Source organism: Tasmannia lanceolata, unplaced genomic scaffold (genome assembly GCF_043159265.1).
Source record: "Tasmannia lanceolata isolate RefF3 unplaced genomic scaffold, GAP_Taslan_0.1 ptg000007l, whole genome shotgun sequence".
In the NCBI taxonomy this organism is placed as follows: domain Eukaryota; kingdom Viridiplantae; phylum Streptophyta; class Magnoliopsida; order Canellales; family Winteraceae; genus Tasmannia; species Tasmannia lanceolata.
The window spans coordinates 22,346,855-22,418,943 of NW_027518684.1; the positions used below are offsets into that span (position 1 = coordinate 22,346,855).

Consider the following 72,089-nt stretch of genomic DNA (forward strand, 5'->3'; position numbering starts at 1 on the left):
AGGGCTCAATATTCTCCTCATCCATCCTACATGGCTCAATCATGCATGACTCAATATTGTCCTCATCCATCCCATATGGGTCAATCTTGCATCGCTCAATATTGTCCTGACCCAAGTCATAGACTTCATCATATGGGGTACCAGTACCCAAAGGCACAGGTTCTTCCTCTACGCATTCATTTAGGTCAAACCTGTGCCGGAGAAGTAAAGATATGATACATTACTGCCACGCATTATTTGGAAAATAACATATCCACAGACAAACAACTAATGCAAGTAATGCAAGTGATTCCCAATTACTACTTGGGAGATGGGGGATAAGGATATTCCAAACCGCCGTCTGGCAATGGAATAGTTGGGCAACTTGAGCTTGGGTGTACTATTTTGCGGACGAAACCTGTAACACTTTCATTATATCTGCAAAGGTATATTGGATTAGCACATATAATGTAAACATATTATAATAAAGGACAAATTACAAATGATCCACCAAATTCACTTGTCAGATGGAGGATCATTTTCAACCAGGAATTTTTTTACATTCACATATTGCGGATCACTGTCCGACAATGGCACAGTCGGCGAACTTGAATTTGGGTGGATTGTGTTGGGGACCGGAACATCTTTCACATCTTGCACATTTCCGCAACGTATACCAGATACACCTTGGCTCCCAATATTCACATGTTTGGTTAAATAAATGATGACATCATTAACCCTGGGATTATCAAGCATCCCCATTGAAACAGAAAGGTCATGCTCGTCGTTGATTTCATAAACAATGGACTTCGATGGATCAATTACGTAGCGACACCGGATGGAGAATGACACATCATTTTCAGTAATTTCAATGGTATTACGAATTACATATATAAATTCAGAGTAGCTAACTCTCTGGTTTACCTTAATAGCTTTAAGCCTCCCTCCCTCTAACATAATCAAATGATGAATGCTCCCTTAGATATCCATCATAATATACCATAAATGTAGCTATACCTACCTCCATGCTCTTGCCTCAATTTCTAACAGTTACAATTAATACATATAACTAATGACAACCTTACACTGAAATCAATCATTTACAACTACACTTTGTATTAAATTCCATGCAAAAAACGTAAGAGTCCATATACCATCAAGATTCAATCCATGAAAAAGCATTACTTACATGTTCATATCCAAACCCTACACTGACTGTCCATCCTCTACCTTCAAGAGTTCAGCAACAAAAGAACCATGAGAAATGGGACTCTTGACCATCTTTAAGCCCCACGGATGTAAAAAAAAAAACCAGTTTCACAAAATTTATGGTTTTTTATGCCAGTGGGTATCCCTCAATTACATTTTCATTTCTCTCTTCTCTGCTACAGGAAGAAGAAAATTGCAAGGCAAACCTGACAAAATAACATCAATCTGTATCACCCATATCGTTTCCCTCCAGCTTAAATTGTTAACTTCGACGCTAACGTCTACAATAACGTCGATGTTAACTTCGATGGAAATGATCAATTAAGGCTAACCATTACAGTTACAAGGTCTAATTACGTTTGCACAAATCGACTTACCTTTGGCACGAAAGTAATTATCTTTTTTAATATTCTGGAATAATAAATTGGTTACAATAAAAAAGGGATGAAAATAGCATATTTTCATGATTCTTACAATTACCAACTCCTGATTACGACTTACACTAATTCATTTAAGGGGAATTTAATACACTAATTTCTTTAACGTGAATTTAATACACTAATTTCTTTAACGTGAACGTTAATATCATGAATTCTTCAACTGCTACAACTGGGTAAAAACGTATAGTCTGTGGATTTGGGAATGTCTCAATCATAGAACTGCATTTATGGTCGACACGATAACTATTAAATGCAAGCCGAAAGAAACCTTCTAAAATCATAAAATATTAGAAATGGGCTGCTAAAAGAAAAAATGATTGACTTGTATTGGGAACCTGCAGGGAAGGGCAAAATGGTCTTAATTTAGACTGACACATGTACTTTGAGCGTGACAGGGCATAAAGTTGAAAACTCGCCGCCTATGGAAGTTTAGAAAATAAATTGTCCTTCTTTGGTATTTTTCTCCTTTTTTATGCTTCGAGAAATCAAGAATACTTGTTTGAGAAAATGTTTCAAGATTGTGGCCCATGGGGGTCGCTTGTCCAAATGCTAAAGTTGATTAGTTTCATTGATCCAATTAGCCATGAGTCCAATCCATGGTTTGAAATTTCGGACTGAAATTTTAAAATTAATTAAATAATCTTTTTTAATTATTACGAGATTTCGGCCTGAAATTTCAGATTTCGGTGGGGTCCAAAATTGGTACCGAAACTGAAATTTAAAACCTTGACCGTAATATCCTATAACATCCCTTTATATACTACACGACAGACAAGTGGAGCGGATGTTTATCAAAACACTTGAGCACAGAAATCATTTCCCTTCCTTCTGTAGAGAAATTATGCGTTGAAAGGGCGTACAAAGTACAAACACATAAAGGTAGTACGCCCAAAGACCCACCCTTGATATTTGATCTAACAGCAGCTCCTCAAAAAGTGAGCTGCCGGATTAAATATCAAGTAAGTGATGGTGAGTAGGTGTTTGTACGGCTTGTCATCATATAATTTCACCTATGTATATGTAGCCTTTGGCCGTCCATGTTCAACGACAAAGAAGAGCGCATTATTTGACGTTAGAACAGAATGATTTGATATAAAATTTAGGCAGAAGAGATCCAGATCAACCATGGGAAGGACCCCACCATGTTGTAGATTGGAATTTTGACAAAATTTTGGCACGGGTTTGGGTTTCTTTTACAACAACAAAATGAAGCCAAAATGTAAAACCTCAGTCACATATAGGGGTGGCAATCCATCCAAAACCAAATTCGGTTTGGTTTGGTAAAACCAAACTGATTCAAATTTCGGTTTGGTTTCGGTTTGGTTCTCTTCAAATTTCAAACCGAACTTTTGCCCCCAATTTCCTATGATTATGAGTAAGGCGTGGCGAAATTGGCCGAACCGAACCGAAAATTCAAATTTTGGGTTTGGTTTCGGTTCGGTAGAACCAAACCGATTCAAATTTCGGTTTGGTTCGGTTTGGGGGTCAAACCGAACCGCTGCCACCCCTAGTCACATATAAACTAGAGGGGCTGGCCCCGGAAGACAAGGGGGCGAATCTTTCACTTCCCAACAACAATTATATAAAGATTGTAATGTAATTTTCTTGGGCGCTGATATCCCCCCCCCACCCCCCCACGGCTGGTTAACGTTTTCCCACCATTTGACCGGGGTCTCTCTCTCTCTCTCTCTCTCTCTCTCTCTCTCTCTCTCTCTCCACACACACACACAACACGAACAGTTGGTGGGCCCAACAGAAACTGTTGGTGGAATGATGGGCCCATCTTTGAACAACGTAGGCCCCACCCATACCACACCATAGGATAATCCAAACCGTCCATTTGGTGGGCCATAAATGTAAATAGGTTGCGTCCCAAAATATTATTTCCATAGGCTGATCCTAGCCGTCCGATCTAAATAGAAACTATATCTTATGCAACCTCTATAGATTTTAGGGTTGTGATCTTCCTACGGAAATGATTTTTGGGGCACAACATATTTACATTGTGGCCCATCAAATGGACGGCTTGAATCATCCTATGGTCTGGACGGTACACTTCATTTTCAAAAATTCTGATGGGGCCTAAATTGGTACAAACCACACCATAGGATGATCCAAACCATGGACGGCTTGGATCATCCTATGTCTCCATAGGATTATCCAAACCATGGACGGCTTGGATCATCCTATGTTGTGGACGGGCCTTAATGTTATTGTACGGCCACAAGATGATCCAAACCATTCATTTGATGGGCCAACCCTTTTGGGGGCACAACCCATTTACGTTATGGCCCATCAAATGGATGGCTCGGATCATCCTATGGTCTTGACAGTACACTTCATTTTCAAAAATATGTGTGGGGCCTAAATTGGGCCTTAATGTTACTGTACGAATCACACCATAGGATGATCCAAACCATGGACGGCTTGGATCATCCTATGTTGTGGACAATACGCTTCAATTTGAAAAAATATCGGTGGGGCCTACGATTGGGCCTTAATGTTACTGTACGACCAACTCCATAGGATTACCCAAACCATGGACGGCTTGGATCGTCCTATGTTGTGGAGGGCTTTAATGTTACATTACGACCAACTCCATAGAATGATCCAAACCATTCATTTGATGGGCCACAATGCAAATAGGTTGTGCCCCAAAAATCATTTCCGTAGGATGATCACAACCCTACAATTTATAGAGGTTGCATAAGATGTAGTTTCTATTTAGATCGGAGGGCTAGGATCAGCATATGGAAATGATATTTTGGGATGCAACCTATTTACGTTTATGGCCCATCAAATGGGCGGTTTGGATTATCTATGGTGTGGTATGGGTGGGGCCTACGTTGTTCAAAGATGGGCCCACGATTCCACCAACGGTTTCTGTTGGGCCCACCAACTGTTCCTGTTTTCTGTGTATGGAGAGAGAGAGGCCGGTCAAATGGTGGGAAAGTGACATATACATTGAATCCTAACGTTTAACGTTAGCCAGCCGTCAAAGGGTGGGTGCGTGGGGGGATAGCCTACAAGGGTGGGGGATATCAGCGCCCATTTTCTTTCATTGATTTAAGTTAGATTGTACGGTTGTCAATGCCGTACTTTTAAAAATAAATGTAAAACACGACCCTTGTCCACACCACCCATTATTTCACCTCACAACTAGTCATTAATTCAAAGAACTGATTCCAATCGAGAAAAATGAAAAAACACTCTTTTGATGTCTTAGAAAAAGTAGAAGAAAACCCAATCAACTTTTCACCTTATAAGTTATAACTCTCTCCCTCTCTCTTTCTTTTGTCTGATTTATAGAAAGGGAAGAAAACCCAGATCCTCCCTTGTCTAGATGAGTCTCTGTTCTTCTTAGTCTTAAAGATTTCATGGATTTTAAAGGTGATTTTTGGGTTCTATTGCTTCTTCTAATCTCGATCCTCTGTGTTGTTAATGGCGGTGATATCGTTCACGATGATGATTCTGCTCCAAAGCGGCCCGGATGTGATAATAACTTTGTTCTGGTAATTTTCATTGGGTTTTCTCTCTCACGCAGTTCTTATTTTTGTGTTTCTTCAATTGGGTATCCTTTTTTTTTTTATGCTTTGATTTGGACAAAGGAAGATGGTGGTGAATTGGGTACTTTTAGAGGGTGGGAGCATTGAGTTACAATTTATGGGTTTGTATTTTTTTGCTTGCACTTGGTTGTGGTTTTAAATTATACGTACTAGAATTTATTGCTTTAAATTATTTTAGGATTTATTGATTTTAAAGACTGATAAGTATAATTTGGTTCCTTTTACTGTGTCTTTTTTCTTGTTTTTTAGTGTTTTTATGTTTGGATTTTTTAAGGGGTGGTGATTGTTCAGGTAGGGAACTCATTTTAATGTGGGGTTTACATTTCTTTTATGCTTTTTTGCTTTTACGTTTTATTTTTTTGATTTGGATGAAGAAATTATGTTATATATAGTTTTCAATTTCCTTTTTCGTTTATGAAGATGAATGCATGGTTTTAAATTACGGGTGAAACATTTCATTTCGGCTGAAATATTTCGATTTTGGCTGCTACTGAAATGAAATCCTCTTGGATTCGAAGAAATACAAGATTTTCAAACGAAATTTTGGGATTTAGTTAATGTTCCAGTCGAAATATGATGCAACTTTTCAGATTAAAATACAAAGTTTCGGTCAAACTGAAACTGAATTTTTTCCTCTCGCTGATGACCAAAACTGAAACCGAAACTGAATTTTAAAACCTTGGATGAATGTAGAATGACAAATGCATAGTTTGTGATATCATTTTAGATTTGTCTCGGCTTTCGATCTGTGGCACCTTTGGAGAGTTATCTGCTCTAGTAGTGAGCGGCCTCAAGTAATATCTAGTGAATTGTCTGCTCTAGTACTGAGCGGCCTCTGCCCTCAGGTAATATGTAGCGAATGGGCTCAGCTAGATAGAGGTAAATCAAAGTTGAATCTCGACGGATCAAGCTTGGGCTTGGGCAACCCAGGGCCTATTGGTAGTGGCGGAGCCAGAATTTATACATAAGGGGGGCAGGTTATACATAAGGCTGGGCCCAATTGAGTTGGGCCTATTAAGGAGTTTGGCCCAACTCAACAGGGGCAGCTGCCCCCCTTATGCTCAAGGTTTTAAATTTCGGTTTTGAAACCGAAATTTCAGCGGAAATTTTGAAATTTCGGACGAAATCTCTTGAAATCAAATACGTAATATTTAATGCCCTACAAAATTTCTGCGAAATCCCTGAAATTTTGGCCGAAATTTCGGGAGAATATTAAATAATGAATAAAGCCCAGATTCGAAATTTCGGATTTTGGTCGAAATTTAAAACCTTGCTTATGCTACATGTAGCTCCGTCCCTGCCTGTTGGAATAGCTGAAGTGCTTAGAGACAATCATGGGTCGACGATTTTAGCCTTTTCGGGTTTATTGGGGTCGGCGGATTCAAATGAGGTGGAGGTCAGAGCGGTTCTCCAGGGTATCCGTCTCACTGAGCTCATGCTCTTCGATCATCTCATAATTGAGGGAGATTCCCTCAATGTTATGGGATGGCTTCGGGGATCTTCATCTCACCCCTAGAGATTTGATCACTGAATAGACGAGATCCGTGATCGGGTAACCGGTTTGTCTACTTCCTTTAGGCATGTTAGAAGATGCGAATATTCAAACACGGATTAGGCTTGCTAAAGCCGGCGTTTAAGGCAGGAGATTGAGATTTTTTATTTTTTACCTCCTTGTGTTGCTTGTATTCATGATGTATTTTTTGCCTCCGGTATTTTGACCAGCTCGGTCATGGAGGCTTTTCTCTCTTTTTCTAATAAAATCTCGAACATTTCAAAATAAAAATAAAAATCAGAAACTGCTAATTAATGGAAACACAATTTTGTCTCCAGTTTACTGTGTTTGTTAATAATGACATTTTCTTTATTGGTGTAAGTTGGTGATATGTTTGGATAGCTACACCTAAAATTTAGATTGATCTAAAGCATAGTTGCCAGAAACTCCTTGGGCGGGTGGGAAACCCGTTTCCCCTAAAACACATTTCTCGTGGGTGGGAAACTCGTTTCCCTTAAAATGTGTTTCCTGCGTTTTGGAAACGTTTCCAAAACATGATAAAAAATTGGAGAAATGTTTCCGAAATGCATGGGAACATATGAGAAAATTATGTAAATCATGTGTGAAACGCGTGTTAAACGTATGCAACACTTGCACATCAAAAATTGTGGAATAGATATTAAAAAAGAAAACAACAGCATATATTGTAATAAAAATAAAAGTAAGAAAAATTCAAATAGAAATTTGAAATTAACAAAATTTAAATCTACAAAACCACATATTCGTGTTTTCCTTGTGTTTCATGTGTGTTTTTTCTATTGTTTTTGAAACGCTTCTTATTCGTTTGCTAAGACGTTTCTCATAGGATTTTATATTGTTTTCTCGTTTCTCGTTTCCTCTATATTTTTTTCATCTGTTTCCCGTTTCCCGTTTCCCTTTCACATTTCAGTTCCCTAATTTGTTTCCCACCCTGGTAATTATGATCTAAAGTTATTGCCAGCTTTCTACTATATGATGCCGATGTTTTCATACAACTCGTTAGTTAATATCAATTCAGCCTGTTGCAAAAGCATGTCTGTGAAATTATCCATGCTACAGTCATTTGAATCCTTTCTAGCCTATGATTTGACTAACACTTTGAATTTATTGCCGACACGCGTGTCCACACGTGTCGACACTCCTTTGGACACTTTTAAAGGTATTGCTAGAAGTTTTACTTAAAGTGGCCGTGTGGACACATTTTTGTACCGTGTCAAGTGTGACATTTAGTTTTATTATTGAATATTGTGATTACCTCTTTTATTATAAAGTCTTCTTTAACTAATATTTGATGCTATATCCCCTCCCATAAACCTAAAGCCCTAAACAAACTCTTATTCCAATACTATATTCATTGAATCATATTGGTCTTCCTCTCTCGTTGTATATCAGGGACGGAAGAAATAGATTAAATTGTTGAAAGCATTATTATTTGATTATCTCATATTTGTTTTAAATTATAGTTGATTAATTCCATGATTTATTAGTTTGTTAAATGAATATCATATTTTTTTTTGAATGGTAATAAATATCATATTTATATTGTTACAAATTATGATAGTAATGAGTAGTTTTATATGTATGCACGTGTCACCATTTCTAGATTTTTAGATGTTGCATGTCAAACAACTCGTATCTGTGTCGAAACTCAACACACGAATCCGTATCTACAAATCATGATTATATATACGTTGTATTTTAGCCGTGTCCCCGTTTCTAAATTTTGGGGGTTTGCTGTGTCCGACACCGACACTCCTTGTCCGTGTCCACAAATCATAGTTCTAGCATATATTTGCCCTTTTATACTTAAAGTATGTCCACTCCTGCCCCAGTTTAAAATCTTTCAAAATCTAGTTTATGTTTGGTCTATATTTGGTCTCTGAGTTTTGTAGGTATGTCAATCTGCTGTTCTTTGACCAAAACTTCTTAGCTCTGAGTGGGTTTCTTCTGGTCATCCAACTTTTAGCATGGATCTTATCATGCTTCTTAGTTCTGAGTGGGTTTACTATCAGATCTTTATACACTTAAACTCTTCAAGACGCCCACATGTTTTCTCTGAGGGGGCTGTTGGAGGTTGAAGATATAGAAGGATATCAACTCCAACATGCATTACTATTCCTCCAAAGGGGTGCCACTCGAGTCGATTTTTTGGAATCCGGGTTGAGCTTTTACCTTAAAATCGGGTCAGGTTCGCTTTGATTCCAATTCATTTTTTATCAAAAGCTCAACCCGACCTGACGCACCAAGTTGCACCCCTAGCATCTGAACTGCATTGTGATCCTCTGCTGACAAGTTGTTATTCTGTTCTATGGTACCTCCAGGTAAAAGTCCAAACGTGGGTGGATGGCAATGAAGGCAAAGAATATGTTGGTGTTGGCGCACGTTTTGGCACACTAATGGAGTCGAAGGAGAAGCATGCCAACCAAACCCGACTTTCCCTATCAGACCCATTAGATTGTTGTACGAAACCGAAGAATAAGGTTTCTTCACGTTATCATTTTCTTTATAAGCTGTTTTAAGTGTCTATAATCATTTTCGTTCCTATCATTGATCATAACTGGAGGGAACTGCTGGATTTTTCTCCCCCTTTTTTACTATTTTTCTTTTTAGCTTATTGGAGATGTCGTCATGGTGCACCGGGGTAATTGTACATTTACAACCAAAGCAAATATTGCTCAAGCTGCTGGTGCGACAGCTGTCCTTGTTATTAATAACCACAAAGGTATGCATTTATTTTATATACATTTTTAGTATTACCGTCCTCATAAATTCCTAATCCGATAAATTAAACTCGATTATGTGTAATATGATGTGCCATACTTGTCAGTTCTGTTCAACTCTTGGAAAAAATTCTAGAACATTCCGCTTGTGTCCCAATCTGTTCTTCTTCTTTTTTCTTTTCCTTTTCATTTTCCATTTACCATTTCTCCTAGAAAGTTTGATGCCTTTAAGGGCCTAATTGAACAATAGCAAAGCCCTCTCTTTACGTGGCGCTTACTTTTGTTGGTTTTAGATGGACGTTAACATGATATTGATAAATGGTAGATCAAGTAAAACAAGTGTTATGTTTTGCTTTTCTTTTTCCTACTATTTTATTTCGTCTTTTAGTGTTTTCTAACCTTTAAACTATTTTAATTTCTTAAAAATTTTGTGTGGTGCACCGAAGCTTTCCATTCTAGAATAACATGGAACTGCCATCGGAATGGATTTGAAAACTACTGATGTGGAATAGAACCAGAAATATGATTACTATCAGTTTGGATTTGATTATCAGTTGCAAATAGAAAAAAATGGGAGTCCATCTCCATTTCCTAATCGAGAAACACCATGGATTTTCAACAAACAATGGCACCTCAAATTAGAAACCGAATTTCAATTCCTTGAAGTGATGCACTTTATTAAGCATGTTGTGGGGATGACTCAGTATTGAAGGTTTGTACCACTCGTTAAAAAGTCCCCAAGTCAATCATCAACTCACCCAAGTTGAGTAGATTTTACCTTGGCCGAGTTCTCTTCCTAGTATGGGGTTTTCCCAACCACGTCAATCAAAAACTCCTTTGACTTTCCCAAGTTAATGAAAGTTAAATGTGTCAATTAAGTTGCCCGAGTTGACTCCTTTTAACATTGGTTATGTTCTCGCCCGCGCCCGAGTTTCTACATCTAGTTCTGTACGTCCTAGGGGTCGAGCTGATGGTTGCAGTATAATCTACACACATATTTATATATGCCGGGTTTTTTATCATTAAACTCACCCTCTGTTTGGAAGTATTGTGCAGGAATGCATATCTTTCTGGCTTAGAACTGTTACATGTTTTTCTAGTATCCTAATGTATGTCGATTAGACTAGATAGGAAGGCTTAAATTCTGAGTCCTTTTTTTTTGCTTCATATTTTATAGAGAGGGAATATTTCTAATGGATTCATGAAAATTTTCTAAAGGATTCATTAGCCGACCCCAACTAGTTTGGGACAAAGGCTTAGTTGAGTTGAGTTGAGTTGTATAGTTTATAGAGAGGGAATATTTCCTTTTCTATGTTCAATTAATGAGTCGTTGAGGATGATCAAATTCTCCATTCTTTGACATTTACATGTTATTATTGAGCAAGCCACTTTTGTCTGAGCTCTCTCCTATGCTAGTTATCAACCCTTTGCCCTCGACTTAGTCTTTCAAGTATTTATTGCGTCACTTAGATTTTGTTATATCCTTGCCCCATTTTGAGCCTGAAAACGCGAGACAAAAAAATTGATGCCTAGTTTTCTTTCCACATATTCATTCCATAAGCCACTTAGTTTTTCTTTGCATCATCCTAGTAAGTATGATCTGTTATTTTCTTAGTTCTAATTCTGTTCTTATTTATCCTGCAGAACTTTACAAGATGGTTTGTGATCCCAACGAAGAAAATCTTCATATAACCATACCTGCAGTTATGCTCCCAAAAGATGCAGGTGCAAGCTTGGAAGGTAGCATAAATAGCGGTTCCAAAGGTAAGTTTTTCCTTGTCCTTTACAGTGTCAAAGGCCTTATTCTGCTAAGATTATTTTGAGAATTCTAATTTCTTATATTTTCTTTATACAAATCCTCATATAGGATAAGAATGTTCTTTCCATTTCTCATGATAACTGAATTTAATTTCTATACGTATGTTTTCCTTTCATGTTTAACTGTCGGTAAGTTATAGGCAATCTCTTGATTATTGGTCATTTAAAAAAAAAAGGCAATCTCTTGGTTGGATGTTTCTGATCACATGAAACCTCTTTCAATTTACTCTTTTCTTCTTAAAACATAAACCATATCGCGAGGAAACTGGAAGGAAAGATTGAAATCTCGATTTTGGTGTCAGTTTTGGCCACAACCGAAACCAAAAATTTTTGGTTTTGGCCGAAATTTCGTAAAAAAAAATCTGCAAAAAGTGGAAATTTTCTAAAAAAATAATTTTTAAAATTTGGCCGAAATACCGAAATTTCGGCCGAAATCTGGGCCGACACAGAATCTCTGTACTTTCGGTGTCGGCCAAATTTAAAACCATGACTGGAAGTATGAGATTGTTAACTAAAGTGCTGATTTATGACTCCAAACCTTTTCAATTTCATCTTATACATCTTCTTTCCCAAGTTGCTATGTAATGAACTCAATCAACTCTGTTACTGCTGAGCTACTCACAAATGTTGTTTCCTTACAGGGTTCATAAAGGGACTCATATTTCCACGCGTAAAATTGTCTACTTACAATATATTAGTTTGTCTCTGCACCAACAACTCCCACTTGGCCATGCTAGCCCCTCATTATTCGGTTTTCACAAAGGACTAAATCTCCCTTGCTAGGACCCCCTATGGCTTTCACAAAAATGATATCAAATCATTTATCATTCAACTTTCACACAATTCCTAACCGGGATGCTCACTGTGGCTTTTCGAAATGATAAACTCCATGAATGCATCACGACAGGATATGCCCAACTCAGGATATTCCGTCGTGTGTAGGTGAGGCTAATCACATGTCTGCCTGCTAACAGTCTGATTGCAGGATGATCAGTGTGGATATTTCCTCGTTTATTAACAAGGCTCATCTATATAGCTGGAATTATACCGAATTTGATGTACAGAGTCTACAGACATCTTTAAATCCCATCATCTAAATATATTTGTCAAACATCTCTAGAGATATTCCCTTTGTTAAGGGTTTTATGACCATTTCATCATTCAGGTTTCACACGGTACCACTTCCATATACCGGGCTCCCCCTCCTGTGGATTTCCCATATTAGTTTGTTTTTATCTTCCTATAACTAGCCAGGACAATTAAGGTTGCTTCAACTGGTAACTCTCTGTAACATTTTCCTTAGAAAAAATAAATCAACGGCAACAATATGGGCCAGGGATAAGCATTTTTGTTTCCACCATTCTCCTTCATCCTTTGTCAAAGAAAAATACAAGAAACACAACCTGTCCTCATGTCTAACATTTGACAATCCACCACTCTGGGATTTGTTGACACCCTTTCTTCCCAACCCACAAAAGATCTGTAACTCTTGTCAAGGATCCCTGATGTGTTTTTGTCATTGATAACGTAAAGATTATGGGATTCATCAGACGCCAAGTAGTTGGAACTAGAATGGGAGTTTGGGAAGGTGGACAGTTAGGGCAAGGGTGGTTTAAGGGGGCACATAGGAGATGTTCTTCACAACCTGTCGGTTGTCGTTGGGTTGTAGGTAGGAATGCACTCATATATTTGCGCACATACATGATAGGAGTAGTGAGGGTGGAGCTGGATCCTCAAGTGCCATATGTATGTACATGTAGAGATGGCTATGAGCTGGATAAAAGAGGGTGCTGGGCCTCAAGGGCTCCAACCACACCTCTCCCAATCAGATGATCTCCTTCTCAAAATACATTCCCCAAATACAACAACAAAAACTCAATGTGCAGCCATCATTTTGCTCATCTCCACCAGGTCAACCAGAAGGAGGAGCAAGGCTTTTTGAGAACCTTCCATTTGTTTGATTGTCTTTTAGGCCCTCCATCCATTTTGCAGCATATTTGTGCTCACAACAACTGATTGGACTTGGAGAATGATCATTTGACATGTTGATAGATGAGTTCGGAAATGTGTTTTTCGGGTTGGGAAGGAGAGGGTTTGGGTCTTAGGAGGAGGAACAAGAATAATAGGAAGGGGGGAAGTGAGAGGGGTAAAGGGAGTTGAAAAGGTTGTTTTCTCCTTAGATATTATGATGTGGCAAAAAATGAGTCAGAGAAACCAAATTACTCAAAACCCCCAATATGGAAGAGATGGTAGAAATAGACAATCAGATTGCATTTTTTATGTAACCCAGAAGTTACACAAAAATCAGTTGGGCAGAAAATGATAGGGCACCCGTATAGGTACCGTATCAGCCGATACATGCTGATATGGCCGGTATGGTTACTGATACGGCTGCGATATTTTACAATCTACAATATTGGTTCAGGGTTACCGTATTTTTATCGGCCCATACAATATTGATATTTCGAACTATGGGCTCATTACATGTATGGGCTTGTCATCTGATATTTTTGTACGTCATTTGTTGAAAGTTGAAACAAACTTAAGATGATGGCTCAATTATTATGAAATGTGATGTGAAAGAACTGGTGTTTACCAATGATTTTTTTTCCCCTTAAAAAATTGATCATAAAGACTTTTACGTCATATGTTGAAAGTTGAAACAAACTTAAGATGATGGCTCAATTATTATGAAATGTGATGTGAAAGAACTGGTGTTTACCAAAGATTTTTTTTCCTTCAAAAATTGATCTTAAAGACTTTTTTTTAATGGCATGTTCTTAAAAACTTAAACTATCAATTGATTTTCTTGTGTTTAACCATAACCATAACCATAACCCTTGAATAAACTGCTATTGCTTTATTGTACATTTGCAGGTAATAATCTGCTTTTGTTGCACAACTATTCTACATTTAACTTCTTCAGAAAAAAAATTTCTAAATTTAATTATACTTCTGTGATATTTGTATGGAGTGAAAATAAAGTTTGAAATGCCAATTCCTAGCTACTGAGAGGCTTCACTAGCCTCTCAGGCACCATGTTCTTGCCTGGTAGATTTGCTTGTTATGGGTTCCATGTGCCGATCTCAGAGTTTCCTTTATCATCTTTTACTTTATTTTGCTTTCTCTTATACTTATTGTTTATTCAATATCTATCTGGATATATGATCTAACGTTTCATATTTTCTTCAGTTGCGGTGCAGTTATACTCTCCAGAGCGTCCACTAGTAGATACAGCAGAAGTGTTTTTGTGGCTTATGGCAGTTGGTACCATCTTATGCGCATCGTATTGGTCTGCATGGAGTGCCAAGGAAGCAGCAATTGAGCATGAAAAGCTATTAAAGGTTCTTTGTCTGTTCTGACCATGCTTTTAAATTTCGACTGAAACCGAAACTAGCTGAAACCGAAATTCCGGCCAAAGAAATTTCAGCTGAAATTTACTTTTTTCCAAAATTTCAGCTGAAATTACCGAAATTTCGGTTCCGGCTATGTTCGAAACCAAAACCGAAACTTTAAACCTTGGTTCCGAGTTAATATGTTTTTCTGCATGCCTATCTACGCAAAAATATCTTTTTGAGACTGTTAAATCTATTAAACTCGGCAAAAGGTTTTACTACAATTTTGACGGAGACATTAATTTTATGATTATAGGATGCACCGGACGATTTTCTCAATGTGGAAAATGAAGGTGGTAGTGGTGTGGTGGACATTAATACAACTTCAGCAGTTCTATTCGTTGTGATTGCTTCGTGCTTCTTGGTCGTGCTTTACAAGCTTATGTCTTTCTGGTTTGTGGAGATCTTGGTGGTCCTATTTTGCATTGGCGGGGTTGAGGTGCATTTTTCCCGTTCCATTCTTCTTCCTTCTGGTGTTCCTTATTGCTCAAAGTTATGTAACATTGCTATAACATGGTTCACTAGTCATCACAGGACAGAGGTATACTGCACGGTATTGCATAAAACAGGAAACAGTATTGTACCCTTTAGTCCAAGAAAGGAAGAAATGCTTGGAAGCGATCACCCTTTAAAGTTTGATTCAAAGAGAAGAGTATCCGTTCCGAAGAGCCCTTCCCCTATGGTCTTGATCCTTTCCCTAGGTACTGCTCCGCGGTACCAGATGTGACGAAACTCGCCGGCATTGAATAAAGCTCAATAAAGGCTTGGAAAAAGTATGTCCCAAAGCGAGACCTGTCTTGCGCATACCGTTGGCCATGCATTATTGTTCGCTCGATAGTTGATATTGACCCGCACGAAATCCTCCTTCATGAGGGGGGAGGGGCTATCGGAATTCCTCTTTTTGCACGATTAGGGTTGAAGGTGAATAGAAAATCTCCGAATCTTGGGGATTGTGCACAAAAAAGACCAAAAGGCACAATATTTTAATGAGTTAGAAAAGACACGAGTTGAAGATGGAGGATATTTTAATCCAATTTAACATACCTGTTAAAAGAAAAGAGGAAAAGGTGAATTAAGGAGACTAGACTTTTATCTGCACGAACATTTACAGCTTGAGATGATCCAAAAGGGACTCGATTTTCATTTAAAATTTTGAAAGAAGCAAGCACCATTGTTCTCTATCACTGATGATGAACAACTCAAAGGCAAAAGGCCTCGCTCTCCTTGTTACTTATGTTGCACTAGAACAACAAAAAAACAAGTTATTCCTACAGGCTACAAGAATTATTAGAATAATACCCTTGGACTCAACTCTCTATTAACATCAACAATGAGTTCTTTATTTTAATGGTAGAGTTCTTTGGAATCGATGAGACCTAAGTCTTCAGCCATTTGATTTCACAAAGCCTTTCAATGGTAAATCCCATTTTCAGAACCTTCTACACCCTCCTCTGGCGTGATGAAAAATATTGAATTTTTAGGTACAAAATATAACCTGCTCATATGAAGGCCCTTTTGTGGCTCGTAAACTACTGAAAGCACACTCTTTTTTCCCTGAAATTGTCCAACAGTTGGACAACCATTGAGATTACTTATGGCTCTCTACCTAACAATCGGGCTGTATTTTTTTAAGAAATAAGCTTGACATTATTATTTTTTGTGCCTACAGGGCCTACAAACGTGCTTGGTGGCTTTGTTATCAAGGTATTTCTATGATTTCCTATTTCCCAATTGCACCCCTTTGCTATTGTGGTACATATAGAGTTGACAAAGAGTGAGGCATCTGCATTTCTCCCGTTAAGGATCCACTGCATGCACATTACATTATTCTGAAAGAGGTGGTTATACATTGGTTCCTTGCTGTGCATGATTTGGGAGTCACCTTTTTTTGCTATTCTTTTTATGAAAAGTTATCATTAATGATAGCATACATCTATGTCAACTTTGTGTAATATGCTAGTTGCATCATAAAGGTGTTTGATGCCTTTGCATTTTAAAGTTATGTTAAAGTATAAAAGATAAATAACGCCTTTCTCCAATAGCTTATGCTTTTGGAGAAGTTGGTAAGTTAACATGGTATCAGAGCCAAAGGTCTCGAGTTCAAACCTCCCGGATAGCAAAAATCCACATGCGATGGTCGGCCCAAAGTGGGACCACATGTGCCACGTGTTTGCCAAGTGGGCCACACGTTTGTGTGTGTGTGTGTGGGTGGGGGGGGGGGGGTTGTTAAAGTATAAAATATAAATAACGCCTTTCTCGAATAGCTTAAGCTTTTGGAGAAGTTGGTAAGTTAACAAGTTCCATACTGGTTCTTTCTTCTGGAACATTAGAAAGCATCAGTAGACAAAATCTAAATTCTAACATGAGCTACAATTAGAAAGCATCATTATAGGTTTGTAAGTTTCCTTAACCCTTCAGATTCGGTGGGGCATTCAAGTCTTAAATGTTAGATTAGATCTGTATCAGTGGTTCCACAACTGTTTTCCTATGGCTTTATCTGACCATGATGTGTCATTCCATTTTTAAGTTTGTAAGAGATATCAAAAGAATGCACTGCAGATCATTCCGGGTATCTCTTGCTCTGAAATTTAAATGGTCCCGTAGAAAATTAAATTTCTAGTATGTTATGCCCTTATTTCTTTTAAGGGTAAGTGCTCAACTTTGGAGTAGTGTCTTTTGTTATGCCCTTATTTCTTTTGAGAGTAAGTGCTCAACTTTGGAGTAGTGTCTTATATTATGCCCTTATTTCTTTTGAGTGAATTAACCTCTTGAGCCTTCCACTACTCTCTCAAAGAGAGTCTGTGACAATGAAATTTAAAAAAGAAAAACGTCAGAGTGCATTTATTAATCTGGTAATAAAAAAATAAAAGGCCAAAACAAGTGTGAAACCACATAGAGTCCATAGAACACTGTTGTAAGTGATGGAAATCCTCACCCGTGCCACACTTTTTCAATACCCAGAGGGGCATAATTTTTATGGAAAATTGTTTTCCCTTCAAAATGAAGGAAACCTCAAAATCCCACATCACCTGGATCTCCTTTGCTTCTCTTTTCAAAGTTAACCTTGATTGAATTAGTATTAGGAAACCACAGATCAGGCAAGTAACCAGGAGGCAATAATCACATACAAATTTTTGGCCACAGAACAATGTTGAGGAATCTCTTTCAACCACCCCTGCCACAATTTCAACCACCAACATGCAGACAAACCCATCTCAGAGCAAAACCCTGAAAGAAACCAAATCTTCTACATACTTGCAAATAAATTAACTGCTACCTCCAGCCTTCCTCTGTCTATCTCACACATCTAAAAGACTTGAAGACAAACCCATCTCAGATTAAAACCTTGAAAAAATGAGTACTCATTGCGTATGAAAGGAAAATGGAGACCAGATGTGATTTCATTTTATAGAAGATACCCGATGGAGAATTGTGATCTAGAGGAAACTGATGTTTTGCAAGCTGGCAGTTTAATAAAAAATAAAATAAAATCTCTTTGTGCTGAGGCAAGCAAACAAAGGGGTTGTTGGCTGCAACTGAGGAACAACTCTAAATTTTCCAGCTTGAGAACCTTACCCTCATCCAACAAGCAGTGACTCAAAACCACACTGTTTTCTCAGAAATAGGATGGGCACGTAAACCTCTCAAAGCGCACCCTACATTTCAAGCAACTTGGTGAAGACTCCATTTACAAAGTGGACTTTTGAACCATATGTTCCTATTCAAACCAAAATAATCTGACACCTCTCTCTCTCTCTCTCTCTCTCTCTCTCTCTCTCTCTCTCTCTCCATATATATGTATATAAACACACACACACACACATATACACACAACCGCTATCATGTCTGATCAATGTAGTATTTGTCTCAACAAACCAGAATAAGTACCCATATTCCAATTAAATCCAGATTGCCATTATTATGAAAACCAAATAGACCTCTCCCCAACACACTGAACCACCAGTCATGAATTTTTTTGCAGTACTTTTAATAGGCAGAGGCATCAAGGTTGGTCTATCAATAAACAAATAGAGTCATCCCCGAATATGTCATCCAACACTGAGAATGGTATCAAATAATCCATTTTGACAATTGATTTTGCTGCCACACATTCTGAACACCACTTGGCTCATGTGTCTCTCAGTTTATTGGAGAATACTATCTAGAAATATTACCAGGTCACTGCCACTTTTCCCTGGAATGCTCCTTAGAAGTTTTCCACACTGCGTCTTTCTGAACTGAAGTCAACTTAGAATTTTTACCATTCTGATGTGGTCCTGACTCCTTTGGCCATAGACTGGGTCTCCTCTAAAGGGCTACTAATCTTTCCTGCCATCTCAGAGGCAGACCTCCCATTCCATGCTCCGTTTGCCCCATAATAACTTTGCTGACTTCCACTTAATGCCTGTTTGCATTTGTTGTCAATATGTAAGTCATAATGACAAGAATGCTGAAGCCCGAATGTCCGCTCAGCATCCTATATTGACATTAAAAGACATAATTAGATTGATATTACATTTTCTGCAGGCTGTTAAGAGTTGGGTCATGTGCAATTCTGTTTAGATTGATCCATTTCCATTTATAAGTATGATATATTGCATTCATATTATCTTGTAACCCGAAGGTGGTGTTCATTTGATTTTGTTTTATCTTGTGAGAACCTAATAGTGCATTTCAATTTGGATGCTTGTGCTTATGCATATGCCTCCTCTCATGTATTTGTCTTGTAGAACTTCTTACTTGTTGGATAATATGTTGGTGTATATAGCCTTCTACGATAAAACTACATGCTGTTTGAATTTGGTGTACGCTAGCAAACTTTTGAAGGCTAGGAATTGATTAAGCATATGACTTTCAGGAGGTTTAAACAAGCTGGAGAATTGTTTATTAAAGTACCATTCTTTGGAGCTGTTTCGTACCTTACATTGGCCATTTCTCCATTCTGCATAGCATTTGCAGTTGTTTGGGCAGTTTATCGGCACATTTCATTTGCCTGGATAGGCCAGGACATCCTTGTAAGTATATCAGTCTTTGATCATTTTGAATTATTTAGTCATGGTTCTCTCTGAACTTGCTTATGTATTTAGTTATCTTTCCTGCCTCCTCTGATCTCATCGTGATTCTTTTGGTTATGGTTCTCTCCGATTTTTTTGGTATCCTTTGTGCATTAGAAAGACAGACACCCCTTGTTCCATTTCATCTTTCTGAGTTCAATAGCAATACTGAATTAGTGTTGTCCAATTCCTTTTTTAGTTAATTCTTCTACTCTATCTTTCACTGTATATCACATCTTTAATCATTTTGTTTTTTTAGTCATGGTTCTCTCTGGATTTTGTGGTGTCATTGGTTCAATAAAAATATGAACAGCCTATTTTTCACTTCCCTCTTTCTCAAGTTCAATACAAGTAGTGAATTTAGTGATGTCCTTAACCCTGCTTCCTTTTTAAAGTAAACACGCTCTCTCTCTCTCTCTCTCTCTCTCTCTCTCTCTCTCTCTCTCTCTCTCTCTCTCTCTCTCTCTCTCTCTCTCTCTCTCACACACACACACACACACACACACAAACAAAATCAAAACATGACAACGAATGTGACTTCTCGAATTTAATAGAAATACTGAATTTTTTCCCTCTTGTACTCTCTTTGTTATCTTAAGTTTTGTTCTTGTGTGATAACATAGCAATATTTTAGCACACATCCATGTTCATTTCTTAAACATAATGCTGTTGACCATAGTTAGTTGATTTGCATTAGACTGCCATGAACTACGACTAATTTCACTAATTGATTAAGAATCTATTGGAACTTAAAGTGTCCTCCGTAATTTTTCTGGGCTGATATGAGCTACACTCCATTTTTTGAAATGGTGAAAATATATGAGCTACACTCAATTGCAAACCAAATACGCATACATTTTGGCCCATGATCAGTTGAAACACACAGGTGATAAAGTGCATTTACATTAATCTTTATTATTTTACAATTATCTTTACTTACTATTGATCTTACCAATTTTTATTTTTATTTTTCGGTAAAAGAGAGCACATGAAAATCAGCTAAGTGGCTACAAGCAACGGTAGCTAGTAGCCACCTCCAAAGTAACGAGATCTAGGATGGTATACCGTGTACTGTAATCTATCATTAGAAACACATTGGTGGAAGCCTGTCTGCCAAGGAATTTACCTTCCTGTTTGTTGTACCATCCTCAATATTCTAGTCACAGACTCACAATGGGGTTATTCATACACTAATGTGCTAAAGAAGAAAAGTAAGATACCTCAATCTCCACCATGAAAGAATGTTGTTTCGTTCCAATATGACCAGAATATCTCGTAATAGTTGAACAATCACCGTTTGCCCCACTCGCATTTTCTTTGTGAAATCAATATAACTGGGCTTGAATGTGACTTCTCTGAGCTTAATTTCTTGCTATAAGAGCCTCAGTCCACTTAGGGGTTCATGTCCATTCAAATGCCAGTTCAATCTCTGTCTTGAGTAGCCATGATCAGGTGTAATCTACTATTGGTGTGAGGTGGGCACATTTCTCAGCCTTCACTCAATATCAATTTTTTGAAATGAGTTGCTCTGTTGCTGAGTCGCTCCCCTCATTAAACATGTCATACTTGGGTCTGTTGTTTGCCGATTTACCAAGTTTTGTAACTATGATGATGATCTAGCCGTATTGATTAGAAATTTGTGTTTAGTATTTTTGTGTATTCAATTTCTTTTTTTTTTAAATTAAAAAAAAAAGGAAAAACCAATTGTAATACATTTTCATTTTCCTACGAGTTTGTACTAGCATCATTTTTTTCCTTCTTTGTCAACTTTGTATGTTTTTGCAACTGATTATCTCTTTTCACTTTTTACATCCATAAATGTATGCATCTCTTTGAAAACAAAGTCACATCAAGTATCTGTTCAATCTTGTTATTTTCTTTCCATAAAAACAAAAAAATGCACATTTGGTACTTGTTCTCCTGCATGGAAAGCTTAGCGCTCCCAGCCCCCTCCTAGAGTGAAGGCCTTTTCCTTGACTGTGTGCCTTGATAAGATTCTTACCGTAATTCATCTTCATCATAGAATAAAGATTAGTATATGTGTGCGATTTTGTACTTTGTTTTTGAGCTGTTCAGTGTAAGTTGGATCCCTCACTATGTGTTACCATCGTAATTAGGGCTGCAACTTGGGTCGGGTTTTACCCGACCCTCATCGACCCAACCTGAAAATAGCATGGGTCGGGTTTAGAAATCCTGGGTCTTGGGTAGGGTCAAGTTTTAAATTGGAAAACCCGACTCAATCTTGGGTAGGACCGGGTTTAAAGAAAAAAGAAACCAGACCCGACTCATATGGGTGTACTGACTTTCTTAAATATCTCTTGAAAAACATAGAAAACTATTTTCCAATATATTGATACAAGGGTTTTGGAAAACCCGACCCGAGTTGCACCCCTAATCGTAACTACTACAAGTTTAAGCAGATGCTAAATACCTGCATGTTTTTTTCTAACTCAGTGAGTTTAGATTTCTTTCCCTTGCTTTTCTATTGTCTTTTGCATCATCTTTTTTTTTGCTTGATTTTTGTAAAGTGATGAGGCCTTAATGATCTATATTTTCAATCAGGGTATTGCACTGATAATTACAGTTCTTCAGATTGTACGAATACCTAATCTCAAGGTGACATTCCACTTACCTTTTGTTAATTATAGAAGTATGTGCTAATATCTTCATTTCATGTTCTTATATAGTTAATTTAAAAGCTTCTTTGAATTATCATTGCTCTACTTATTCATTGATACTTAAAATATGCAAACAAGTTTAACCCGATCATCTAACCTCAATATTCCTTAGCATTTCTTTTGTCAATATTCTCGTAGTTTATTATTATTTTTTTGCAGACAAATTACCTATCTTATTTGGGCATGATGACGTTACTAGATTGTTTAAACTCTAAACTAGCAAGCAATGTTTATCTGATTTTGGGCTGGGTGATAGCGATGGATATGTACAGTGCTGGCATTGTACAATACTAGCAAGTTAGTTGGAATTCTCGCACCGTATAATCAGATACATTGCCAATGTGAAATGATAAAAAGTTGGAATTCTCGCACCGTATAATCACCGTATTTATTTTAGGGTGATTTTATGTCCCCTTTCGTTTTTCTTTTTTTTTCTGCTTCGTTACTTACTTTATCTTTCCTTTGTATGGTTTTCTCATCTACTTTTTGATCTTCCATGCGGTTTTTCTCTACATCACCGTTGGATTTTTCTCAAATTCCTTCGTTCTTCCTCAAATTTTAACATTGTTGCCAAACAGAGGAATGAGTTGTCTATGAGTATGTCATGGCTTCCAGACATCTTTTTCTTAAACATCTCTTTTCAGTAAGAAAATGTACAAGAAGAAGCATGCGGATTTTGTATGTACTCCAACTTTTACCGACATTGGCCCAATTAATATTATTTTGTTAGTTGAAATGTGTAGAATTAGACTAGCTGTCGATATTCTGCTACCATTGCAAGGATTATTTTTTGTTGTTTTTGTAAGTTGGACATGGACGCATGTTGGACACGGACATGATGATCAAAAGAGAAAACTGATACACTGAGAAATTATATGATTTCTTGGCGTAGCTGCACTTATCGGGCAGACACCCTTGATATTTGATCCAAGGATCAAGAGGATAAAAGTCAAGGATCCTCTTCATCCTTGGATCAAATATCAACGATGGATGCCCTTGTATGCTCATGTACAGTTGGACACCATATAAAAACTCATGATACACTGAAATATCCATGTAGATGCATTATACTACATAACACACACACAATGTTTGAAAATCGGAATCGAATCGTAAATCGTCATAGGGGTCGAATCGTAAATCCTAAGATTCATTTATAATTATATATATATATATATATATATAGAGAGAGAGAGAGAGAGAGAGAGAGAGAATAAAAAATTATAAACAAATTAAAGAATAAAAAACCAATTATTCATTTTTCATCCAAATTCTTTAATTCAAATAGAAACTATGATTAGCCATTCAATATCGAATTGTTTGTTAACAAACTTGACACATACTAATCATCTATTTCTCATCCAAACTCATGCATATTAGATAAAAATCTTTAAAATAAAAAAAAGGACACAAGATCACATCAATTCTCGAAGTCTGAAACATCAAATGACAAATAGCAATCATATCAATCATAAAAGACTGGAGTCATTGGTGTTTTCCTCATTATAGTCGTCTCCCGCTTCGATGTACGTAATGCCCTCAAGCACACGCACTTTGCTCAACTGGTTCGATTCATTCGAACTCCTACTCCCCTCTTTCTTCTTCCTTCTGATGAGAGTGATTTCGAAGGCTTCTCGTAATGTAGGAAGAAAATGAGGTTTTTCGAAAGAATGATTTCAAAGGCTTCTTGTAACGTAGAAAGAAAATGAGGTTTTTCGAAAGTAAGTCCTATTTTCTTTTATACAGACTTATTTTGGATAAATCGCATGAATCGTATGATTTACGATCGAATCGTAAGATTCATACAAATTAAGATTCGGTCATAGGATTTAAATCTTTCCGCATAAGATTTGACTTGAATCGTAAAATCTAATCGTAAATCATAAGATTTTCAAAACAATGCACACACGTGAGAATTTATATGGTGGGTGCGCATACATGTACGCAATCAAAGGTACAACGAAGGTGACCCCCTTAATATTTGATCTGGTGACAACGACTTTTAAATTTAGCTGTCGTTGGATTAAATATCAAGGGTGCGCCCTGATTACGTGCAGTTAAGCCTGAACACCATATACAATGACTGAAATACCCTTAGGCTTGCGCACAATAAGTTTAACATAGCTTACCATTCCTGCACTCGAGTGCAAATAAGCTGATCTGCGCTCGAGTGCAAAAAAATAGGGTGGGCCCACATTTTTGGGGTGATCCAAAGCATTCATTTGGAAGGCCCGTCCACAAAAAAATCAGATCCATAGGATCATCCTAACCCATCCAAAAGTGGACGGAAAAATTGGGCAGATTTGTGGACAAACAGTGTCTGTCCATTTTTCCCTCCACTTTTGGATGGGATAGGATGATCCTATGGATCTGAACTTCCTTGCAACTGTGGTGTCTGTCCATTTGGCTTTTGCTTACTTGCAACTGTGGTGTTAAGAAAACAACAATATTCATGGATGTTCAATGAACTTCCTTCAGCAATTGTTACAATGTTTTTAATGCTTACTCTTTCTTGACAAATCAGGTGGGTACAGTGCTTCTTAGTTGTGCCTTCTTATATGACATCTTTTGGGTGTTTGTATCAAAGAAGTTGTTCCATGAAAGCGTGATGATTGTGGTGAGTACTTTTATTTTTGATTCATAATTATATTATATAATATGAGTTTGTCATTGTAAGCACAATATCTTGGAATGCTTAGGGTTCCTATATGTATCATGTATGCTTTCTAGGTGGCTCGTGGCGATAGAAGTGGAGAGGATGGTATACCAATGCTACTGAAGATACCACGCATGTTTGACCCATGGGGTGGTTACAGCATCATTGGGTTTGGTGATATCCTATTACCAGGATTGCTCATAGCGTTTTCATTGAGGTTCAAAAACTGCATCCTTGGTTTTTACTGTTTTTTACTTTCCATGCTTGAAAGTTTAAAGTATATCATTTGTTATTCCTTTGAATATAAACACACCAATTTTTTGGTTTTAGCAATTTTTATTTTAAGAAATATTTCACTTTCAAGGGGGAAATATTCCTCCCAATTAGATCTATGATAATTGCATCTGGTGACTACCGTGTTTTGTATACCTTAGGTAATACGCTTACGTACTAGGAAGGATTGAGATAATTCCTATTCAAGTTTTTCATGCAGTTAGCTAGAGAGGGTGTTTCAAGGGCGGAAGTGGAGTTGTTTGATTTCCTCCTCACTTGATTTCCTTCATGAAAATTTTCTAAAGGATTCATTTGCCGACCCCAACTAGTTTGGGACAAAGGCTTAGTTGAGTTGAGTTGAGTTGTTGACTGTTCTCTATTTTGCTCTATGTACTTAGTACTCTCTCATTGTATTTTCTCTTTTGCACTTGTATAGACCTCCTCCTTTACCATTCACAAAAAAAGTGTTTTTCATGCAGTTATTCTGACTCAGTTTGTTTCTCGCATGCTGGATTAAGCTCTAATAATGGTCATGGATTGAATTTGTTTAATTTGGACTAGATTTTAATTGATTATGGTAGTTCATAACCTCAAATGTCCCTAAATTTTGAAACAAAATGCTCTTGCCAAGAACAAAAGTAGGCACGTTCTTGAAGTAGCTCAGCTGTTTATTGCTTCAAATGAAAGTTCTATGAAATTACCAGAAACTGTTCCTACTTTTTCTTTTTTATCATAATAATTTTTTAGGGTTCTAGAAGGGAAACGACATAGTATCCTGCAACTCCGCCATTCAAAAAATAATAATAATAATAATAATTCCTGGAACTCTGATCTTTAGGTTCATGTACTTCTTATATGTTTAGCCTTCACTTTATAACAAGTTTTTTCCTCTTATATTTACAGTTTACTGTTTAGGATGTAACTTGTGGAATATCTTTCCTTTAACAATGTGCATACATGCTATAAGCCTCATCAAAAATGATCTTGATATTTTGAGGAGATTGATTTCCCTTCTCAGAGTATATTAGCAAATTTAGATGGTATGACCAGTAAACAGCCGAAACCATCCCCGCTGAAACTATACTGAAACCAAAATTGTAAGTGCATTGATTGTATCAGTATGTATACTTAATTATACTTATATGAATTGCAAGTGAAATGGTATTATGTATAAATATTTATATGAATTACATGTGAAATCTGGTATTTTGTAAGCTATCAAACATGTGCGACAATGCATGCCACTAGGTGTTTGATGTTATTAAACCATTACAGATGATTGTCTTGCAGTCTTGATTATGTGTTGGTTTCTCTTTAGTTCATCTTATAATTCTATCATTTGCATATGTTTCCATGCATTTCTGTGATCTTACCAGATTTCCATCGAAATCAACCAAAATGTTTCCATTTCAAGTAACCCACACAAACTCGTCTTAAAAAAAAAACCAATTGAAACTACCATAAATACGAAAAAAAAAAAAATCAAACCCTTAAAAGTTTCTACCTGACAAAGCTCTCTAGAGGCCTCCACTGATTTCAGCATGATGTCATGATACTTCAGGCGGGTGCAGGAGAGATAAATATCATGTGTAGTTAAGGAAACTATTGATTGCCTTTTCAACATTGATGATAAGAAGCCTGTGGAGCTCTCTTCTAAATCTTTTAGGCGTGATTTTATTCTTCTTGGCTAGGATATCAGATAGCCTTTTTTGTGTACTTCCTGTTCCACTTGCCATCATGCGGGGTATTTGGAAGGAGAGAAAAAGAATATTTACAGATGAAGCTGCATCTAGGTTGAAGTTTATTAGAGAAAATCAATGCTTTATCAATGCTTTATTTTCTCATTGCACTTTTATTATTAAGGAAATTTGGGCTTCAACATGCAATAATTAAATCACAACAGGGAGCCTCGTGCACTGGGCCGCTTTTTTTTTTCTTTAACGGGGAGCTGGTAAGTGGAAGGGAACTAAGTAGAATTAAGTTGTCACAGAATTGGATGAAACACAAGTTGGTCTCCCAATCTCAAACTTTGATGGGAGTTCAACTCATGACACAGGGCTGGAGCACAAAAGAAGTTGGAAAGTCAAACTATATTTGTGGGTCCTATTTGAATCAAAATTAAGCTAATGCTTGAGCACTTTTGGACCATCCTCTTGCTCTGTGTGGGCATCTTTGGGTTGGTGGTAGTGGATCTTCTGTAATGTCGTATTGTATTCTATCCTTTTAAATAACTATCAGAAATCTATTGTTGCTCACAGTTGATCTGTTAATTTCATATCTGGTCTTATGGGTCACATATGCAGGTACGATTGGGCTGCAAAGAAAAATTTACGAGCTGGATATTTCCTCTGGTCGATCATAGCTTATGGTTCAGGTAAGCCATTTTAAAGATTTATTGCTTTTTATTAGTGTCTAATAAGTGTGAAACAACCAATTACTCCAAAAGCTTAAGCTGTTAAGAGTTGGTGTTATTTAATCATTTATACTTCCAACAATAAGAACATATTAAATCCTGACCAAATACACACATTAAACCCCGAGGAAATTGAAAAATTAAAAACGGAATAAGAAGATGATTTCTAGTTTAATGAAACCAATCTCCCTGGTTCCTTCAGTACCTTGCAGTATTGAAAAATGACAATTGTAAGTGATTAAGAAGTTGCTTCTTTCTATAACCCATTAGTGCCTTTGTTCAGCATGCTACTATATATTCAATAAAGATCTGGATCCAGCATGTATGATGATTTGAGTAAAGAATTACATTTATATTGAAGTTTCAGACATGGGTTTGTCTTGGATACATCATTCTTTCATAACACAATCCAATGTAATACACATGGGCATCAAGAACAAAATGGAACCATCTTGTATTTATTTAAAAATGAAACAGAAAATTATCCGACATTTACTGCCAGGTCCTGCCTAGCGTCGTAACCCTTCAAACATTTTAATTTGCAGGTCTTCTTATTACATACGTGGCTTTGAATTTGATGGACGGTCATGGACAACCAGCTCTTTTGTACATTGTTCCATTCACACTTGGTATGTGCCATTTCAGTAGCGTGAGGAGCAAAAGAAACGTGTTTGTTTGCCCAAAAAAAAGAAGGATTTATCAGGAAAACAAATCTCTCTCAAAATCTTTGAAACTACCATTATTTTGAGCCATTTTCTTTTGTGTTCTTCATCTGTTGCAGGTACTATTCTGACTCTGGGGACGAAAAGAGGTGAACTCAATAACCTTTGGACAAAAGGGGAACCAGAGAGAGTTTGCCCACATATCCAACACACCCAGTAAGAACATGTAAGTAAAATATGCTTTGTAATTTATGTGAAGTAGAACATCTGCAGGCTGAGGTAAGGAATCAGCCTCAAAGCTTTTAAAAAACATGTAATTATAGCTTATGGAGAGTATGATAAATTGGGACTTTTAACAGTGACTGAAACACGCTAGGATACTGCAAGCCTTCAGGTGGAGTTTGTGCCTTTGGTTTGCTATATCTGCATTGGCCTAGCAAGAAAAAAAAGGTTTCTCTAATTAACTCAGACATGGCACCTGATTCTTTTATCCAATTCCAAGAGCTTATTCAGGATAAAATTATCCAAACAGGGTAACCAATCCCAATAACAGCTTATCCAGGGATTTCTTCAAGGATATTTTAGAGATTTGCAGCAAGGCTTACTTAAAATGGGCTTAAATTAAAATTTACACCCATTTTTTGAAAGTGAGCATAAAAATCTAATAAAACCTACCTCATTTAGGGTTCCACCAAGAGAAAGTATACTTTAAGCCCTGTTTGGATTGCGTGAAAAACATTTCTGGTGGGAAAAAAAATCTCAAGAAAATTATTTCTTTCCTCAAATTAGAGGGAAGTAAAATGACTGGTTAATTTGAGTTTTTCTATGATGAAAGGTCTTATGGTTCATTATTTTTCAAAAAGTACCTATAGGATGATCCAAACCGTCCATTAGATGGGCCACAACCTAAATAGGTTGTGCCCCAAAAATCATTTCCATAGGTTGATCCTAACCATCCGATCTATAAGGATTAGGATCAATGGTCCCTCTATAGATCAGAGGGTTAGGATCAACCTATGGAAATGATTTCTGGGGCACAACCTATTTAGGTTGTGGCCCATCTAATGGACGGTTTGGATCATCCTATAGTGTGGGCCTTAGAGTACTTTTTGAAAAATAATGGAATATAAGGCCTTTCACCATATAAAAACTCGGTTAATTTATATGAATAAAGTATCCTCTATATAAAAAAATTGAATAGGATTGGTGTGTTATCTTAGCCGTGTGTAAAAAATGTAGGAAATTTTAGAAATATTTTTCCTTTCGAAACATTTCTTGCAATCCAGACAGTGTTCTACGAAGAAACCTAGAGTTTTGGTTCACATAGAATGCCCCTTTAGTCCCTCTTCCCTCTTGTAGGACCCAAATGTTTCCTTTTTACCATTGATTTTTAAAGTGACTTCCCATGTAACCCTTCTTTACACTTGGGACATTCCATGTAGTCCTCTTTATAAAATGGGCATAAGACAAATTTCACGCATTTCACGGTTGGTCGGTCGTGCGACAGGCCAGCCGCAAAATGCCTTTTGCAATGGACGCTAGCAGTTCCCATCTTATGTATTCTTTTAAACAACAAATCACTTTCCCTTTTCAATCCAACAACCATTTTATTTAAATTAAAAACTTTCGTTTATTGCGTCTTTGAAATCCAATCAATTACCCAACTTTCTCTCTCCATCTCCCCATTGTCTCACCTATTTTAGAAACCCAAAGAATTAAAATCTTCCATCTTTCCAATAAAAGGAAAGAAATAGAAACGAAACATTATCTCTCTTTCATTTTCCCTCTCTACAAAAGACAAGTTAAAACTTGTTTCTCAAGGGTCATTCCCACCATCTTGCAGAAGAGAACTATTTTTAAAACTTTTACTCTCTCATACATTTTTCACTCTGTCCACCACTTAATCTCCCATCTTCTACAAGAAAATAAATTGAGGTACAGAGAATCTGATTCTCGTGATTATTGAGGTATAGAGCACAAGGATCGTTACATTTTAATCGATTGTGATGTCATAAAGAACTAAGAAATCCCAAAATGGACACTAGCAGAAAGAAAGAACCGATCAACCATTCAAAAAAAAAAAAACACAGAAAGAACCCATCTTTTCAATCCTCATGAGAAATGGTACCGGTAATCCCCTGTTTTAATAATATGACACTCTTTATGAACACTAATACAATTGACTATTAGTTTTTTTCTGGGAATTGTCACAACCCACTCACCCAGAGGAAGATCCTACCCATCAGAGACAGTTAAATAGAAATGAGCAAAGAGTTAGAATCAACAAGAAATTCAACTAATCAGACGAGTTCATCGCCCTTGCCACATACTTGGGAAATGGCCCATTTACGGCAAGTAACAATGATGACCGGTACAAATGACCATTTCACTAAATGAGCGACAAAATGAGTAGCATCCTCCCAAGAAAAGTTTAAGCAGTCAATCAGTGCCACTAAAGCCCATCTGAAATTATGGACTTCCTGTTGGGATGGGGACCCTATGGCAAGGGTATCATAGGATACCATTTCAACAGCTCCCGTTCCTCCCACCAATGGGAGCAGGCTCAACTAAGTCCCCTCAAATCAGTGGCTCGTTTCGGATAAGATTCTCTTACTCATTGGTTGAACACAATGTTATATAACTCTAGTTTCACAATGGAAATGGATGGAGATTGCCCCTTTCAAATGGAAGCTGGAAAGAGGCAACACTCAATCGATTAAAAGGCACATTTGGGGCTAACACATGATGTGCATAAACACCTGCATTGCCCTTTCTTTTAACTTACAACCTTCCCCACGAATCAAATTGCCTTTTTCATTTCAGCAAACACAAAAACTTACAAAGGATCCACGCCAATGGTGATGGTATCTCTTCCTCTTGGTGCGTCATACTGCCCGCCGTCCCGCCCATTCACATCTTTATGTGGATTCATCTCTGGTCTAGCCCTGATTGCAGAAATCAATTTTATTAGTATCACTCATACTTGGACATCTGCACGCTGGTTTTACAAATTCTCCCAAATATTTGATGGATTGGGTTTAATTAGCCAGAGACTTTGCAATCAAACAATTGATGGATGGGGTCAAGTAACTGAGATTTGAAATGAATAGAGAAACAAACTCAGTGGCATGGGAAAAAATTAGTGTATATATAGGCAACTAAATGCCCAGACGCTTGTATAAACTTATTTACACAAACCATTGGTTCCATGCTTATTAACCAAGGACTCACTAGCAATAAAAAGCAAACGTGCATTTCTGTTTTGCAGAGGGTACCAGTTCTGCAATTATTGAGAACAAATAAAATTCATTTGAGGCGTGCAAGGAAAGCAAAAAAGGGTACTAGCAATATAAAGGTCATGAAACCACAGAAACAATTCATTATAACATGCAGTACCAGCATCCAATCAGATTTGCCAATATAGACAAAGGGCGGCTTAGGATACCAATATTAGTCCTTATTAACGAATAAAGCTATTTTAAGTTAGTCTTACTACAAATACGAAATTAAGGCCTCTTTGAAAGCCATTAACAATATAATTTGAAGATGGATATAATCTCATTAACCATATTTGCAATTGAGAATATTTGCAATTGAAGATGGATATATCCATAAATTATAAACCTTTATAACCATTATTTGCAATTGAAAATATTTCTTCTCTAAGGAGAAATAATCTCATTAACGAATAATGTACAATAACTCTCTCATCTACCATATTTCTTTCATTCTATCACATCGTCTTCGTCAGCAACAAGACTCCAACAATGTCGGATTTAAAGTGCAGAGGCACGATAAGCGGCAGAAAACAATGCAAAAACAGATTTTCTTTCTCGGTTTCATATTTTGACAGTGTTGTTTGATCAAACGATTGGCGCGAGGTTGGGTCTGCCCACATTTCTGCAATGAAGTTGGTGTCATCTGACCAAGAAGGGATTCCGGGGGCACTCTGATCAGCGTGAACAAAGGAGGATCAGAAGGTGATGGAGAGCTGATGGACAGAGGGAACAGCAATGAAATCTTTGTAATCTTTGTAATGTGTATTACAAAGAGATCCAAAGCATTCATGTAATTAATATTATAGTTTGCAAAAAAAAAAAAAAAAAAAATTCCAACACAATCTTGTTGTCAGTCGAGCTACAGAGCTTCTTGATGGCTCTCTGAATCCCCCTCAACCACTGCTTTGAATTTCTTCCGACAAGCCATATCCCTTCTGCCCATCTTGACGAACCTGATTCTGCACATATCATATTATCCTAGACAAATATGAATATGTATAGGCCGATATGGTCGATATGATAGTGATACTTTATACCATGCTTAATATGAACTTCTCTAAGGTTGTGATGCACCAATTTTTCCTTCAAACACTCTTCCATTTCTTCCCCTTATGGTCGAGAATTTCGCAAGGAGACAGAACTTAGATTGCGTCAAATTTTACCCGAGTCCGGCCAAGGGTTGAATTCATCATCCATAGATTGCGTCCTAGAAAGTCGAGGAACCCATTTTAAAGATGATCTGATCGAGTGACACCAACGCACTCGGCCCGCCATTTATAGTTTAAGTATTGACACGGGGAATCAATCCTAGGGTGGATGGGTGGCTAAAAGCATGGAAATAGGGCTGAAAATATGAGAAAAGATCTCACCCAATGGCTCAGCAGTCCCTACGCCTCATATATGCGTGAATGAGGCCCCAAGAGAGTGGTGGAGAAGCTCTCCGGCACAATCCGTACACGGGACAGCAGCAATACCCAAAAGAATATGCAAAATAGAGGGAGGAAAGAAGGGAAAACAAGAAAGAGAGAAGTAGAACAAGGAGAAAATAGAGGTCAGGGAAAGAAGAAGAGGAAGAACAAGAAGTGAAAGGAAGAGACGAAGAGAAGATCGAGATCGAGAGAGAGAGAGAGAAATTGTTAGGGTTTAGGGAAAGAGAAAAAAAAGAAAGAGAATAGAAGGGAGAAGAGAGAAAGAGAAGAGAATAGGAAAAGAGAGCAGAAGAATAGAAGAAAAGGAGAGAGGGGGGGGGGGGGGGGGGGGGGGGGGGCGCAACTCACCTTGAGTGTGAGTTTGGAGGAGGGGAGAAAATGCCCATGGGTGTGAGGAGGATGGCGGCTCCTTTTGAGGTTTGCTTTTCACGATTTCTTCCAAGCTAGGTTTTATTTTCTCCACCAAACTCTTTATATAAAGGGTTATGATAAGTGTGGGTTTCATACTTACAAAAAATAGTAAGTCCACGCTTACTATAAATAGTAAGTCTGCATGTGGGTCATATAATGATGTGGACATCCCCCACATCTAGGCTCAAAATGATGCTAAAAATACCATAAGTCATCAATGTAATCAAAGATAAACAATGTATCAACTAGAAAGTAAAGATCCAACGGTCGGATCACATCAAGTTTTGAAACACCATAGGAGAGTGTTACAAACCTGAATTGGTTCACAATGGATTTGATCTTCTTAGAGGGAAGATCAACCTCTTGACCCACTTCGAGGGAATGATCAATCATCCTTTATGCACAAAGACGCACTTTCTTAAACAAATTTCATCATTTGATTTCCACTAACAGTAGCAAGTGCTTATATAAATCAATCAAAGATAAACATAGAAAGATCTACAACGATCTTATGACAAGAATGGAAATAACAAAAAAAAAAGGCGGCCCAGTGCATGACGCTCCCGCCATTGCGGGGTCTGGGGAGGGCTAGATGTACGCAGACTTACCCCTGCTTTCCAGAGAGGCTATTTCCGTGACTCGAACCCGTAACCACCAGGTCACAATGGAGCAACCTTACCGTTGTGCCAAGGATCGCCCTCTACAAGAATGGAAATAACTAAATAAAGATTAACCTAATAATGACTAGTATTGAAATCAATCCTTGTTGCTTAATCCACGCAAATGCCTAATCTACCATCTAATATATTCTAAATCTACTAATTTATTCAGCTCTAATGGGCCCGTCAGCTTTAATGGGTCCGTTTAGGCACGTAACATTCCACCCGCCTTGAAATCAACCTTGTTCTCAAGGTTGCAGATTAGGTGCTTGCCCATTAGTGAAAAATAAGATCGTGCGCACGACTTTATGAAATTCTTCTCCCTTCTCTTCTTTTTTTCTCGGTCCCTTTCTTCTTCTCTTCGTCTTGCGATTAGTCACAATTTTGTATATCGTCACCCACGGCCGTGACAGCTTTATCTTCAAATGGATCTCATCGTGTTGTTTATCTTTTCCCATGCTTTCTTGAAATGACTGAGATTTTGATGCACGGATGATCGGGGATAAGGATCTTCTCGATGGCGATTGACAGTTTGAGATGAACAACGGATTTTCCGACGACGAAGTCGTCGAACCCGATAATATTTAAAATCAACAATGCCTCCTTTTTTGTGATTTCCTTTTCTTTCATCTTCGCGCATTTCCTTGATCACCATGTTGATTTTGTTCTAGCCTTTTGCAAATTGTCGGTACTCATCTATCACTTTCGAAAATAGTACTTTGATCTCCAAAAAATCATCACGCATAGAATTCAAAATCTCCCGAGATGCGGCCATGGCATAGGATCGACTGCTCTGTAACAAGCGGTATGATTTTCTGGAGATTTTAAATAGTACTTTGATCCCAAGAAAATAGTACTATTTTCTGGAGATGGACAGCAGGAAGAATCAAAGATTCTCATTCAATAAGCTAGCAACATGGTGATCAAGAAGAATTCAAAATCTCCCAAGACCCAGCCATGGCACAGGATCGACCGCTCTGTAACAAACGTTATGATTTCCTGGAGATTCTAAATAGTACTTTGATCTCAAGAAAATAGTACCATTTTTCGGAGATGGACAACAGGGAGAATCAAAGATCCCCATTCAATAAGCTAGCAACATGGTCATTAAGAAAATAGTATTATTTTCTAGAGATCAAAGTACTATTTTGGAAATTGATAGAAAAGCACCGACAATTTGCAAAAGGCTTGACCAAAATCAGCACGGTGATCAAGAAAATGCGCAAAGATGACAAGAAATAGAAGAAAAGAAAAACACAAAAAGAAAGCCATGGTTGATTTCGACAAGTTCGCTGTCGGAAAATTCTTCGTTTATCTCAAACTATCCAATGCCATCAAGAAGATCCTCATCCACGATCATCCGTACATCAAAATCTCAATCATTTCAAGGAGGCACAGGAAAAGAGCTTTGATAAACCCCACAATGACATATGTTTGAAGATAGAGCTGTCGTGACCTTGGAAGACAATATATGAAATGGTGATTAATCACAAGACGAAGAGAAGAAAAGGAGAAAGAGAAAGGAAGAGCGGATAGAAGAATTTCGAAAAGTTGTGCGAAGATCTTATTTTTCACCAATGGGCGAGTGCTTAATCTCCAACCTTGTGGACAAGGTTGATTTCAAGACGAGTGGAATGTTACGTGCCTAGACAGGTCCCACTAGAGTTGAATAAAATAGTAAATTTAGAATATATCAGATCTTCTAAGATCATATCATTGTATGCTAGATTGGGCATTGAGGGGATTAAGCAACCAGAGCTTATTTGGACACTAGTCAATATTATGTTAATCTTTGTTTAGTTATTTCTATTTTTTGAAAGGCAATCGAAAATATATTAAAAGGGAGGACCAAGGAGGTCGCCCAAAGAGAGGAACAAGGAAAAAAGAAAAAGCAACAGAAAAGCAAAAAATACAAGCACCCTCAAGGAGGGTGGAAATCAAAGAATTCCAGCCCCTCCTTCTCAACACCCCTACCTAGCGAAACAATCCGCTTCACCGTTTGCTGATCTGCGCACATGCTGAAAGACAATGGATGACCCACCAACAATGTAATCAATCTCATCGAACAGAGACCAAAATCTCCATGGGGGCTTAGCTGATCCCCGAAGCCATCTAATAACATTTAAAGAATCTCCCTCCATAATGGATATATCCACGACTCCCCTATCCAAATGCTTGATGCCCTCATAAGCTGCTCTAACCTCAGCTTCACTAGAATCGCATACACCAAGAGGACCAGAAAAAGCCCAAAGAGACGTACCGAAATTAAGGCCTCTTTGAAAGCCATTAACAATATAATTTGAAGATGGATATAATCTCATTAACCATATCGCAATTGAGAATATTTGCAATTGAAGATGGATATATCCATAAATTATAAACCTTTATAACCATTATTTGCAATTGAGAATATTTCTTCTCTAAGGAGATATAATCTCATTAATGAATAATGTACAATAACTCTCTCATCTACCATATTTCTTTCATTCTATCACATCGTCTTCGTCAGCAACAAGACTCCAACAATGTCGGATTTAGAGTGCAGAGGCACGATAAGCGGCAGAAAACAATGCAAAAACAGATTTTCGTTCTCGGTTTCATATTTTGACGGTGTTGTTTGATCAAACGATTGGCGCAAAGTTGGGTCTGCCCACATTTCTGCAATGAAGTTGGTGTCATCTGACCAAGAAGGGATTCCAGTGACACTGATCAGCGTGAACAAAGGAGGATCAAAAGGCAATGGAGAGCTGATGGACAGAGGGAACAGCAATAAAATCTTTGTAATCTTTGTAATGTGTATTACAAAGATATCCAAAGCATTCATGTAATTAATATTATAGTTTGCAAAAAAAAAAATTCTAACACAATCTTGTTGTCAGTCGAGCTACAGAGCTTCTTGATGGCTGTCTGAATCCCCCTCAACCACTGCTTTGAATTTCTTCCGACGGGCCATATCCCATATGCCCATCTTGACAAACCTGATTCTGCACATATCATATTATCCTAGACAAATATGAATATGTAAAGGCCGATATGGTCGATATGATACTGATAATTTATACGATGCTTAATTTGAGCTTCTCTAAGGTTGTGATGCTCCAATTTTTCCTTGAAATACTCTTCCATTTCTTCCCCTTATGGTCGAGAATTTCGCAAGGAGACAGAAGTTAAATACATCTTCCAGCTTGTAGACCATGAGAAAGCAATCCATGCTCTCTCTCTGCCACACAGCCATTATGTTGGCCAGAGCTGAAGCCGTGGAAGGCCGTGGCTCCTCCGTGGAGGCCGGATTTGAAGTTGTGGAAGCCGGATCTAAAGCGTGACTCTCCCTCGGAGGCCAGATCTGGGTCCGTGGACGCCAGATCTGGAGTAGTGGAAGGCCGTGGGTGGCTATGGACGGCTCGTGGGTTTCTGGATATGAAATCGCGGGAAGGCGTGGAGGCTGTAGGATGCCAGATCTGGAGGTCGTGGAGGCTGTGGGTTGCCGAATTTAGCAATGGGGTTGCCGGATCTGATTGTAGGAGGCCGTGGGTTCCGAACTTAAGATCTTGTGAGGTGGCTTGAGGTTGGGCTTGGTGACCAACGGTAATGGAGGTCGCCGGATAACTTTTTGGGGTTAGTGGAAGTAGGAAATTGAGGGGATGGGGGCAGAAACAGCTATGTTGCCAGATTTAATAGAGGTGATACATTTGTTTCGAATACTCCGTTGCCGATAAATGAGATGTCTGATGTCCACAATTCTGCCACGATGGGGCAATGGATCATCAATTGATTCACCGACTCTTTAATTGTGTTGCACGTGATACATTTGTTTCAGATACTCCATTGCCGAGGAATGAGATGGTCGATGGTTAGTATAATGACTAGTTCAGCTGTCAAATAGAATGCAAATACTCCGTTGTCGAGGGCTATAGCATGTGTTTGCACCCTTCCAAGCCCTTTGACTCACTCACCACCAATCAACCAAACCCTTCCACTTTCCACGGAAATAAAATCCAAAAGCAGATATCATCTTCATTAAGGGACAAATATAATATTTTAAAATAGATACAATTGAAGGTATTGACAAATATGTCTTTCGGGCTACCTTCATTGTCCCTGAAATTTCGTCATGAAAGATGCTTTGATGAAATGTTTCACATTCTCTGATTCACCTTTTATGGGAAAAAAGAAAAGAAGGAATCACATCCCCTTAAAGCCAACTCACCCTAGAATGTTGACTACAACTGGTTTACTTCCATCTAAGTTTCCTACCCTATTCATCCTCAAACAACCTTCTGCTCTATTCCTCCTATTGAGTCCATCAAACACCAAAATTTCTTAGTTGTACGACCAGAACAATATTTGTTCCACATTTTTTTCATTGAAATCCTTCTGCTCCCACATATCTTTGATCTGATCGCATCATCCTCAATCTCCTTTTTAAGGTATTCTTTTCACTTTGTTCATCTTCGGACAAGCTCCGACTCTATTCCTCCTTAAAGAGGCCATCTAATTCTTGGCAGTATTATTAAAAGGAATCTTTATCCCACAACTTTTGCTTGGGACCCTTGAGCTTATTCATAAATTTGAAGCCTTACAAACAAACCTACAACCTATGGCTCTTTCCTCTGTCCATTCAGCACTTCCATGAAGGCAACACCTGAAGCCACATTCTCAAACTTAAATTGGATAGGGCCCAATGAAAACCCTCTATCAAGATTCATAAGAATAATGGGAGGGCACTGTTTCAAAACTCCCTTCTACCTTGGTTGTGTTCCTGTCCGAGTCCACGTCTTGCCCTACCAAGTCAATCAGTTATGACCACATCAACCAAGTACTCGGCGGCGGCGCACCAAGTCGACTAGGATTTGCTCTGGATGCATTTTCGCCCACATCCAAGTTTCCGCAGTTAACTCTGAAAACTCTATGAACTCAATGGGCAACATTCCTTACAATTAAAGCAGTCAACCAAGTCCCAAATAGTAAACTAATCAGATTTAAATTAAATTACAGCATAGAAGATTAATGAGAGTTAGGCTTAAAGAATGAGTGTTAGCCTAGAAGATACCATTCGCAAAAAAAAAAAAAAAAAGATTTAGCCGTAAAGATAAACCATCAAAGAAAATCAATACCCCAATAAAAATGATAGCAACTAATAATAACTTATCTACACAAATCACCCCAAAAAATTCTTAATTACCAATAGGGCCCTAAATAGATTTTAATTTTGCCGTTTACCCATTTTACCCTTATATCACCCTTAAAAATCCCTAAAATCTCTCCATCCATTAATCGTTTGAACTCTCTCTAAAACCTCTCCATCCATCAATCCATCCCCCTCTTAACTCATTGGTCCATCTCACACTCCCACCATACGGACCCCATAGAGATGCCTCTCTCTCTCTCTCTCTCTCTCTCTCTCTCTCTCTCTCTCTCTCTCTCTCTCTTAGAGAAATTATATGGGACGGGCATGCACGTGCAGACCACAAATACGATGGGCCCACATTATTTTGGTGATCCAAGGCATTCATTTGTTGGTCCCTGACGTGGATAGGATGTGCCCAGAAAATGACCTCCATAGGATGATCCTAACCCTCTGATCCCCATTTTAAACCTAAACAAATCAGAGGGTTATGATCATCCTACAGAGGAGATATTCTAGGCACTTCCTATCCACGTCAGGGAACAACAAATGAATGGCTTAGATCACTAAAATAAAGTGGGCCCATTGTATTTACAAGTTACAACAAATGAATGGCTTGGATCACCAAAAGAATGTGGGCCCACTGTACTTTTTGGGCTTAACATTCACGTACGGCTAAATTTTCTCAATTAAGAGAGAGAGAGAGAGAGAGAGAGAGAGAGAGAGAGAGAGATTCATGGATGGAGAGATTTTAGGGATTTGCAAGGTGACATAAGAAAGGGTAAAATGGCTAATAGGCAAAATTAAAAGCTATTTATGGGATGATTGGTAATTACGAAATTTTTGGGGGGATTTGGGTAGATATGTTTTTATCCAGGGGGTTTCTAGTAGTTTTCCCTTTTTCTTTTTTTTTTGAAAGATGACAATTTTATTGATACTATGAATGATACGATGGGGACCAGGGGTCCCAACCTGCATTACATAGAATCAATTAAAGGTGGCCAGGAGTAAACTCCTAGGCCAGAAGAACGAAGAAAATCAACTAATCATCCACCACAGCAAGGACCACCCATCGTTGTACTACTGCCTTTCTACCGAGCAAAAGGTTTCCTTTCCTAAAAAAAACTGGAGTCATCACCTAGAGAGTCTTCACCGCCCCCAAACCTCTAAAGGTCGAATCCAACGAAAAGTGCCATATTTGGGGGCCTCTCATGCACGGCTTTCCTCAAACAAAATTTGTCATCACCATTTAGATGATCACTCAGTTTGGTGATGTAGGCAAGCCATCAAAATCGGAAGAGACTCATCCATGCTATACTGAATCTGGGGCTCTAATAGATATACAACCCCGGAGACAGGGATCAGGACATCCAGAGGATCACTGGATACCTGTCATTCTATCATACAGCAAACTCCCATCTTCGTGCAAAGCCGATTATACCTCCGCCCAACCCCAAGAACCGATCCCAAAATACTGACAAAATCCCGGAATAAAAGCTGATTACTTGGGGAAGCTGGTTTTCCCCGGTCCTTAACGGAGGCCATTCCTACTACTCTAAATCCTATATTCAAAGTGGAAGGGGAGGGCCTTTCGACTAGAGAGCCTTGGAATCCCCAACCCTAGAGAAGAGTGCTAAGATGGAACACAAGTTTAGAAGTCTAACCAATCTGTTGAAGTTCTTCTTTGCGTGGAACCCAAGATAGTACTCAGTTTATTCGTAATGAAACGTGCTTGGGAACTTAACCCCCTATCTGGGAGAAATGAATCATTAAAAGAACCGCCAAGGGCACGGTAACAAAATTCTTTCTAGCGTATGAAGGACGCCTCAGCCGGATATGAGGCGTAGGTTTCTTGGGACTCGACAACATAGCCAAAAAGTCTTTATTTCTCTGTTCAGCTCTCATCATGCCTTTTTCTAGAAAAGCTAACGGCTCGATCTCAGACCTCCCTGCAGAGGAATTTGAATTTGAAATTCTAATGGCGCCCAACGGCTCAACAGGCAAGGGGATCGCCGATGGCCGGTCCGCCATAAGGGAGGAGCCTAATTCCTGGACAGGTTCGGGCATTTCCTTAGAGAGCTCAACCCCAATGGGATAGTACTGAACCAAGATTTTGAGCTTAACATCAGAGCTAGAGAAGAGCCATCGAGGGGCTAATATGATCTTCTAAGATCATATCATTGTATGGTAGATTGGGCATTGGGGGGATAATTGGACACTACTCAATATTATGTTAATCTTTATTTAGTTATTTCTATTTTTTGAAAGGCAATCGAAAATATATTAGAAGGGAGGACCAAGGAGGTCACCCAAAGAGAGGAACAAGGAGAAAAGAAAAAGCAACAGAAAAGCAAAAAATACAAGCACCCTCAAGGAAGGTGTAAATCAAAGAATTCCAGCTCCTCCTTCTCAACACCCCTCTCCCTAGCGAAACAATCTGCTTCACCGCTTGTTGATCTGCGCACGTGCTGAAAGACAATGGATGACCCACCAACAATGTCATCAATCTCATCGAACAGAGACCAAAATTTCCATGGGGGCTTAGCTGATCCCCGAAGCCATCTAATAACATTTAAAGAATCTCCCTCCACAATGGATATATCCAGGACCCCCTCCTATCCAAATGCTTAATGCCCTCATAAGCTGCTCTAACCTCAGCTTCACTGGAATCGCATACACCAAGAGGACCAGAAAAAGCCCAAAGAGACGTACCGAAAGAATTGCGGCACAGGCCACCAATACCCACCGGACCCGGATTTCCGAAGCTAGACCCATCAAAGTTAACTTTCAGACAACCATATGGAGGTGGGATCCACTTTTGCAGCACCTTGTGACAAGATAACTTCTCCAAGCAGATGATGCTACAACCTTCCCATAAATCATAGGCGGACACAGACTGAAAAGAGGGCAAACACCTGGCCCTAGCAATAACAGAGGCAATAATGTTAACATAAACTCTATGTGCAGGCTTGTGAACACCTTCAAAAACTCTAACATTCATTTCCTTCTAAATCTCCCAAAACGTAGAAAACAAGCATAAATTCCACAAAATTCTCCCTTTTTTCTTCCACGACACTCCTTCCCAAGCTTCAAGTAAATCCAAAATTGAGGAGGAAAATACCCAGCGCAAACCGAATCTGGCAAGAATCAGACTCCACACAGATCGAGCAAAACTGCAATGCATGAAAATGTGTCTAGCCGATTCCCCGTCCAAAAGGCATAAAGGGCAGTGATCAATCAGCATCACCCCCCTTCTCCTAAGGAAGTTTATGGTTTGAATCCTATCCCTACGCAAGGTTTAAAATTTCGGTTTTGGTAACGGTTTCGGACCCTGAAATTTTGGTCGAAATCTGGTACAAAAATCGAAACCAATATTTTATTCAATATTAAATTTCGGTGATATATTAAATTAATTTTTAAAAAACAGATTTTTTGGGTCAAATTTCAGAAAAACCGAAATTTCGGCCGAAATAAATGACCGTTTCGGTTTATGGTGGTTTCTGTGTCGGTCTCCACCGAAATCTGAAATTTCGGTCCGAAATCCGAAATTTCAGATTTCGATCGAAATTTAAAACCATGTCCCTACATACTGCCCATCCAAAAAAAACAAACCGTAGGGGGCCAAAGAGATTTCCAAACCTTGGCCAAGATAGAAGGATTAGGACAAATAAGAAGGCGTGAATAGAAAGACTTAACAGAAAAGAATCCGGACTTGTCCCATATCCAAATTCTCATATCAGCCCTAGATTTGTTTAAATAACATGACTCAATAGTTTGAAAGAGTTGAGTCAGTGCCTCCAATTTTCTCTCGAAGAAATTTCTGCGGAAGGCTGGCATCCACACCACTCTCCCATTTTCCCGCACAAAGCAATCTTTGACCAGTACCTCATGATAAAGAGCCACCCTACATAATTCCGGAAATAGTAAACTCAGAGGCTCAGAGGCACACCAGGCGTCCAACCAAAATCTAACTCGATCCCCTGAGTAAACCTTGAATCTGGTACCCTTAACAAATTTAGACCAAATTTTCAGAATATCTCTCCAAACAGTTAACCCTTTAGAAGAAAACAAATCCCTCGAAGTGTGTTATTTCTATTATTATCATAAGATCTTTCTATGTTAGTGGAAATCAATGAAGAAACTTGTTCAAGAAAGTGTGTCTTCGTGCACAAAGGAGGATTGATCCTTCCCTCGAGGTGGATCAAGAGGTTGATCATCCCTCTAAGAAGATCAATCACGTTGCGAACCGGTTCGGGTTCATAACAAGAGGTATCTTCGCAGAGGGAAGTTATAAAACACTGCTACTTCGGGTTCGTAACAAGAGGTATCTTCGTAGAGGGAAGTTATAAAACACTGCTACTGTTAGTGGAAATCAATGAAGAAACTTGTTCAAGAAAGTGTCTTTGTGCACAAAAGAGGATTGATCTTTCCCTCGAGGTGGATCAAGAGGCTGATCATCCCTCTAAGAAGATCAATCACGTTGCGAACCGGTTGAATAAAGATTAACCTAATGCCTAATCTACCATCCAATATATTCTAAAGCTACTAATTTATTCAACTCTAGTGGGACCTGTTTAGGCATGTAACAGAGATTGATTAAATACATTAGCAAGACCCATACACCAAGTAAGTTGTCCTCCATCCCTTTGACATAATAAATCTGCTCATACTACACGTCAACGGGCTGGCCCAGTTTGTTTGACTAAGTGAATTGAGCCCCTCCAACAACAAATCAATAAGCTCATTCATTCCTATTAACAAACTAGAAATCTTTCTCATGCTAACAATAAGTTTGCATGTCCCATTTCATAGGCGAACTTAATTGTACTGAAATCTCCACTACACACAAAGAACTATTTTGTGCTGTCTAACAGCATCCTACTTTGGTTTGGCATTCAAATAAAAAAAAAAGACAGCATCCTACTTTGCCCACAAATCAAATGCAATATCTCATATTGTTGGGCCCATAATTTATAGCATGCAAGTAATTAGAAGCAAAACCAACAACTCTAGTGCATTCTTATTGTGAGGATATCATATTTTCAATGCACATGAAGCTGAAAATGGAGTAAAAACAAACTACGCAAAAGTGAAATTATAATTCTAAATTTTTTCCAAAATTTGCTTTCCAGTCCCAAAAATGAGTAGCATGCAAGTACCAATGAGAAACAAGCGAAAGCAATTGTTAAGATAATATACCAAAATACCCAGAAAATATATGCAATACTAAAAAAAGTACGAATTAATGAAACAAAACATATGCTTGCATGCGTGAATCATTATTATATGCCAGAAATATAGCAGAATATTTGAACTTTGAACAGGAACATGATTTGCATTCACTAAAGCATAAATTAAAAATGTAAATCACAAAGCAAATCATAAGACAAAATTGAACTAAATAGAAGGAAAAGTAAATCATACTTGAGTATCTCTGTAAGCAACCGTTGCCATTCATAGATATTGGACCAAGCCTTCTATCTTGACCTAAAGAAAGGATTTCTTGCATCCGTTCAGGCCAATCTGAGTTCAATCTCCTGGCAAAATCCTCCACTTCTCTGCATTTACCAATATCACACTAAGTATGAGACGGGATATGTTAAGGTTACTGCAGTCTATCTATTTTGAATAAAGAGGTTCATTCAAAAGAATCAATTCCAAAAAATGACAAATAAAATCATGATAGTCAATTAGTACTATATGTTGTGTTTCTAATAAAAATGAGAAAATAAGTAGAACTTAAACTTAGAGTGGAGAGCGCTAATACATAATGCACACATAAATACACATGTAGCTAGATGCAAAACAATCCAAGTTGGGAAAGTGGATTATGGGAACGATTGGTGGGTTTAGGGTGGTTCTATGGTGCTATTGCAAAGATTTATTTTGTCAAATTGCCTTCAAATGTTTGAAGAAGAGAAAAGGAGATAATGGAGAATACAAAGAAACCATTAAGCAACCACACGAAATATTTAAGGAAGGATGAGTTCACGTAAACCCCACGACATTAATGTTAGTGAAACTTTTTCATTTAAAGAAGCCATTTCCCGTGGCAAATGGATTCAGGCAATGACAGATGAGTTGGCTGCATTATACAAGAATGACACTTGGGAAAGTGTTGCAAATCAGCCAGGAAAGGGAGGTGATGGATGTAAGTGGATACATCAGCTAGAACCTTTATCATTTAAAGAAGCCATTTCCCATGGCAAATGGATTCAGGCAATGACAGATGAGTTGGCTGCATTATACAAGAATGACACTTGGGAAAGTGTTGCAAATCAGCCAGGAAAGGGTGGTGATGGATGTAAGTGGATACATAAGCTAGAACAAAAGTGTGATGGTACAATCAATAGGTATCAAATCTGTCTTGTAGCAAAAGGATATAATCAGCAACATAGACTAGAATACGACCAGACATGAAGTCCCGTAGTCAAAGGAAACACAGTTTGATTGGTTATATAGCCTTGGCTAACACTATTGGATGGTCCCAACCGCAAATGAATGTTACGAATGCTTCCTTACATCGCACCCAGAGGGGTATGAGACAATAATCACTGGGGACTATGTATGCAGAATAAAGAATATAATGGGCTCAAGCAAGAACCAAGTGCATGGTTTGATACTACATGAAGCTCGCAGGGGATGTCAATATGAAAGGAGTAAAGGAACAGGGAAGAGAAAATAACCTAGAATCACTCTAGGGATATAGGTGTGTCAAGGCATCGCACCGAGACGACTGGCTTGAAGCATCTCACTCCTACTATTGCAAGGAACGCATCTTCTGAAAATTTCATTCAGACTCTGCAAAAAAAGGTCCAAAGGCCTTCCAAATATAGACCCTTGAGCTAAGACTAACTAGGACTCTTATTTGGGCCTTCCAAATATAGACCCTAGAGCTAAGACTAACTAGGACTTTTATTCACTTAAAACATGGACTCCTCAATTGACTAAAATATAACAACGACTCTTTGCCAGTTAAAAGTTTGTAATACATGACGGACCCCACTTTTATGAGGTATTCACTGAAGTGATTTGAGTAATTTTATGATAAAAAGACCCTAGTATCTCCTTATAACTTAAAAGGACTTAAATAACACTCTAAACTAAATAAAAGGATATTTTAACACTAATTATGGTTCGTTAAGTGAAGGATGGTCCCATCATTCTTCTGATGAAAAATTTAATTCCCAAAAGGAAAATATAAAAGTCAATTTCGCTCCATCGTGTAGTACGTTTCGTACTAGTACAAAAGATTTTAGATTTCGGTGTCGGTGTCGGCCATCACAAAATCGAAATATTTCAGCTTCGCTGGAAATTTTGGCCGAAATCATGTAACATAAGGTTAAAAATTTTGGTATTTTTAAAAATTTTAAGGAAATCTCTAAAATTTCGGCAATTTTGGTGGAAATTTTGTAAATAACGGGGCAAATGAAATTTTTCGGTCAGCGAAATCCTATAAAAATCTGATTCACTATGTATTTTGTTTCGGCCTGGGCCAAAACCGAAATTTCAGATTTCGGCTGAAATTTAAAACTATGCCGGTACAATATGACTGAAGAAACTAACTTTCAAAAAGCCATATGACTGAAGAAACAATTAACAATACATTTGACAAGATCCACATGTGCAAAGACTAAGATCAATGAATAACAGGAACACTATAAATGATACAGGATTTTTCATTAATCGGAGATGAACATATTCCACTCAGAATAGTTGAGACTTATATCAGCAAAATATATGTGATACTTGAGATTTGCTTAACTCATCAAATGCTACAGGATTTTTCATTAATCGGTGATGAACATATTCCACTTTAAAATAGTAGAAACTTTTTTTTTTTGAAAAGGAAAAATAGTTGAAACTTACATTAGCAAAATATGTGATACCTGAGGCAAAGCTATGCTTAAATCATCATCGCATTATGTGCTTTTGTAATAGTGAGTAAATTAGCATCCCATAATTTCTCATGCATATCAATTTCAGGAACAAAAAAGTTGCAAATAAAACATCAAAAGTAATGAACTACAATGGTAACAAAGAAAATTAAACGGACATCAAGATTTATATAGACAGAGACCCCAAGACAACTCACCTGTCAAGTTCCTCCTTCATCGCAGGGTCTAGCTCATCATCAAGATCCTCAAAGTCAGCCTTTGGTGCAAAAGTATTGTCGGAAAGATCTTGCAATTTTGAATTCTTACTAGGACTACCAACAGAGTCAGCCTCCTAAAGCACAAGAAATGGGACATTGAGTCAACAATTTCAGTTAAGTGATGAATTGCTGGTCAAATCAAAATAAAAATTTCTTCGAGGAACAAAAATCAAGATATCAATAACCTTGTTATGATTTTCGTTTACATTATTTGATAAAGGATCCTTTGAATGGTCTTTTCTCCTCCGATTCTTCTTTTTATGCTTGGCAGTTCTAGCGTCCTTAGAAACTGTGAAATAACAGAAATACTTAAGAACCGAGCTTCCCCTCCTCAAATGGGTCCACGGAAGAAAATAACTTTCTCATGACAGATTTATGTTTTAGGTGGGAAAAATCTCAGCCATTAGAAATATTCATACAGTCAGAAGTGGTATTAAAGAATTTATCACACTTTATATATATATATATATATATGAGGAAAATGATTGTGAGCTTGAAGCTCATATAGCTTATATGAGCTTGAGGGCCAAAACACATGGGTCCCACATTTTTTGTGGTGATCCAACCATTCATTTGCAAGGCCCCATCATAGATAGGGTGTGTACCAAAAATCAGCTCCATTGGATCATCCTAACCCGTCCAAAAGCGGAGGGCAAAAATGGGCATATTTGTGGCAAAAGGTGTCTGTCCATTTTGCCCTCCACTTTTGGATGGGTTAGGATGATCCTATGGAGCTGATTTTTTTTACACACCCTATCTATGTAAGGGCCTTTCAAATGAATGCTTTGGATCCTCCTAATAATGTGGGCCCACATGTGTTTGAGCCCTCAAGCTCATATAAGCTACATGAGCTTCAAGCTCACAATCATTTTCCTCTATATATATATATATATAGCAGAAAAGAAAAGAAGAGAATTTTTTTTAATTTTTTGAAAATTCTATGAGAATTACACAACACTTTTTTTGACTTTTTTTAACAAATGCACCCATTCAACCCACATATTTTCAATCCTACCCCCTCCTTTATGCTTTTTAACAAAGGCACCCACTAAAGCCACATAATTTCAATCTTACCCCCCTCCTTTATGGTCTTTTAATAAAAAATCTATAGGGTGATCTTAACCATCCGATTTAAGAGGAATTATGGAAACCTCTATAGAATGGAGGGCTCGGATCAGCCTATGGAAATGATTTTTGGGGCACAACCTATTTATGTTGTGTTCCATCACATGGATGGTTTGGATCAACCTATGACGTGGTCAGTACAGTTCTTTGTCGGCCCGTGCATCGCACGGGGTTTTTTACTAGTATATATATGAGAAAAGAGTTTTGCCATTTTTTGCCTCCACAGTTTGAAGGGTTTGGATGATCCTATGGAGCTGATTTTTTGGGCACACCCTATCTATGTGAGGGCCCATCAAATGAATGGTTTGCATCACCCAAACAATGTGGCCCCTACTGTATTTTAAGCCTAGGGAGTAGGTAAGTTATCTACTCTAGGGAGTAGGAACTCTCTCTCTCTCTCTCTCTCTCTCTCTCTCTCTCTCTCTCTATATATATATATATATATATATATATATATATATATATAGAGAGAGAGAGAGAGACACACACACACAGTAATTTTTTTACTAACATAAATAACATCCCAGACATCAGACAGCCAAATTTGGAATGCAAGCATAGAAAATTCATCCAGGCAACGGAAATCGACTCGGCATAGTGACAACCATCTATGGCACAGTGTTACAATAGGCATCAGTTCAAATCATTCGACCAGGAAGATGGTGTCAATTACATTTTTTGTATCAAGCCACAGGAGAATAAACCAAATGTGCATCCTAGATTCAAAAGATTTTATTTTATCCTACAATAAAAAACAAAAACCTTCTATAAAATATCAACTACGAAACTGCAGACTTCCAGATTCTTATTTAACAATAGCACATATAAGCTAGGGAAAGATAGCAAACTAAAAAGAAGCAATTTTGTTCCTCCCAGCACAACAATGACCTGGACAATAAAATACTGACAGAAAAGATATAATTCCACTAGTGATATCATCTTTCAATTTCGAAGAAGGTTTTCTTAAAAAAAGAAAAAAAAAACATGCCCCACCAAAATGATACACAGCAATGTTTAAAAACGCGGATGTGACGCGGAACACGGCCAAGAAAAATCCTTGTCAACTCAGCACGGATGCGGCCAAGAATGCAGTTGACGGAGTTGACGCGGTCATATAACTCAGGAGAGTCAAAGGAGTTTTTATTGACTATGTAGGGCAAAACGCGGAATGCGGATGTGGTACAACGCATAACGCGGCCAAGAAAAATCCTTGTCGACTCAGGCAAGTTCCTTGTCATGTCAAGGAGTTTTTAAACACTACAACATCGTCAGATACTTACGAGATGAAGTCATGATGATTAGGCCTAAACTTCAAAGGATTTCAACATGCTGGCGCCTAAGAGAGCTATTAAGTTTGCTTGCTCATGGCCTTCAGGTTTTTTGAATTCTTTAGTGGCAGTAGCTGCCATAGCTTTAAAGCAGGGGAAGAAATCTTTGGTTTCCCTTTTCTGAGCCATTATACCATAGAAAGGGATTCTCTAAATGCTAGCAAATGGGTAAGTAGAAGTGGGGAGTTAGCTGATCAGATGGAGGAGGTGACTCATGTTTGTAGGCAAGTGAATTAAACTCTCACAATGTTCACTGTGAAGCCAACAACGACTCAGAATTTCTATATGCATTCTTTAATCTTTCTTTCTTTCTTTTTGAATAATACCAAGCATCATTAGAAAAGGAGAAAGAAATGAGCTAAAGGAGAGTTTTTTTATTCTTTTTCATTTTTCAGTTACATTCAAATGAGTAGTCTAGAACAAAGTAATATGTGTGAGCTACAAAGCGAGCATGACGCTGGTTTTATACAGCTCTGTGAATGTAGTAATACACGGTCCTATTTAATTCATACTATGTGGCACCTCTCTCCTTAAAAAGAGAGGCAGCCGAAGTGCTTTTGCAAAATTGCCAGGTGTACGAACCTCTTAAAGAGCTTGTTTACGAACTTGTGAACGAACTTGTGTATGAACTCCGTACGAACTTGTGTGTGAACTTCGCACGAACTTGTGTGTGAACTTCGTACGAAGTTGTGCCCGAACTTGTGTACGAAAGGCAATTTCGCAAAAGCACTTCGGCTGCCTCTCCTTTGAAGGAGAGAAGTGCCACATAATATGAATTAAATAAATGAATAAGACAAAATCAGCTATGAGGCGACTCTTCTCTCTTCAAAAAGAGGGGTCATAAAATTGTTTTATGTGAAATTGCCTAGACATGCCTATATATAATGAGAACTATTATATATCTAAACCTTTAAATTAAAGCTCTATTTCTGATGGGGATCCAGACTTAGGATTCCGAGGGCACTAGTGATGGAGAAGACCCGCGCACCCACATATATATATATATATATATATATATATATATATATATGAGAAAAGAGAAGGTACTCCCTGGAGTAGATAACTTATCTACTCCCTATCTTAAAATAACTGTTGGGGCCACATTGTTTGGGTGATCCAAAGCATTCATTTGATGGGCTCTCACATAGATAGGGTGTGCCCAAAAAATCAGCTCGATAGGATCATCGTAACCCTATGAACGGTGAGGCAAAAATGGACGTGTATAAACCTGCACAAATCTGCCCATTTTTTGCCTACACAGTTCATAGGGTTAGGATGATCCTATCGAGCTGATTTTTTGGGCACACCCTATCTATGTGAGGGCGCATCAAATGTATGCTTTGGATCTCCCAAACAATGTGGCCCCAACTGTTATTTTAAGGTAGGGAGTAGATAAGTTATCTACTCCAGGGAGTACCTTCTCTTCTCTCTCTCTCTCTCTCTCTCTCTCTCTCTCTCTCTCTCTCTCTCTCTCTCTCTATATATATATATATATATATATATATATATATATATATAGGTTATGAGCAGCCCTTCATATAAGCTTATAAGAGGTGACGGCTAGAAACACGGTGAGCCCACATTTTTGGGGTGATCCAAACCATTCAATTGATAGGCCCTGACATAGATAGGGCGTGCCCAAAAAATCAGCTCCATAGGATCATCCCAACCCGTTGAATTGTGGAGGTGAAAAATAGAAAAATTTGGGCAAATTTATAGTTGCCCATTTTCACCTCCCCAGTTCGAAGGGTTGGGATGATCCAATGGAGCTGATTTTTTGGGCACACCCTATCTATATCAGGGCCTATCAAATGAATGGTTTGGATCACCCCGGCCCAAAAATGTGGGCCCACCGTGTTTCTAGCCGTCACCTCATATAAGCTTATATGAAGGGCCGCTCATACTCACTTTTCCCTATATATATGAGAAAAGTGTTCCAGAGCTATGTGTGTGTATGTGTGTGTGTCTAACCCAGCTAAGCCTCTGTGCCAAACTAGTTGGGGTCGGCATATATAAACTCCCCCCCCCCCTATATATATATATATATATATATATATATATATATATATATGTGTGTGTGTGTGTGTGTGTGTGTGTGTGTGTAACCCAGCTAAGCCTCTGTGCCAAACTAGTTGGGGTCAGCATATATAAACTCCCCCTATATATATATATATATATATATATATATATATATATATATATGAGGAAAGTGAAGCTACACCGCCGGCTTAAAATACAATGGGCCCACATTGTTTTGGTGATCCAAAGAATTCATTTGATTGGCCCTCACATAGATAGGGTGTCCACCAAAAATCAGCTCCATAGGATCATCCCAACCCTACGATTTGTGGAGGCAAAAATGAACATGTAAAAACCTTCACAAATTTGTCCATTTTTGCCTCCACAGTTTGAAGGGTTGGGATGATCCTATGGAGCTGATTTTTGGTGGACACCCTATCTATGTGAGGGCCAATCAAATGAATGGTTTGGATCACCAAAACAATGTGGGCCCATTGTATTTTAAGCCGGCGGTGTAGCCTCTCTCTCTCTCTCTCTCTCTCTCTCTCTCTCTCTCTCTCTCTCTATATATATATATATATATATATATACATATATATATATATATATGAGAAAAGTGTAGCTACACATACGTGTAGCTAACTTAGCTACACCAACGGCTTAAAATACAGTGAGCCCCACATTGTTTGGGTGATGCAAACCATTCATTTGATGGGCCCTCACATAGATAGGGTGTGCCCAAAAAATCAGCTCCATAGGATCATCCCAACCCTACGATTTGTGGAGGCAAAATTGGACGTGTAAAAACCTTCACAAATCTATCAATTTTTGCCTTCACAGTTTGAAGGTTGGGATGATCCTATAGAGCTGATTTTTTGGGCACACCCTATCAATGTGAGGGCCTATCAAATGAATGGTTTGGATCACCCAAATAATGTGGGCCCACTGTATTTTAAGCCGTCGGTGTAGTAAAGTTAGCTACACGTATGTGTAGCTTCACTTAACTCTCTCTCTCTCTCTCTCTCTCTCTCTCTCTCTCTCTCTCTCTCTCTCTCTCTCTCTCTATATATATATATATATATAACCCAGCTAAGCCTTTGTCCCAAACTAGTTGGGGTCGGCATATATAAACTCCCCCTTTTTTTTAATGGTTGCAAATTTCATTCAAATAGAAAGGAAGACCGAGGTGGTCCACCAAAAGATACAAAGAAAAAGAGAAAATACAATCAATAGTATATCTAATCAGGTAACGGCGGGAGGAAATCAAACCACTCAACATCTGGTTTCCTTACACCATCCCTTGCTAACCTATCCACTTCACTATTAGCTGATCTTCTAACAAGAGTGAAGACAAAGGACGAGCCAAGAGTGATGTCATGAATCTCATCAAAATAAGGAGCGAATCTCCATGGAGGAGATGTCGCCCCACTAAGCCATCTAACCACATTTTTTTAATCTCCCTCCACTATCACTCTATCAAGAATGTCCTTGTCCACCCTTTTGATCCCCATGTATGCTGCCCTAACCTCCGCCTCATTCGCATCACAATTCCCAATAGGACCAGAAAAAGCCAAAGGACCGATACAGAAGAGTCACGGCACACTCCACCAATACGTGCAGGCCCAGGATTTCCCACCATACTAGAGCCATCAAAGTTAATCTTTATCATGCCACTAGGAGGAGCTTCCCATTCTTGGACTGTTACGGATCGCCTCCCCGCGCTGCAACAAATTTCTTGCCATCCTTCCCAAAGATGGACAACGCAATCACGAAACGGAATATAGGAAGGCTTCTCACCCGGGCGATGGACAACGCAATCACTTTCATGTATAAGCAATACAGGGTTTTGATTTGGCCTTCAAACAATCTGCAGTTTCTCTCTGTCCAGATTACCCACAATTTCGCAAGCAGACAAATTTCCACATCATCTTGCCTTTTCTCTAGTAGGGAACTGCTTCCCAGCTTTTCACCAGCTCGAGTAACGTAGATGGGAATACCCAATGGATACCAAATCTTGATAACATTCGGTTCCAAATCTCCCTAGCTACTTTGCAATGGATGAACATATGATTTATTGTCTGCCCATCTTCAAGACAAAGCGAACAATGATCCACAAGCCACATTCCCCATTTCTGGAGAAAATTAATCTCTTGAATACGTCCACAGCATGCAGCCCAACCAAAGAAACACACTCTCTGTGTGTGTGGTGGTGGTGGGGGCATAAAATTTCCGTAGCTTAGCTTTTATAGATGATGCACCACAAGGCACAAGGCGCGAGTAGAATGATTTAACAGAAAACTCCCCAGAAGATTCCCATATCCATAACCTTCTGTACACCCCGGAAATACTAGCATAGCAGCCATCTAATAGTTCCATAAATCTGATCACAGAATCCATTTCCCTTTCAAAGAAATTCCATCTAAAGCCAGGCTTCCACACCACACCCTCCCCTCTGCACTAGAAACAATCTTTCACTAGAGCCCCTTATTAATTGCAACAACATACAAGTCAGGAAAGAGGTCCAGAAGGCACCATGCTTCACTCCAAAAATTGATTCGATCTGCAATACACCCTGTATCTAATACCTTGCTTGAAACCATATCTCAACCGAAAAATATCCCGCCATAGAGTTACTCCTTTCTTACTTAATCTGTCATCCGATTCCCAGTTCCCCAGTTCCCAGGTTTAGAACCATATTTACTGTCAATTACTCTAACCCAGTTCCCAAAGTTGAGATTGTTCCTCCCTATACACACTATGAAGCCTATTCTTTAGTACCATGAGGATGTGGCGTAAGACAAAATGCTTTCATATTAATAAAAGAAGGTAACATGACAACTTTAAACCATTGACAGACTGGATGAATAAAGTGTCATGACAATTCTAAACCATTGACGAAGTGGATGAAAAAAGTGTCATCTGTACTTTGAACCTTCCTCTAGCACCTTTATTCTACATGTTGGTCTTAGATTAGCAAGGACTTGTATGGCTAACAAATATATGCATTGTTAATTTGGTTATTGACTTAAATAATGTGATCATCTGCATAAATGTTATCGGTGGACAGATTCAGAAGGAAAAAAATGACTCTTCCACAAATTAAGAAGCTCGTCAAAAATGCTTCCTCTTGATCAGCTGGAAGAAATTATAATAATGATACTCGGTGAGGAGCATGAAAGAAGAGGAAATCCAAGTATTAGTATTCACCAATTGTGTAAAAAGTGCATTATAGGTACCTCCATCTCCTCCATTAATAAATGACAGGAGGTCATCAACTGATCGTTCATCCACTCGCTCCTCTTCAACTTCAACATTCTGAACAGATGAAATAATAACACTGTTCAGTGTCAATCACAAGCCATTGATAAACGTGTCTGTGTATGCCTATGCCTAATAATAAGGAAACCAAATTTTCCAGTCCTAGTCCCATATGCTCAAATTAACCACCCTGACGCAAGATGAGAATAGTACTGAAAATGAGTATTATCATGGTTTTTTTTTTTTTGAATGGCAAATTGTTTTTTTTTTTTGTGTGTGTGTCAGAAGAGGGAGAGTATTATCAAGGTTTTAAAAATGGAATACAAATCTCGATATAGCAATCGCCTTCAGTTTCTCTTTCTCCTTTAGCTCCTTCCTCTTTCTTGCATATAATCGATTCAACAACCGGATCCGTAGATCATCAGCTGTGTTTTTCAAAGGCTCCAACTTCTCCTCCTAAAATCAACCATAGCAGCATAATGAATAATAGAAAAAATACTAGAAAACAGGCCATTCAAAAGAAAGAAAGTAAAAAACAGAAATTTCCAAGCCAAACACCTCAGTAAGATCATCGGGTAAATGGAATGTCTCACGTATCTCCTCAGGAGTTTTTCCTTCTATCATTCGAGCAAGTGCACGGCTAGTGAGATCAACCAAGGGCTTCAATTGGAGACTATCAGCTGCAGATGTCAACTCACATAACCGTTTTGTATCTATCCGGATGAATTTCTCATCAAAAGATTTCCGTTCCTGGCAAAAATGGCAAAATCTTCACCCATAAATGATGGTGTCATGGTAAAAAAGAAAAGAAATATGCAAATTTATGAACTTTACTCATGTAGAGAGGTTAGAACACTGTAGTTATGAATTTATGATGGGCATAGTAATTTTTTTTTTTGAATGGACATAGTAATTATTTACCACTGAGGGGTCCAAAGTAACTAAGGGCCCGTTTGGATGCCAAGAAGATTTTGATTTGGATTTCTCACATTTGCAGCCCTTTTTGTGTTGTGATTTGGATCCGGATCAAATCCTTTGATTTCCAAATCAGAGACTGACAGTGAAAAAATTCAGATTTCCAAATATGCGGTGGAAATAAGTAAATTGGAAATCCACATATCTAGCAGTTTCCTTCACCCTCTTTGCTCCTCAACCTCTCCGCTCCAATAGGAAGTACCCCCTTCCCTCTCTGTCTCCCTCAACATGAGCTGGCGGATCTATTCATTTTGTATTCAATTCTCAATTCCAAATCCAAATACAAAATATGAGGTATCCAAACGGGCCCTAATTGCATTTTGATCAGGTTGAGAAACTGTCTTATCTTATGTCACCGGAAGCCACACAAATATATGAACATCAAATTACTGAAATATAACAGCAACCAAAATGTAAAGAGAGTTGAGAACATGTCAAACCTTGTTGGAGCGACCAGGTACTTGATGGAACCGGCAATAATCAAGTATCAAGCTCAAGGTTGCTGGATTAACTCGTTGTGGAAGTGAAATTGCAAAATTCTTAGAAGATCCCATGCCCGTTTGAATTATTTCTCGACATATCATGGGGCAAAACATGGCAACCTCTTCTTCAACTTGCTGGATCGACCCATCGGTTGTTTGGAGCCAGATAAAGGACTTCATGGCCTGTAGAAACACATTAAGAGAAGTGCATTTTCAGTGGTATTCCTATAATATCTTGAGGAGACGAGAGTGGTTTCCAAACATCACAAAACAAGTAAATTTCATTATTGCGTTTAACTCTTATTTTGTTATAAACTCTTATTTTATTATAAACTCTTCTTTTAGCTCTTCTTTTACTAATATTTGTTGTTATATCCCCTCCTTTAAGCCTAAACCCTAAAAGAACTCTTATTCCAATATTATATTATTGTATCCTGCTGGGCTTCCTTTCTCGTTTCCATGTTGGGGACTAAAGAGAACTGGTTTAAATTGATGAATGCATTGTATGAACTAGATTATAGTTTATTAATCCTAAGATTTATTAGTTTGTCAAACTCAACTCAACTCAACTAAGCCTTTGTCCCAAACTAGTTGGGGTCGGCTAATGAATCCTTTAGAAAATTTTCGTGAAGAAGGTGAAAGAATCTACCCAGCTCAAATTGACTAAGTCTAATCCTGACACTAGTTGGGTTCTTCTACATGGATCATTTTCTTCTATTCTCTCCTATCCAAGGTCATGTTCTCTGTTATGTTCCTAGCCATCAAGTCTTTCCTCACTGTTTCTACCCAAGTAGTTTTCGTTCTGCCCCTACGTCTTTTTACTCCATCAACTTGGCACGAGTCACTTCTTCTCACTGGAGCATCCAAAGGCCTACGGTGGATATGCCCAAACCATCTTAAGCAGTGCTCTCTCATCTTCTCCTAAATTGGTGCCATCCCCACCTTTTACGAATGTCTTCATTTTTAATTCTATCTAACCTTGTGTGGCCACACATCCATCTAAGCATTCACATTCCGCTACACTCATCTCATCCCCTATTAGTTTGTTAAACTCAACTCAACTCAACTCAACTAAGCCTTTGTCCCAAACTAGTTGGGGTCGGCTAATGAATCCTTTAGAAAATTTTCATGAAGAAGGTGAAAGGATCCACCCATCCCAATTGACTAAGTCTAATCTTGACACTAGTTGGGTTCGTCTACATAGATCATTGTCTTCCATATTAGTTTGTTAAACGAATACCATATTTATATTGTTACAAATTATGATAGTAATCAGTAATTTTATATGCCACTTCAAAAAAAAAAAGTAATTTTATATGTATGTATGTTTATGGGTGCGTCACAATTTCTAGATTTTTAAGGGCTGCCGGGTCAGATACCTCGTATCCGTGTTGAAACTTGACACTCGAACCTGTGTCTGCAAATCCTGATTATATACTTTCTATTTTAGTCGTGTACCCGTTTATAAAATTTGGGGGTTTGTCGTTTCTGATGCTCCGTGTCCTTGTCCACAAATCATAGAATATCAGTTATCTTTTCTACAAAAGGGAAATAGAACAAACAGAAAGGATTGATAGTTTAATTAATAATAATGTGCATTGTATCATTTTTTTTTAAAATCCATTAAATAGGAGAAAACCATTCGGTGCAACAAAAACACAATAACAAACGAAAGAAGTCTATTACAAACAAATTCATACAAAGAAGCCCCTTACAAATAAATTAAATTAAAACAGCTACATTCTAGGACAAAGAATATGAATTTAGATATGCATTTCCTAATCAAGATTAACACGGTAACAAAGAAAGATCACATCTCTTGCAAAAATACATCACATACCTCTGGTTTAACGATCGCCATATCACTTTCTGACATTTAACAATAACCTCCTCCAAATGAATAATCATAAAACTTAAGTGCTTCACAAAAACTTCAAGCTGGCTCTTCCAAATTCAATGATTCAAAGGTAGTAAAAAAGCAAAAAACTCTCCTCTCATCACTTGATCATGACTACAAAATGGGTAAAGACCATTCGCCAATGCCGCCAAAAAGAACAGTTTCCTCAGTCCCGTGAACATGAATACAACCATTTCTTCTTTGGTAACCTTGTTCAAATCCTTTCAGTTCACTCATAAGTATGTAAACAGAACACAGTTGTGATGTGAAAAAAGAATTGGCTTCCAGTCACACCAAAGGAAGCATATATGTTTCAGAATCGTCAACCGTAGATTGCCTATAAAAATAAATAAATAAATAGAAGGCAAAGAAACATATTTGTGTCTCATATCCTTAATTTGAAAGAAATTATGGTAGCACCTTGAGATCCACAAAATCAATAAAAGAAGACTAAGAAGTAGAGGAATGATCATATCCAGCATATGATATAACTATAAAATGAAAAAACAATTGCCATAAACAAATACACTCACACGGAAAAGCAATACAATAAAGTACCATGAACAAAATATACACTAAGGTGGTCCTAAGTCCTAACAATGCAAATTGACAAACTCAAAAACCCTGCCACGCAAAAAAAATTCACAATGAGTATAAATATAAATTAAAAGTAAAATAGAAAATGAGCTGAAAAAAATTCCACATGCACACAACCTACCAAACAAAAGCCACCGCAGAGAAACAATAAACAAAACATTTAGAGATCATCAAACATGACCCAGCTAATTTTAGCAGAAACAACTCTTGCAATATTATTAACCATAAAAATATAAAAGACCACAAAAATCAAAAAGCCATTTTCAAAGAAATGGGAAGAAACCCCAATCATAAATCCTAGAGAACACAATCCAGAATAATCACATCATCAAAAACCACAAAGGCATAATAAAAACTCTCAAAAGAGAAAAATCAAAGCAGAAGACAACAGAAATCAAAAACCCATTTTCAAAAAAATGGGAAAACCCCCAAATCACAAACCCTAGAGAACAAAATCCAGAATAACCACATCGCCAAAAACCAAAAATGCATAATAAAAACCCTAAAAATAGAAAAACCAAAGAAGAAGACCACAGAAATCAAAAATCCATTTTCAAAAAAATGGGAAAACCCCCAAATCACAAACCCTAGAGAACAAAATCCAGAATAATAACATCACTAAAAACCACGAATGCATAATAAAAACCCTCAAAATAGAAAACCCAGAGCAGAAGACCACAGAAATCCAAAACCCATTTTCTTAACATTGGGAAAACCCCCAATCACAAACCCTAGAGAACAAAATCCAGAATAATCACATCACCAAAAATCACAAATGCATATTAAAAACCCTCAAAACAGAAAAATCAAAGCATAAGCTGAGAAAAAACGAAACCCTAACCTAATGCAACAGCTCAATCAAAGAAACAAGGAATCTATAAGCCATTTGGATTAAAACCCATTTCAGAAAAGAAAAAAATAACAGTTGAAATCGCATTTTATTGAGTCAGAGAAATACAGAGATGACAAAAAAAAAAACAGATCAATCCAATCATTTGAATCAAAACCCATGTCGAGAAACATAAGAAAAGGAGAATTTTCACAACATTTGAATCAAAACTGTAAAGAAAAGTATAGATTTCGATTTTCTTTTATTTTGTTCCTTTTATAAAATGTATCATACCTCAAAGGAGAGTCCAAAATGTGGTTCAGAGATGGAGGAGAGAGAAAGGAATTGGGATATCTTCTCAAGAGAGCTTTGAATTTTAGGGTTTTGGCGGTTGTTGATAGGGTTAGGAACGAAAAAACGGATAACGTAATGAGAGAGAGAGAGTATTGGAATGGGAATTTAGACAACGAGGTTTCTAGGGTTTTTTTAGGGAAATGATATATTAGGCCCTGTTTCTTTATTGGGCCACCCCTGTTGTGATGTAAAAGGAGTATTCTCATAACTATAGAGGAGGGTGTCCAGGGAAGAAAAGGGATAAAATATATCACTTACGCTTTTTGGTTCTTCCCACTTCGATCGTGTGTGGCCTTGCTCGAGTACCATGGGCACTTCAATGTACACCCTCTTTGGTGCACGACTACTACTAATGGGTGCAACTTGGGCGGGTTCAACCCGGGAAAAAAGTCGGGTTAGGTTGAGTTCAGGTCGGGGTCGAGGTTGGGGTCGGGTTCAGGTTTTCTCAACCAGGGTTGAGTTCGGGTTGGGTTCGGGGTTGAGGGCTTGGGCAATTTGACCCGAGTGAACCCGGCATTTTTAATTTTTTAATTTTTTAAGCTAAAAATCTCGGGTTGGGTCGGGTCAGGTTGGGTTGAAGTCGGATTGGGTCGGTTTCGAGTAGGCAAAAAGGGTTCCTCGGATGGGGTCGGGTTGAACCGAGTCGGGTTGGGTTCGGGTTGACCAAATGGTTGCTCGGCTCGGGTTCTGGTTGGCCTCAACCCGATCCAACCCGACCTGAGTTGCACCCCTATGCACATGGCTCCCACCTTACGTAGTATGCAAGGATCTTGGCTAGTGTTAAGGCTAGGGTTAGTTGTAGGGGTGGGTGCAGCTTGGGTCGGGTGGGTCAGGTTTTCCAAACGCTACGCTACCTGAGAATTATCTCCGGTCGGGTCGGGTCGGGTCGCGTTTTCATTTTTTAGCATAGGATAGTGACAAATTTTAAAGATTGTGGAAAAAAACAAGTCTTCACACAAAAAATCTCTACATTTATGTCATCTAGTATATAAATTTAAGAAGGACATCATATTTTCACATAATAGACAAGATCACTTCAATGAAAACAATTGTCTCAATATATTGCAAAATAATATGCTTTGTTATTCAAGAGATATTCAAGAAAGTCACAGACTTACACCCATGTGAGTCGGGTCAGTTTCGGGTTTCTATATTTTTTTCCCCTTAAATCCGGCTATGTCCAAGATTGAGTCGGGTTTTCCACTTTAAAACTTGACCCCGCCAAAGACACATGATTTCTAAACCCGACCCATGTTATTTTCGGGTCGGGTCGTGCAGGTCGGGTAAAACCCGACCCAAGTTGCAAACCTAGTTAGTTGATAGAAGGACTTGAGTGATGAGTGTTGTGTTTAGTGATGGGGTCCGAACTCAGCACTGATGAGGTCCGAACTCAGCACTGAGGAGGTCCGAACTCAGCACTGATGAGGTCCGAGCTCAGCAACTAATTGGCTGTTGACACGTGGCCCTCACAGGGACCGCTGCAACGCCAACACCTGTCCCTGCTAGGTGTGACACCTGGACCAATCAGGGACTTCCACCTGCCCCTCCTAGGCATGAGACCTGGTCCATACAGAGGCCACCACCTGTCCTGGACAGGTGGCTCAGAACTACCACCTGTCCTGGACAGGTGGCTCAGAATCACTATAAATAGCCCTCATTTGCGCTAAGGTGAGGGATCTGAAAATAAAAAATCCTAAGCTTTTGCTCTGACATTGCTCTGCACTCCTGCTCATACTGACTTGAGTGTCGAAGCGCCCGTCCGGAGCACCACTCCGGGTTGGTCTTCTGACCCTTTGTCTTCTTGTCTGTGCCCTTGTGCAGCGCAGGACTCCATCAGCCCTTCAAGCCAAGATCAGCCCTTCAGGCCCAGATCAGCCCTTCAGGCCCAGATCAGCCCTTCCGGCCCTACCATAACCTGTTACCAATTTTAGACCTAACAGATTTGGCGCCATCCGTGGGACCCCGCAACAAAAAGCTGTTAGGAACCTCACTCAAGCAATGGTAGGGAAAAACGGAAAGCATGTGCCAACCTCTCGGACAACCCGGGCTACAGCCCCCCGCGAAGGAAGAAGCGAGCGACTGGCATCGAAGATAGAGGTCGGGGCGGTAGGGGAGCGAAGTCCGACTCGCTCGGACCGCTCAGACCCTACCCCGACCCCGAGGGAGATGCGGGCCCTTTTCCAAGAAATGACTGTTGTGATTGCGCAGTTCAGGAATCCGGCCACCGCACTCCAGCAGCACCCAGCCGAGGCTTCTCAGCCCACCCAGAGGAGAGGAAGCTCCCGCAGAGAGCACACGCCCCCTGCCCCGGGAGCAGACTCGTCACTCCACAAGACGAGATCACCTCTCCCGGGACAAGCATATGCGCCCCGAGCCTTGCCTACATCACCAGTCACGATCTCCCTCCGTACAAAGGCATGGCAGCAAGAGAGACGCCACGCACGGAGAGGGATTGCGGCACCGGCGAAGGAGTCCGGCCAGTCAGTCCGGATCGGCTATGAGTCCGCCAGCAAGAAGAGAGAGGCCCGTCCACCGGGCCGAGGAAAGAGACGACCCGATGCTACGAAGGATCCAGCAGATCGACCACCGGATTGAAGAGCTCGCCAGAGAGCAGGGCTGGCCTGCCTCCCGGATCTTCACAAGCGCTCAACCATTTTCGGACAAAGTGCTCAGCGCAGCAGCCCCCGCGGGCTGGAAGATGCCGCAGATTTCGCAATATGACGGGACCACCGACCCCGTGGACCACCTGGAGACTTTCAGGACTACAATGCTCCTCCACGGGGCGTCGGATGGATTCTTTTGCCGGGCATTCCCCACCACATTGACCGGAGCCGCGAGGGACTGGTACTCGCGGCTCAAACCCAGGTCCGTAGACAATTTCGATGACTTTGGGGACGACCTGGCCCGTCACTTTATGAGCAGCAGAAGACCTAAGAAGACGACGGCTTCGCTGATGGCCCTCAGGCAGGGAGATGATGAGGCCTTGAAAGTGTTCGTTGGTCTCTTTAATAGGGAAGCCCTTCAGGTTCCCAACCTGGATCCCTCCGCGGCCACGAATGCCCTTCTGGCCGGCGCCCGATCAACTGACTTCAGACGAGCAGTGGCCCGGCGCAATCCGCAGTCCCTCGCAGACCTGATGGCCGGGGCGGAGGAGTACATCTCGGTGGAGGAAACTCTCGCCGCCCTGGACTCTGCTAGCAAGAGAAGGCCTGAGGAGAAGGACCCTACCAAGCACCGTAGGGATGATAAACCTCAGAAGAAGGAGAGAAGCCCCCACCCGAGAGAGCATTACACGCGGCTGACCGCGTCCAGAGCACAGATCCTGGCAGCCATTCGGGAAGAGGATTTTATCCGGTGGCCGGAGAGGCAAACCTCGACGGGGAAAAGAAACATGTCTCAGTACTGCAGGTTCCACAAGGACCACGGCCATGACACCAATGCGTGCCTTCATTTGAAGGAGGAGATCGAGCAGCTGATCAGCAGAGGGTACCTCGGAAGGTACTTAAAAAATAATGACAACAGAAGAGAGCGCAAGGACAAGCCGAGGAACAGAGGCAGAAGCCCCTGGGGCGCTCAACCTCTGGACGACCGCATCCAAGCTCCTGCCCCGGCCAGTCCCCCTCCTCAGGTACTCAACCTCAACCTCATGGTGTTATTGGTACCATTTCAGGAGGGCCGACCACAGGAGGAACCTCTTCATCAGCCCGCAGGACTTACGCCCGGCAGGTCAACGCCGTCCATACCTGCAGCAAGAAGGCCAGGCTAGAGAACGAGATATCCTTTTCAGATACAGATCTCGACGGCCTGATCCTCCCGCATGATGATGCCCTGGTCATCACCATGCTGATGGCGAACTGGGAAATGAAGAAGATATTGGTCGACAACGGAAGCTCCGCAGACATCCTCTATTATCACGCCTTCGAGCAAATGCTGATCGAAACTGACCGTCTGAAGCCGGTCAACTCTGACCTGTTCGGGTTCTCCGGAGAAGTTGTCAAAGTTGAAGGGCAGATCGAGCTTCCAGTTCTTATCGGGGAGCCGCCCTGCCAGTCCTTCACCATGGTGAACTTCTTGGTGGTCAGGGCCAAGTCGGCCTACAATGCTATCCTAGGATGCCCCGGTCAGAATCTCCTCCGAGCTGTTCCCTCCGCCTATCATCAGAAGATGAAGTTCACTACACCAGGAGGTGTAGGGGTTCTCAGAGGGGATCAGCCCCAGTCGAGGCGGTGCTATGTAGCGGCACTGAAAGCGAAGAATGTGTCCCTTTGTACAGCGATGACTACCTGAGGGTTGTCCAGATCGGCTCTGCCCTGTCAGAGGCCGTGCAGCAGGATCTTGCTCAGTTCCTCAGAGTCAATGCTTGAAGGCCTGTAAAGAATCTCTGTAATTAAATTTCAAAGAGAAATAAAGTGGAGTTGTCACTAAACTGTGTCCCTCACTTTTGAGTCGCTAATATATGCCAGCTCCTCCTCAAAGACTCTAAGTGTTTGCAGACTTAGAGAGCGGCAGTGGTGCACTCCGGCGCGTCCAATTTGGTGTGGAGATCAGTTCCAACCATGGACCCGCCCTAGTGGAAAACCACCTCAAAGACCTGCCCGGCCTGGCCGTCCAGCGCCTTAGCCGGACAGGATATGGCGCAATCGCTAGACGCTAAAAGACCTGCCCGGCCTGGCCGTCCACAGCCTAAGCCGGACAGGATATGGCGCAATCGCTAGACGCCAAAAGACTCTAAGTGTTTGCAGACTTAGCTCTCAGCCTAAGTGTTTGCAGACTTAGAGAACGGCAGTGGTGCACTCCGGCGCGTCCAATTTGGTGTGGAGATCAGTTCCAACCATGGACCCGCCCTAGAGGAAAACCACCTCAAAGACCTGCCCGGCCTGGCCGTCCAGCGCCTTAGCCGGACAGGATATGGCGCAATCGCTAGACGCCAAAAGACTCTAAGTGTTTGCAGACTTAGCTCTCAGCCTAAGTGTTTGCAGACTTAGAGAGCGGCAGTGGTGCACTCCGACGCGTCCAATTTGGTGTGGAGATCAGTTCCAACCATGGACCCGCCCTAGTGGAAAACCACCTCAAAGACCTGCCCGGCCTGGCCGTCCAGCGCCTTAGCCGGACAGGATATGGCGCAATCGCTAGACGCCAAAAGACCTGCCCGGCCTGGCCGTCCACAGCCGAAGCCGGACAGGATATGGGGCAGTGGTGCACTTCGGCACGTCCACAATGGCTTGGAGGTCAGTTCCAACCATGGACCCGCCCTAGTGGAAAACCACCTCAAAGACCTGCCCGGCCTGGCCGTCCAGCGCCTTAGCCGGACAGGATATGGCGCAATCGCTAGACGCCAAAAGACCTGCCCGGCCTGGCCGTCCACAGCCGAAGCCGGAGAGGATATGGGGCAGTGGTGCACTCCGGCACGTCCGCAATGGCTTGGAGGTCAGTTCCAACCATGGACCCGCCCTAGTGGAAAACCACCTCAAAGACCTGCTCGGCCTGGCCGTCCAGCGCCTTAGCAGGACAGGATATGGCGCAATCGTTAGACGCCAAAAGACCTGCCCGGCCTGGCCGTCCACAGCCGAAGCCGGACAGGATATGGGGCAGTGGTGCACTCCGGCACGTCCGCAATGGCTTGGAGGTCAGTTCCGACCAAGGACCCGCCCCAGTGGAAAACCACCTTGAAGATTCTAAGTGTTTGCAGACTTAGCTCTCAGTCTAAGTGTTTGCAGACTTAGACCTCCTCAGCTCAGCTCTAAGTGTTTGCAGTGTTTGCAGACTTAGACCTCTGCAGCTCAGCGGTGGTACACTCCGGCACGTCCGCAATGGTGTGGAGATCAGTTCCCACCATGGACCCACCCTAGTGGAAAACCACCTCAAAGACCTGCCCGGCCTGGCCGTCCAGCGCCTTAGCCGGACAGGATATGACGCAATCGCTAGACGCCAAAAGACCTGCCCGGCCTGGCCGTCCACAGCCGAAGCCGGACAGGATATGGGGCAGTGGTGCACTCCGGCACGTCCGCAATGGCTTGGAGGTCAGTTCCAACCATGGACCCGCCCTAGTGGAAAATCACCTCAAAGTCCTGCTCGGCCTGGCCGTCCAGCGCCTTAGCAGGACAGGATATGGCGCAATCGTTAGACGCCAAAAGACCTGGCCGGCCTGGCCGTCCACAGCCGAAGCCGGACAGGATATGGGGCAGTGGTGCACTCCGGCACGTCCGCAATGGCTTGGAGGTCAGTTCCGACCAAGGACCCGCCCCAGTGGAAAACCACCTTAAAGATTCTAAGTGTTTGCAGACTTAGCTCTCAGTCTAAGTGTTTGCAGACTTAGACCTCCTCAGCTCAGCTCTAAGTGTTTGCAGTGTTTGCAGTGTTTGCAGACTTAGACCTCTGCAGCTCAGCGGTGGTACACTCCGGCACGTCCGCAATGGTGTGGAGATCAGTTCCCACCATGGACCCACCCTAGTGGAAAACCACCTCAAAGACCTGCCCGGCCTGGCCGTCCAGCGCCTTAGCCGGACAGGATATGGCGCAATCGCTAGACGCCAAAAGACCTGCCCGGCCTGGCCGTCCACAGCCGAAGCCGGACAGGATATGAGGCAGTGGTGCACTCCGGCACGTCCGCAATGGCTTGGAGACCAGTTCCGGCCAAGGACACCCAGTGAAAAACCACCTTATAAAGCCCAAGTCCTGAAGACTTGGATCCAAGCAGTGGTTCACTCCGGTCCGTCCCGAAATGGCTTGGAACCCAATTCCGGCCAGGGACCACCCGTGGAAAACCACCTCAAATCCGAGTTCAGAAAAATGGGATCCTGCATTGGTGGTTCACCTCGGTTCGCCTCTAAATGGCTGTGAGCCAACTCCCGGCCAGGAGAGTACGGGGGCCAAAAACCACCCACAATGAAATCCAAGTTCTTAAACTGGGGTTAAGGAGCCGCTTGGTTCACTCCGGTCCAATACTATGGCCGGACAGGATATTTTTCCTGGTCATCTCGGACCGACCAGAAAATGAGGTCTCAGGCCGACCAGAAAATGAGGTCATCTCAGGCCGACCAGAAAATGAGGTCATCTCAGGCCGACCAGAAACTGAGGTCATCACAGGCCGACCAGAAAATGAGGCCATCTCAGGCCGACCAGAAAATGAGGTCATCTCAGGCCGACCAGAAAATCAGGTCATCGCCAGAAGACAAAAGACCTGTCCGGCCTGGCCGTCCAACGTCTTCGCCAAAGCCGGACAGGATATGGCGCAATCGCTACGCGACAAAAGACCTGCCCGGCTTAGCCGCCCAGAAGACTTAGCCGGACAGAATATGACGCGTTCGCTAGAAGACAAAAGATCTGTCCGGCCTGGCCGTCCAATGCCTTTGCCGAAGCCGGACAGGATATGGCGCAATCGCTACGCGACAAAAGACCTGCCCGGCTTAGCCGCCCAGAAGACTTAGCCGGACAGGATATGACGCGTTCGCTAAACGACAAAAGACCTGCCCGGCTTAGCCGCCCAGAAGGCTTAGCCGGACAGGATATGACGCGTTCGCTAAACGCCAAGAGCCCTGCCCGGCCTGGCCGTCCTTAGCCGGAGCCGGACAGGATATGGCGCAATCGCTACGCGACAAACGACCTGCCAGGCTTAGCCGCCCAGAAGGCTTAGCCGGACAGGATACGGCGCACTCACTAGGCGATAGAGGACCTGTCCGGCCATTGCCGCCCCGTACAGGAGATCTGCCCGGCCACGACGCCCAGGAGGTTTGGCCGGCCAGACTCCTGGTTCAAATTTCGGCCGGACTGGATTGCACAGGGGCTCTTGCCCGGCCGTGCTCCTTCAGGCCGAGTTTCAAGGCAGGACCAGGCCGCCCAGAGGCCCCTGGCCGCCGCGGTTTTTCCTGGCCCCTGCCTGAGGCCGGCCTCAGCTGCCCAGAGGCCTTAAGGCCGGCCAGATGCTGTTTTAACCCTCTTTTTGCTTCCCCTAGCCGCTGTCACGACTCGGAGAACCAGGGGGCAACTGATGGGGTCCGAACTCAACACTGATGAGGTCCGAACTCAGCACTGATGAGGTCCGAACTCAGCACTGAGGAGGTCCGAACTCAGCACTGATGAGGTCCGAACTCAGCAACTAATTGGCTGTTCACACGTGGCCCTCACAGGGACCGCTGCAATGCCAACACCTGTCCCTGCTAGGTGTGACACCTGGACCAATCAGGGACTTCCACCTGCCCCTCCTAGGCATGAGACCTGGTCCATACAGAGGCCACCACCTGTCCTGGACAGGTGGCTCAGAATCACTATAAATAGCCCTCATTTGCGCTAAGGTGAGGGATCTGAAAATAAAAAACCCTAAGCTTTTGCTCTGACATTGCTCTGCACTCCTGCTCATACTGACTTGAGTGTCGAAGCGCCCGTCCGGAGCACCACTCCGGGTTGGTCTTCTGACCCTTTGTCTTCTTGTCTGTGCCCTTGTGCAGCGCAGGACTCCATCAGCCCTTCAGGCACAGATCAGCCCTTCCGGCCCTACCATAACCTGTTACGAATTTTAGACCTAACATTTAGTGTGTGATATGTGTAGAGTGCATGTGATATGTGTAGAGTGCATGGAGGTGTGCCAATTAGTAGAGTAGATTTCCAAAACTCAATTAGAGGGGTAATCAATTCTGCCCCTTGGGATTGGATTTCATGTGATTGAGAAGAAGAGTGGAACATCGCTTCTCCTTTAGGCTCTTAGTGCCTTTAGAAACAAAGGACTTTAAACAAAGAGCACAGCTAGGAAAACGGAATCCAAGCATTAACCAGTCGAGCCACGTGTACTAAAATACAAATATAGGGATCTCAAATCCTCATAAAAGCAATAAATACACATTCAAAAGGGTCAGGTCAACGGTCATTTCAGCCTCGTTTTTATTTTCCAAACGGAATCCCATTTTCAAAGTGTTTTCCTTAAACAAATTTTCAAAGAAGACTGATACCCCCCACCCCCTCCTCTGACTGCTAAAATCCCCCACTTTAATGTTATTCGTTAAGTTTTAAAGGCAAAGAAAAACGTTAAAGGGGTGAATTTATCCTCAAGCATTGAACCATTCTCACAGAAACCGTTAGGGGGAGAGGGGGATTTTATCCGTTTAAAGGAGGGGGGATATCATTTCCCATTGTCAAAATGTAGACTTAAATGCCAATGCGCGCAGGAATGCGGACAGCGGAGTAGAAACAACACCCATTCGGTTAATTAATCAACATAAAGGCACAAACACTAGTACATTTGATATAGAAAAGAGGAAATTCTCACCATAGTGGATGATTCTATTTCTTCTAGACTTCAATTCTTGAAGTAAAATTACAACTAAGAAAAAGTAAAAGAAAGAGCAGAAAATAAAGATAAACTGTGACATGTTTTTGAATTGTCTACATGACCTCTTCCGGGACGCATCCATCTCTTTATATAGATTTCTATGGTCTCTTGGTCTCTTGGAGGAAACATTTCATAACTTCAACTTCCATTTTGAATTTGAATCTCTAATCCGTCAGGCATACCATCGTCCATGTTCTCAAGGAATATCAATGCTGGTGGACAACTTTCATAATCTCGACGGATCAATGACTAATGAATCAACCAGTCTTATCAAGCCAATGAGAATTTCAAATATGATCTAAACAGGTTCCTCTTATAGGCTCAGTTTCTTTCCATGTAAAATGTACCCAAAACAAATGTTATGTTCTTTAAACTTTCTCGGTTGCATTTTTGCCCTTTTATCATTACAAAGACTGGAAATAAATTGTGAATGGTGTTAATCTACAGTGACTTATTTTCACCCGTTTCTTTTATTTTCGAATATCGAGCAAAAACTTGTAGTGATTTGTGACGAATTGTGGGAGCAGATGCAGAGTCCCTCCACCAGATTCTCTTTTGCCCCGTTTCGAACTACCTAAAAAACGGGGAATTAAAAGCATTGAAGAATACACCCAATTTTTAAGTGGTAAATGCGCATAAAATTAATTTTATGCTCATTTTACATCGAAAGAAATGGAGCCTTAGACCATGTTGAATTCTATTTTCATGATACATGTAGTTTCTCAAGTGGAGAGAAAGAGGGGTAGGCGGGTGGGATAAGCAGAGATTTGAGAGGGTACGAATGAGTAGAGGGTTACGCGCGTGTTTGGCGTGCCGTTTAAAACACCGTTTGGCGTTTGAAACACCGTTTTGGGGCCAAACGGCCGTTTGGGAGTGTTTGGGTGTGTAGCCACCATTTGAAACGCCGTTTGAAACACCGTTTTGAACCCTCAAAACGGTGTTTTGCAAACGGAGGGGGGGAAAACGCCGTTTTGAACGGAGTTTTTGAGCTGTGGGTTTTTACGTGTTTGCCCTCACCAAAACCCATTTTTACATATATGCGTGCGACTTTATGCGTTACGTCAGATACCAAAAAAGTGGAGGTGTTAATATCATTCTTGAGGACACAAATTTGTTAAATTGTTAATATTTAATTAAAAACAAGGGGCTGCTGATATCATTATATGATCTCTTAATTTTGATTTTTTAAAGACAAAATAATTAAAAGAAACCCTAGTTTCTTACTTTCTTCATCTACTTTGCAAAGTTGCAAACCCACTCGCTCGCCTCACTGCCTCAACGCCTCCACTCGTTCGTCAAATCCGGCAAATCCGACCGTTAAGAAGAAGACGGAGAAGAACCACAAAGGTATAGCCATTTATTTTTATTTTTGCAATGATGTTTAATTTTAATAGTGTTTGAATGAGATTCTAATGACCTTTTAATATTGGGCCTAATGAGAGAGTAGTTGAGTTACATTGAAGCCAACCAAACAATGCCCTTTTTGGTCATTTTACCACTAAAACTCCGTTTTGGGGCATTTGCAACCAAACACACAATACCTCCGTTTGCCGTTTAAAATGCCGTTTTGATCTGGCCAACCAAATATGAAAACTCCGTTTGGCAAAACACCGTTTTGAACCAAAACACCGTTTTGCAAAACGGCGTTTCAAACGCTATTTCAAACGGTACGCCAAACACACCCTACAAGTGCTAAAACACAAGGAAAAAATCAATTTTGAGTGGAACTTTTTGTTTCCTTGTTTTTAAGGCTTTTCTCACCCTCTACTTATTCATGCCCTTTCAAATCTCTCGCTCTCACACTAGCCCTACGTCTCTCTCACCACTTGAGAAATTCGATTTATCATGACGAAAAAAGTCATGGTTGCCAGGCATGGCATTAGAAACAAGGCTTTTGACATCATTGTATCCTTGTCCACCCTTACCAAGGCTAAAGGCTAAGGCCATGTTTGGCAACCATGACCTTTTTTTCCATGATAAATTAGCTTCTCGAGTGGTGGGAGAGGGGTTGGGCTGTTGGCAAAAGAAGTGACTAGGGCATGAATGAATAGAGGGTGAGAAGTGGGTAAAAAACAAGGAAACAATCGATCATATTTAGGGTAGAGTTTTTTGTTTCCTTGTTTTTCAGACTTTTCTTACTCTCTCCTCACTCAATCCGTCTCGTGTCTATCATTCTCCCAACCTCCCCCACCATTCGGTAAGGCTCTGTTCACTTGCGTTCCCTGGAAAGCAAATTCCTGGAAAACAACCTCTTTTTTCCTTGACGAGACCTTGACAAGACAGAATTCTGGTGTTCACTTGCTTTCCAGTGAAAATAGAATTACACATGTGGAATTTCTGCGATAAGTCAAAAAATGACATGGAAAAGCTCATTTTAGGGATTTCATTTCCGACCAAAAACACACGGATTTCGTTTCCCTAGGAAACTAGTGCAAAAAGAAGGGCCACAGT

General features: G+C 40.1%; 2 protein-coding genes across 4 annotated transcripts; one reads left to right on the forward strand and one right to left on the reverse strand.

The window, feature by feature from the left end:
- The first annotated feature begins 4,769 nt into the window (after window positions 1-4,769).
- SPPL2 (SIGNAL PEPTIDE PEPTIDASE-LIKE 2) lies at window positions 4,770-28,862 on the forward strand. Its single transcript, XM_077385799.1, has 14 exons — window positions 4,770-5,140; window positions 9,047-9,205; window positions 9,336-9,447; window positions 11,090-11,209; window positions 14,456-14,607; window positions 14,915-15,097; window positions 16,328-16,362; window positions 19,517-19,673; window positions 22,275-22,328; window positions 24,915-25,007; window positions 25,121-25,263; window positions 27,623-27,693; window positions 28,278-28,361; window positions 28,514-28,862. The coding sequence occupies exons 1-14, from the start codon at window positions 5,006-5,008 to the stop codon at window positions 28,612-28,614; spliced, it is 1,599 nt and encodes a 532-aa protein (XP_077241914.1). The 5' UTR covers window positions 4,770-5,005; the 3' UTR covers window positions 28,615-28,862.
- A 1,617-nt stretch (window positions 28,863-30,479) lies between these two features.
- Window positions 30,480-60,415, reverse strand: LOC143882286 (SKP1-like protein 21). Of its 3 annotated transcripts, none has more exons than XM_077385803.1 (10): window positions 60,257-60,415; window positions 58,480-58,873; window positions 56,598-56,822; window positions 55,741-55,932; window positions 55,528-55,638; window positions 55,161-55,239; window positions 47,638-47,741; window positions 47,393-47,526; window positions 44,722-44,855; window positions 30,480-31,339 (listed from the first exon to the last, which is right to left on the reverse strand). In XM_077385803.1, exons 2-10 carry the CDS (start codon window positions 58,513-58,515, stop codon window positions 31,323-31,325), a joined length of 1,032 nt encoding a protein of 343 aa, XP_077241918.1. In that variant the 5' UTR covers window positions 58,516-58,873; window positions 60,257-60,415; the 3' UTR covers window positions 30,480-31,322. The 3 variants fall into 3 exon arrangements, with proteins under 3 accessions (XP_077241918.1, XP_077241917.1, XP_077241916.1); XM_077385802.1 differs by having other exon boundaries at window positions 47,659-47,741; window positions 55,507-55,638; XM_077385801.1 differs by having other exon boundaries at window positions 55,507-55,638.
- Window positions 60,416-72,089: the final 11,674 nt, after the last annotated feature.

Coding starts and splice junctions, on each gene's coding strand:
- SPPL2 (XM_077385799.1), top strand. CDS start 5,006: ATGGATTTTAAAGGTGATTTTTGGGTTCTATTGCTTCTTCTAATCTCG. Junction 14,608..14,914: donor AGCATGAAAAGCTATTAAAG/GTTCTTTGTCTG, acceptor TTATGATTATAG/GATGCACCGGACGATTTTCT. Junction 28,362..28,513: donor CATTGTTCCATTCACACTTG/GTATGTGCCATT, acceptor CATCTGTTGCAG/GTACTATTCTGACTCTGGGG.
- LOC143882286 (XM_077385801.1), bottom strand. CDS start 58,515: ATGTCAGAAAGTGATATGGCGATCGTTAAACCAGAG. Junction 55,933..56,597: donor TACCTGGTCGCTCCAACAAG/GTTTGACATGTT, acceptor CATTTTTGCCAG/GAACGGAAATCTTTTGATGA. Junction 44,856..47,392: donor ATGAAGGAGGAACTTGACAG/GTGAGTTGTCTT, acceptor TGGTAAATGCAG/AGAAGTGGAGGATTTTGCCA.